Here is a 72,089-nt window from a genome sequence, read left to right as displayed (position 1 = left end):
ATTTGATATATATAATATCATTGCTACTTGTATCTCTGTGAGCATTCTCGGCTATTATACCACTTGTGTGTTTCTATCATACTCTTAGACAGAGTCTGGAAAGGGCCAGGTAGCCTCCGGATCTCGTCCTCTTTTTAGAGGCGACATATCTGGTAAATACCCACCCAGTCCTTCTCTGGTTGGAGTTTGCTTGTGTTTGGGTATATTCCTGATATGGGATATTACAGTGGTATTAGAGCATAGATCTAGCTCAGCCTATGGAGCTAGCAATCTACAACAACCAGGGGGAGAAACCAGGGATCTGTTATAGAGGTCGGAGATACAGAAACATTGGGCGTAGGTTGGAGAATACTTACACTGAGGGAGACTGTGTTCCGATGGTGGACGCAGAATAGGAGGAGCTGTGGTGGACACAGAATAGAGGGAGCCAGTGGTGGACGCAGAGTAGGAGGCTCCAATGGCAGATGATGATGGGAAGAGATTTGCGGATATGCTCCTCAATCAGTGTAGGATCTGTCGAGGCAGATTGAGGTGATGGGGAGAGATTCACGGCAGTAGAGGCCAGACAGCGTGAGAGCCCACGGTTTTCCAGGTTGGTGAGGGATCGGGTGCATCCCACCATTTGCCAGAGCAGCGTGATATTGCGCAGCAGGTGGCCTCACATGCCCTACACGCTCTACCATGCCCACTTTCTTAGCAGAAGACACGGGGGCCATAGCCCAGCAAGAGGCAGAGCCTAGACACATGGGTGATTATTTTGCAGAGTACTAGGCCTATGGGCAGGAGTTCAGGGAAGACCTCTCATTCGTGATTTTGTTAAGCTCCAATGGGATAGTAGACCCCACGACCATCACAGAGGGTACTGACGTTATCATGATGGTGGCACCCACCGTGCAGCGAGTAGATTCCACTTGCCTACATTTTATGGCTCATCAAACAGTTCGGCAAAGTCTTGGGTGGAGAAGCTGGACATTTATTTCCAGCTTAACAGATGTCGGAGACAGAGGCCATCAAGGTGGCGACATTGCATTTTTGGGTGAGGCCCAGGATTGGTGGTTTCATGGGATGGTTAAACTAGGACACTCCATGGTCACGACATATGTCGAGTTCACCAAGAGATTGATGGAGCGATTTGATCAGAGGGATCCAGAGTAGCATTTTGTTGAGCTGACAAAGCTCAAATAGATAGGGAGCCCAGAGACCTACATTGCAGATTTCTTGAGGGTCTCACTGATGGTGCAAGATCTATCCACGGCACGGAGGATCTATATGTATGTTGAGGGGTTAGCAGAGCCACTTCGGGGTCTAGTCAGATCCACTAGACTGACCACCCTTCAGGATGCTATCAGCAAGACCTGGGACCTACAAGATGTCTTACCCAAGACCCGGACACCTTACCCCTAGAGACAAAATTTCCAGTCTAACGGGAAGGATGTGAGGATCCCACCTCCAAAGGGGAATCCAGGATGAGTGCAGATTGATGATGATGTCAAGAGGGAGTTGAAGAAGAAGCAGTTGTGCTTCACATGTCAGGAGCCATGGGCATCAGGACATAGATGTGCTACTGACAAGGCACATTTCATTGAGGTTTTCTCTGAGAGTAGTGGAGAAGAGGATGATGAGGATGGTGTGGAGGCAGGAGATAGCCATGATGGACAGGGTCCTTTGCCACCTCCACCACCAGCAGCAAGTGGTGCATCTTTTGCACCCACCGAAGGGGCCCTTGCCACATTGCGAGGAGTTCCCAAGTATCTGATGCTACGCGTACGAGGGACGGTACATGGCCAACGAGTGTCAGTTTTGGTTGATAGTGGGGCAACCCACAACTTCATTGATGCACAGATGGTTGAGCAGAGAGGCATACAGACAAAGAGCTTCGATGGGTTCTCAGTCTTGGTCCCAGGAGATCAAACCATGACATGTGCTCGATATGTTCCAAAGATTTCAGTGACGATGGGCACCTACACATTGAATGACCAATTTTTCGTGGTCGATATTCCGGACACCAACATGATACTGAGTGTTCAATGGCTCATCACTCTAGGGAATGTCACGACGGATTGGAAGACCCTAGAGATGGAGTGGGATGATGAGAAGATAGGGAGGCATGAGAAGATATAGGGACAGCATACGTATCTGCCTCAGACTGTTTCGACTCATTGGATGGAGGCAGTCTTCCAGAAGGGAGACATAGAGTGGGCAGTAGAGCTGCGTGCATCGGAGGCAGGGACTACAGGGCAGACAGTGCACCCGGAGATACATTCCATCCTTGACCGATATGCCATAGTATTTGGGGAGATTCCGCCAAGTCAACCACCGGACTAGGGGTTTGAGCACACTATTGAGATTGAGCAAGGCATACAAGCAGTGATTACTACCCCCTATAGGAATCCCAAGGCCTATCGGGACGAGATAGAGCAGGCCATTCAGGAGTTGCTGGCTCTTGGGCACATCCAACCGAGCACGAGTCCTTTTGCTTCTTCTGTGGTGTTGGTGAAGAAGAAGGACGGTACATTGAGGATGTGCATTGACTACAGGGCCCTGAACAAGAGGACACTGAAGAACAGGTACCCTATACCCAGGATCGATAAGTTGATGGATGAGTTGAGAGGAGCACGGTTCTTCTCAAACATTGATTTGAGATTAGGGTACCATCAGATTCACGTGAGGGAGCCGAACATTCCCAAGACCGCCTTCAAATGTCACTATGGGCACTTTGAGTTTTTGGTGATGCCCTTCAGGCTAACCAACACCTCAGCTACATTCTAGTCTTGCATGAATCACATCTTCCGTAGTCACTTGAGGAAGTTTGTGTTGGTGTTCTTTGATGATATACTCATTTACAGCAGGACGTGGGAGGAGCATCTCCAGCATATTGAGACAATATTACGCATCTTGGAGGAGAAACAGTTCTATGCCAAGATCTCAAAATGTGAGTTCAGGTTGACGGAGATGTTATACTTGGGACACATCATTGGAGTGGACAGAGTGAGGGTCCATGAGGAGAATATTAGAGCCATCAAAGATTGGCCGAAGCCGAGAAACGTAACGGAACTTCGAGGATTCATTGGCATTTGTACTTACTACTGGAAGTTCATCAAAGGTTTCTCATAGCTTGCTGCACCCCTGACAGATTTGATGAGGAAGGGGGCATTCAATTGGTTGAATACATTACAGCTAGCCTTTGACAAGCTCAAGGAGGTTATGAGCAGTTGCCCAATTCTTGCATTGCCAGATTTTATGCATCCATTTGTTTTGGAGTGTGATGCGTCAGGAGAGGGGATCGGAGCAGTATTGATGCAGGGAGGTCACCCTATAGCCTTTGAGAGCCAGAAGCTCCTTCTGCACAAGAGGTTGTACTCTATATACAACAAGGAAATGATGGCCATCATGCATGCATTGGATAAGTACCGGCAGTATTTGGTGGGGAACAGGTTCAGGGTGAGGACTGATGAAGCAGTTGCAGGAGAGGTAGCAGAAGTGGATCAGTAAGATCAAAGCATATGACTTTGACATTGAGTATGTCAAGGGTAAGAACAACGTGGTAGCAGATGCCCTTTCACATAGACTAGCCACGTTGTCTCTTATGAGCTTGGATACAGACTGGAGGGCTCGACTCTTAGTAGAGTACTCGAAGGACAAGTTTTCATGTGAGATTCTGGATGGGCAGGTGGCAGATGACAGGTTTAGGGTGATCGATGAGATCATCTATTACTGGGATTAGATCTTCTTGACTGAGGGGTCTCAGCTCAAGAAGAAGATACTCCAGGCATCACATGATTCACCATTGGTAGGCCATCAGGGGTTTACCAAAACCTATAGGGCCATTAGAGAGAGGTTCTCCTGGAAGGGCCTCAAGGAGGACGTACTCCGGCATATCAGGGAGTGCGATGTTTGCCAGAAAAACAAGGGAGAGATGAGCCATCCCGAGGGTTTATTGCAGCCGCTACCCATTCTGGAGGCGAAATGGGAGAGCATTTTGATGGACTTCATCACAAGATTGCCCACGGTACAGGGCAAGGATTGTATCTTTGTCTTTGTTGATCGACTGACAAAGTACACACATTTCTTTGCCATATCAGCACACTACACAGCAGCATAGCTGGTCGAGCTGTTCTTCAAGGAGATCTTCAGGCTACATGGTCTTCCTAAGACCATCGTCAGTGACAGGGACAGTCGCTTCATGGACGGGTTTTGGCAGCAACTTTTCCGGTTGGTGGGGACAAAGTTGACTCCGAGTACTAGTTATCACCCATAGACGGATGGGCAAACAGAGATAGTTAGCAAGTGGCTGGAGGGCTACTTGCGTAACTATGTCAGTGAGCAGTAGCGAGCATGGCTGAAGTGGCTGCATCTGGGGGAGTATTGCTACAATACTTCACATCACATATCCATGGGCATGTCACCATTCTATGCATTATATGGGTATCATCCTTTATCTTTTGTTGACGTGATGTTTGGTGACAGCAGGGCTCCTAGAGCCAAGATTTGGATCCAAGAGAGTCAGGATATCCTCCGAGCTCTCAAGGATAACATGGCTACAGCGCAGAACCATCAGAAGCAGTATGCCGACAGGGGTTGGGTAGGGAGGTAGTTCGAGGTGGGGGACATGGTCGACCTACGATTACAGCCATACCGACAGTCATCACTGAAGCAGAAGGGGGCTAAAAAGCTCAAGCCCCACTTTTATGGGCCATACAAGGTGATATGTATCATTGGATAGGTTGCATATGAGTTAGAGCTGCCCCAAGGCAGCAAGATTCATAAAAATTTTCATGTATCATGCCTAAAAAAGGCATTGGGGCAGCAGATAACAGTGACAAATGAGCTACCACCTATGGATGATGAGGGGCATTTGGTATTGCAACCGGAGGCTATCATTGATACCAAGGAGAGGCAGCTGCAGAGCAAGACGGTCTGGGAATTCTTGGTGAGGTGGAAGAATTTACTGGATGAGGATGCCACTTGGGAGAATGAGAAGATCTTACAGCATCTATCACTTCAGTTGCTTGAGGACAAGCAACATTTTTCTGGGGGAGACTGTAATATTCATAATTAGCCCCAACTAATTGGAATATTCAATTTTGCCAAATTTTGCCTTCTATAATTATTTTGTAAATAAAAAAGTGACAAAGGGGGACATAACTCACTTTTAGAATAAAATTCACTTCCTAGTGGCACAATGTTGTGACTTAAAGGAGAGCCAAGGGGGCCAAAAGGGGGACGCAGAAATGGAGCCCACGCAGACACATGGAGGGACTGCGCAGGAGGGGAGGAACACGTGGCAAAAGGGGAATCACGCAGGATAATGTGAGCATTGGGATTGAGAGAGGGAGAAGCTATAAAAGAGAGAGGAGCCCCCTCATTTTGATCATTCAGTTATGTGCATTTGTGATAGTCGTTTTGGCTTAGATCACGTTGGTTGTTTAGCTAGTCTGCAACACTATTTAGTGCATTGAGTGTCTCCGTTCAGAGATCTCACCCTTAGCCCTGGGGGACTTCGAGTGCTTGCTCGGGCAAGGTATTTCCATTGGCATTTCAGCAACAGTATCTTCAGCATTTCAACAGTGGTTTTATCAGTGTTCTGGAGGACTGTGCAGCATTGGGAGAGGGACACAGTTCTTTTTGGGAGCAGTCTGGATTGAGGGTTTGTGGAGGATTTGAGCCGAGGGATTGAGCAAGAGATCATCTCTTGCATATTAGAGGAGTTTGGTAGAGTTTTTGGCTCAGTTTCGGAGGGTTCTATTTAGTGGCAGCGCAAAGCAGTGAGGAATTGCGCAGAACCCCAAGGGGGTGATTTTCGGGGGTCGGCCATTCTAGGAAAGATTTTTGGGTTTTTCTGGGTTTCTTGAGTAGATTTCGATTCCATATTTTCAGCTTTTTTTGAGGAGGGGAGAAGTCCCAAATCCTCGTTTGATTTCTAGCAGCGCAGCAGTGTTCCCAGCAGCTTGGACGCAGATCAGAGAGGGTCCATTCCTTTGCTATTCTGAGTGTATTTCTTCACTTGCCTTGTGCAAGTAGAGGTGACATCTTCCTGATCACCTATTATACTCATTTTATTACTCAGTATAATAAAATGGCTTAGCATTCTCTCTGCATTTCTTGTGTATCTGTTTATGGTTTATTTGATATATATATATAGTATCATTGTTACTTGTATCTCTGTGAGCATTCTTGGCTATTATACCACTTGTTTGTTTCTATTATACTCTTAGATAGAGTTTGGAAAGGGCCAGGTAGCCTCCGGATCTCGTCCTCTTTTTAGAGGCGACATATCTGGTAAATGCCCTCCCAGTCCATCTCTGGTTGGAGTTTGCTTGTGTTTGGGGTATATTCCTGATATGGGATATTACACTTTGAATACATGACAGCCATCTGTATATTGTGAAGAAGTGTCAAGGCCAAGAGTAATCATTTTAAAGTTGTAAAAGAGTCATTTGTAAAAGTGTCATCATTGGAAGAGTCATTATTGTAAAAGAGTCAATCTACCTAGAGCCGAAAAGGAATTATTGGGAGCTATAAGAGTCTCTGTTGGGATGATATCATGGTTGGGTTGCAGGACATAGTGTGATTGGGTGTTCAGTGAAAATCATTGTAAATCATATTGTATCATGGATCTTTGTCCCTGGTACGAGAATCCACACTCTTGTCTCATTTCAATAATTATAGGGTGGCAGGGAGGTGCTAGGTTGGTGCATGAAGTCGCCTACAGGTTGGAGCATGTTAACACTTCAGGGTGGTAGGTTGGTCTAAGATGTTGGGGCATCCATTCAGTTGACTACTAAAGAAACCAGGGAGTTCTGGTGTCCTTCCAGTGGGAGTGGGAGAAGAATGTTTTTTCTAGAATTCTAGGAATTTGTTTATTTCAGTTTAGTTGGGGCTGAAGATTAAAGAATTTATTAGAAAAGTGTTTGGTGGTTTTGACCTGGAGAAGGTTTTCCACCTAAAATTATTGTGTCTACTGTGTTCTTTTATTTACTGTTATTACTGCATAAACATTAATAATAATTGAAGATTAACTAATGCTCTGAAAAAATTTAAAAGTGCTAATTTCTAAGGAATACCGATTCACCCCCCCCCCTCAGTATTTCCAACATGAGATACATTGTCGAGAATTTGAGGCTCCATGGTTATTTTGATGTTGACTGGGCTGGAAGTGTGGTGGATCATAAGAGCACATTGAGATGTTGCTTCTTACTAGGTTCTTCTTCGATATCCTAGATGAGAAGGAAGCAGAAATCGGTTGCTTTGAGCATCGTTGAGGCCAGATATATTGTTGCTAGTATGGCCTCCTATGAAGTTGTTTGGTTGAGGAAGCTCTTCAGTGAGCTATTTGGGCATGTGTTGGATACCACCGTGATTTACTGCGACAACCAAAGTGGGATTCATCTTTCTGAGAATCCCATGTTTCATGACTGCTCCAAGCATATTGATATCAGGTACCACTTTATCTGGGATATGGTACAATAGGGAGCAATAAGGCTCCATCACATCGGGACTGATGAATAGGTCGCAAATATTCTGATGAAGTCCCTCGGGAAGGTCAAATTCTTAACCTTCCGTGAATGAATTGGAGTCATGGAAAGACCCTCTTGGTCCCATTTGAGTTGGATATTGAGCTCTGGGAGCACCGGGGAGCTTGGGGTACTTCTTGGAGCTATGAGCAACCATAGGGTGAGTGGTTCACCTTCCCCTATGATACCCCATGATGGTTAATATATGAATAGGATAAGTGGTTCATCTTCTCATATGACATATGAGCAAGATGAGTGGTTCACTGTAATAACCCTAGTGAAAATTCCATGTAATAAAGTTAAAAACAATAACGACGGATGAATGGGACACTTATTCCAAGCTTAATGTTGGACAAGACATCCTAGGGGGTGTTTATTTGGTTGTTTATGGCTAAGTAAATTGGCTAAGGCATTAAAAGGCATGTTGGCACATTTATTTATGAAAATAATGGAAATTAGGGGAAAAAGGAGGTGAAATTTCACAAGTTGCATGTGAGGAGGAAAATGAAGGAAAATAATGGAAAATGAAGAAAATAGAGGCCTCATTCATAAAAAAGCTTATGAGGATCAATTGGTGACCTTTTGTCGGTTTAGCTTTGGATCTCTCTCATTATTATTTCTTTCTCATACTCTTGGATACTTAGAGAGTTCTTGGAGCACTCTTGGAGGGTGTGGCATACTTGGAGTCTTATAGCCAGAAGGCAAAGGAAGAGCAGGAAAGTGCAAGAAGGCATCGACATCAGCAACTACATCATATTTTCTTGCAGGTACTGAATTGTATGTATGATTCCTTCACTAGTTTGGACATGCATGGCATATGCATGTGGATTCCTGGTCATGATTTGTCATTGGCATAGAGGATTGCCTGGATCAACAGTGGGTTTCCTAGCCTTGCCATTTCCTGGATAGCCATGGTGATTGTGGGTTTACTTTCATGATTTTTTTAGGTTGGTTCTCTTGATTCCTTAGCTTGGGTTGAGTTATTAGTTCCTGGAAGCCCTGGTTAGACAAATTCTCTGGAAGCCCTGCAACAGCTTGGCTTAAGTTACTTGTCCTAGAAGCCTTGATTGGAAAAATGCTCTGGAAGCCATTGATGGGTTGAGTTACTAGTCTTGGAACCCTTGGCTGGACAAAATATCTAGAAGCCCGACAACAGCTGTGGGTTGAGTTACTAGTCCTAGAAGCCTTCGCTAGAAAAAACGCTTTGGAAGCCCTGGAAGGCTTGGATGTAAACCAATCTGATGATGGTATCATGATGTCCGACCATGAGGTGGAATCAATGTTTGATGGATTGAGGTGGATGGCCTCTGGAAGCCCTGGATGAGTTTTGAATGATGTGTTATATGAGATCCCACATTCATGCTTGGAATATGGTACACGGGTGAATGGCTGAAGAGAGATTTGGCTTAGCCATTCTACGGTCAGGTGGAATGTGGTAATCCCATTTCCGGTTGGTTCATTGCATTCATTAATGAGAAATCCTTTCCCTTGATTTCCATGTGTAAAGGTACTAATGTATTTATGGATTTGATGGTTGTCATGTTTATTGTACTTTTGTCCCTATTATGTTGGTTATATGCACATTTTATGACAACAGTTATGGATGGATTTCAACATGTTTTTACTTGTATGTGAATGGATAATGTGTCTATGACCTAATAGATAATAATGCAGCAAATGACATAAGGGAAAAATGGTTCATAGCAATTCTCAGATAAGTAGGAGATCCCTACACTTAACTCTGTTATTTACACCTATATATTACATGTCGATGATATGTTTGGCGAAATACTTGTCATGGCTAGTAGGGATCCACTCAAGGTCTTGAACAATTATTTTCTTTAGTACTTTCATTTCCATGTTACTTTACTAATTTGAAGAGATGGATCTGTTGTCACTCACTGCTTTATCAGTCATCAGTTGCTTCAAATTCCAAGTAGCAGTGAATTTTGATGCTAATTTTTGAGCCACATAAGCTATCACAACTTAATCAAACCCTCTCCATTTCCTAGTGCTCGGAAAGAGATTTCCAACAGTATATGGAAGTCCAAAAATGGACTCCTGGAGTAGAAGTTAGAGCATGTTGAAGTTACCCTTGGGAAAGCTGGAAAACAAAGAGAAAACACTAAAGGAGCAAGGAAAATTGCAATCATGCATCCCATAGGTCCTACAGTCCTGCAGGCCCACAGTACTGCGATCCCGTAATCCCATAGTCCCACGATCCTGCAGTCCTGCAGTCATGCAGACCCACAATTCCGCAGTTCTAGAGTCCCACAGTCCTATAGTCTCGCAATCCCGTAGTCCCACATCCCACAGGCCCCACATCCCGCGTATCAGCCTTCCTGCAGTCTCGCATCTCGTAGTCCCACATTATCGACAATCAATGATGTAAAGGGGGCCACCACTTTAAAAGCCCTATGAACTCCCGATTTTGCGATATAGTCCTACACCGTTGGGGGAGGCCGAGAATCGTTAACAAAGGAAAAGCATGAAAAAACAAAGGTCGGACCACCCCATTCTCTCTCCTCCACATGGCATCAGTGCATCAGCATATCAACGAAGTCCCGGATATCAGCGATCAGTGGGGTTTCCATTCCAAGACTATGTGGGGGGCGATTCTGCACTATAGTGTAAAAGTTTCGTGGTAGGTCGAAAACAAAATACAAAGGAATTTCATGGAAAAACCAAGGTTGGGCAGAACCCTTCTCTCTCCTCCACGTGGCGGTACAGATGCTGATGTGGTAGTATGGGTAGACACGTGTCACTCAGTTTTAGTGTTTTCATGGGTCAAATGGGGCCATTTCTCGGTGACACATGTCACCACTCACAGGGTGACACATGGCAGTGATGACATCACCCCGCAGATCGATGATCACACAAAGTGAAAATTTAGTCCCTCACCGATATCCTCCTTTGCTACAATTGCGATAAGGAAAAGGCCCCCATGGATGTGATAATTTATTGAGGTGTATTATATAAGGGTTTCGCGTCCGGGATATCGGCTGATGCAATATAAAGTGTTAATGAAGGCTCCTGGAGTTATAAAGGAAAAAGGCCTCCGGACAGGTTTCCATACACCTTAGCGCCTGAGGGCTAAGCACTCGTTCAAGCCCTAGATCACATGAAGAAAGAAATACAAAGGGGATGAAAGCATGAGGGGCTAAGGGACAAATCAGAAAGCAGTCGGAACTCACCTATTTAGTGTGTTTCTGTAATAAAAGCCACACCCAAAAGACTACTCTACTACACTGCAATGCATATCCCCAGGCAAATCAGGGCGTCGATTGCATTCAGCTGGAGGTTTAAGGATGAAACGACAGAGCTGACCCCTAAAGCAACTTTAGCAATAAATCATGGGGGATGGTGCTGTTATCTCAAAATCAGATCCTGATAGGCTGCTGGTCAGGTTAACTCTAAGTAACTATTTCAACCTACTTTAGGCTGAGGCTTAGCCTCCTCAACCTGAGAGGGCTCTCTCTTGATGGATTAATGATTTTGATTAAAGATAAGATGGCTAACTCTTATAGAACAACTGTGAAAAGTATGAATGGTGGAAACACATTAAACAAAACTATCCATTGGGCTTATGGAGTCAACAACACCTCAATATAACAATGAACTCAACCTTACATGGAAGTCAGGGCATTCAGCATTTAAACATTCAGAACATAAACTCATATGGGACCACAGTTTATAAATGTATACAGGAAGTCAGAGCACATTCAGTGAATTCTAAGTGATTATACATTCATACCACTGTAAGAATTAAGAAAAGGACAATATCACATATTCTGAACATAAAAAAATCCTTCATGAATCCTGAGAAGTAAAGTCAAGCATGTATTACTGAAAATGAGTCTTACATAGGCCAAATACCAGCTTTTCCATAAAATTTCCAACCCTTTGTACCTCAGATCTTCTGCTATATCTAGAGCTCTTTACACAACTTAGATTCCTCTTCTAGGATGAGGAAAATTCGAATTCTACCTGACCTGACACCTAATGACACTCAAAACTAACTATTAAATGCAAATGACACCTAACTAGCAGTCCTAGAGACCTAATACAACTAGGAGTGTATCTCCTTATCATGATTACAACAACCTTATCTAAGCATTAAACACTCCTTTTGACACACAAAACTCCATGAAGTCGAATTTGATGAAGCCCATAACCTTCCAGCTGGCCCTTGATGACTCATCCTTTTGGTGTTCCTAGAAACTAGGAGACTGTCCCTTGCTCTGTTCTGGCTGAAAAATAGGTCTTGGGACAGAGCTCATAACTTCTCGTACAAAATGTATTTGGAAAAACTGAAGGAGGCTTTTGTGAACCAATCCATGCTGAACAAAAACCTCTTTTGGTGTTTTGAAACACTACTCCAGCTGCCCAGAATCGATCCTTGAAGAAGATGTGTAAAACAGGAAATTTTGATTTTTTGAAAAACTGCACCTACAGCAGTTTCGTAGCGCAAGTTTAGTCTTTCATTTCTCCAAGATCATAATTGATTTGAATAAAGTGGAAGAGGTTTTTGTACTTCAGTATCTTAGGAATGAAAACCTCTTTCACTTTTTAGAGATGGGTTTTCAACTGCTCAAAACTTCTTCTAGAAGTTGACTGGTAAAAACAAGAAGACAGTTTGACTGATAAGTTCACTGATAAAGTTTGATGTTAGAAAAATATCATTCTTCTACTTGTTTTGCTCTTGCTGAATGTTGAAACTTTGTACATGATCCTTTGTAGAGATTCTCCTTCAAAAAAATTTGCCTTTGTCTTTCAACATTGGTCCATGAAAGCATAATGTGCAGCTACAGCAGTTTCGTAGCGCAAGTTTGATCATTCATTTCTCTCAAATCAAAATGGATTTGAAGAAAGTGGAAGAGATTTTTGTACTTCAGAATCTTAGGAATGAAAACCTCTTTCACTTTTTAGAGATGAGTTTTTAACTACTTGGTAATACCCTTGGAAGTCGACTGCTCTTTTCATAACATAAAACTTTGGAGTTCATAAAAGTCTTTCCTTCCCTTGTTTTGCCTTTGCTTGATGTTTATACCTTGTAAGTAATCCCTTTCAGCTGCCCATCCTCAAAAAGATATCCTTTTGTCTTACAAAAATGATCCATCAAATCACAATATGCAGCTACAGCAGTTTCGTAGCGCGCTACGAAACTGCTGTGCATTAGGCATCACTTACAGCAGTTTCGTAGCGTGCTACGAAACTACTGTGTAATTTCAAAACACAGCTTTAAGACCAAAATTTAACCTTTTTGAGTCTTTCTTTTTCTTTAAATGGCTTTCTCCACATGTCATGAAGTTTGTTCAAAACTGAATATAATAAACACCATTCTTCAAGGAAAACTTTCAAAATGTAATCTATATCAAAATTTAGGATTACCTTACATGCCTTGCTTGAGCCTTCAAAGAACTCTGATGTATGCTGACCATGAGTTTGCCAAGTGCTTCTTATGCATGAAAGGAGCATGAGAATAACCAAGACCAATTCTCCCTTACCTTACCCTTTTCCTTTGAAATATTTTCAGTGATAACAGTGGCTCCACTTGGGATAGTGTGCTCCTGTAGTACACTAAGAACTCGTATGTCCAGTGCTTTGTCCAATTTATGAAAAACATAGATTTGTTTGACAAACATCCCCTTCAAGCTTCTTGGGCCTTCACCTCGGGCTTAAGCTTGATGATGACTGTAGGAGAAAGAAATCTACATCTACTGAAAAATGCTCAGTTGACCTTGAGCTTATTTGCACTTTCCTACCTACCTACCCTATCAATTCAAACTTCTTTCAGCTCAATCAATGTGAAATTTCCAATGTAGCCAATCATTTGTCTTATCTGATATTTGAGTTTTTTGACTGCATCGGAGTTCAGAGCCACAATGATATTGTGATGACCAGTGCCACTGAAATTGCCTCTGATCTTCATAGAAAAACTGAAACACTGGAAAGTAAAACTCTTCCATATATTTGGCTATAGGATCCCAGAATACATGATCAGCTTGATGATTCTTGTAACTTTCTGGTTGTGCAAACTGATCTTCAACAACAGTGTACAGTTCCTCAATCGTGAAAGAGAAAGGAAGCAACACTCTCTCCTTGTGTTCTGCCATAGAAAGCTTCTGAAAATAATGATCATGATTATGAAGACTATATGCCTGAATTTGACCTTGTAAACCTTCAATGTCTTTCTCAATGTCTTTAGCAACTTCATCCAAAACTTTCATCTTATCCTTTGCCTTGCACTCAAATGATTTTAGATATGAAGACAAGGACAAAGAAAAATTTTCATCTATTTCTTCATTAATATGATCATCATTCCATTGTTTGAAACCTTGAATTGAAGGAGAGTTTGCCACCACATCTGATCTATCTATCCATTCCTCCAAAAACATAAGCCAAAAGTCTTCAAATGACTTAATGGATTTGGCAGGAAAGCTTTCAATCCACTGTTTACATTTCCCTTGAAATGAATCATAGAACAACATAATGCAAACATCCTCATGCTTAACTCTAAGAAGCTCTGTAAAATCACAAAAATCTGATATATGCTTCAAAGTTAAACTCAAATCTTCTCCGTTGAATTTTGGACCATTCCTTAGAAAATATGTATCCTTGGGAAAATGATTTGGGAAACCATGAATTCCTGAAAAATTTATGCATGCATACCTTGAAATAAGAATGGTAGCATCTGGGTCCTTCATAACTCCAGTGGAATCACCATGAATCTATGAATTTCGAATTCTTCAACAATGGAGTCGCCAAGGTAGATTTGCAGCCTCAAAAAGTCTTCTGAGCTCCTGCTACCTTCAGAAGTTCAGCCTCTTGATTTCGGGAATGATTAATCTTCAGGCTCCCGGCAGACGCACCAAAATGTTATCTCAAAATCAGATCCTGATAGGTTGTTGGTCAGGTTGACTCTAAGTAACTATTTCAACCTACTTTAGGCTGAGGCTTAGCCTCCTCAACCTGAGAGGGCTCTCTCTTGATGGATTAATGATTTTGATTAAAGATAAGATGGCTAACTCTTATAGAACAACTGTGAAAAGTATGAATGGTGGAAACACATTAAACAAAACTATCCATTGGGCTTATGGAGTCAACAACACCTCAATATAACAATGAACTCAACCTTACATGGAAGTCAGGGCATTCAGCATTTAAACATTCAGAACATAAACTCATATGGGACCACAGTTTATAAATGTATACAGGAAGTCAGAGCACATTCAGTGAATTCTGAGTGATTATACATTCATACCACTGTAAGAATTAAGAAAAGGAAAATATCACATATTCTGAACATAAAAAATCCTTCATGAATCCTGAGAAGTAAAGTCAAGCATGTATTACTGAAAATGAGTCTTACATAGGCCAAATACCAGCTTTTCCATAAAATTTCCAACCCTTTGTACCTCAGCTCTTCTGCTATATATAGAGCTCTTTACACAACTTAGATTCCTCTTCTAGGATGAGGAAAATTCAAAGTCTACCTGACCTGACACCTAATGACACTCAAAACTAACTATTAAATGCAAATGACACCTAACTAGCAGTCCTAGAGACCTAATACAACTAGGAGTGTATCTCCTTATCATGATTACAACAACCTTATCTAAGCATTAAACACTCCTTTTGACACACAAAACTCCATGAAGTCTAATTTGATGAAGCCCATAACCTTCCAGCTGGCCCTTGATGACTCATCCTTTTGGTGTTCCTAGAAACTAGGAGACTGTCCCTTGCTCTGTTCTGGCTGAAAAATAGGTCTTGGGACAGAGCTCATAACTTCTCGTAAAAAATGTATTTGGAAAAACTGAAGGAGGCTTTTGTGAACCAATCCATGCTGAACAAAAACCTCTTTTGGTTTTTTGAAACACTACTCCAGCTGCCCAGAATCTATCCTTGAAGAAGATGTGTAAAACAGGAAATTTTGATTTTTTGAAAAACTGCACCTACAGCAGTTTCGTAGCGCAAGTTTAGTCTTTCATTTCTCCAAGATAATAATTGATTTGAATAAAGTGGAAGAGGTTTTTGTACTTCAGTATCTTAGGAATGAAAACCTCTTTCACTTTTCAGAGATGGGTTTTCAACTGCTCAAAACTTCTTCTAGAAGTTGACTGGTAAAAACAAGAAGACAGTTTGACTGATAAGTTGACTGATAAAGTTTGAAGTTAGAAAAATATCATTCTTCTACTTGTTTTGCTCTTTCTGAATGTTGACACTTTGTACATGATCCTTTGTAGAGATTCTCCTTCAAAAAAATTTGCCTTTGTCTTTCAACATTGGTCCATGAAAGCATAATGTGCAGCTACAGCAGTTTCGTAGCGCAAGTTGGATCATTCATTTCTCTCAAATCAAAATGGATTTGAAGAAAGTGGAAGAGGTTTTTGTACTTCAGAATCTTAGGAATGAAAACCTCTTTCACTTTTTAGAGATGAGTTTTTAACTACTTGGTAATACCCTTGGAAGTCGACTGCTCTTTTCATAACATAAAACTTTGGAGTTCATAAAAGTCTTTCCTTCCCTTGTTTTGCCTTTGCTTGATGTTTATACCTTGTAAGTAATCCCTTTCAGCTGCCCATCCTCAAAAAGATATCCTTTTGTCTTACAAAAATGATCCATCAAATCACAATATGCAGCTATAGCAGTTTCGTAGCGCGCTACGAAACTGCTGTGCATTAGGCATCACTTACAGCAGTTTCATAGCGTGCTACGAAACTACTGTGTAATTTCAAAACACAACTTTAAGACCAAAATTTAACCTTTTTGAGTCTTTCTTTTTCTTTAAATAGCTTTCTCCACATGTCATGAATTTTTTTCAAAACTGAATATAATAAACACCATTCTTCAAGGAAAACATTCAAAATGTAATCTATATCAAAATTTAGGATTACCTTACATGCCTTGCTTGAGCCTTCAAAGAACTCTGATGTATGCTGACCATGAGTTTGCCAAGTGCTTCTTATGCATGAAAGGAGCATGAGAATAACCAAGACCAATTCTCCCTTACCTTACCCTTTTCCTTTGAAATATTTTCAGTGATAACAGGTGCATTCAAAACAGATATGGGCACATTCAAGTAAGGATCAGTCTGCAATACACCTCCAGAGTCGACGCTGAAAGCATTTAAAGGAGAATAGACAGCGAACCACTTCAACAACATATCAATGCATCACAACATGGATGTGGCTTCACAAGAACAATAGAGGGACACCTCCTCCTTCCTCTTTCCAACTTCCTTCTTTGTTCATTAATTTTTGTAAGATTTCGAGAAATGTGGGAAATCCCTATTATAATCACAGTTTGAGCAACAGAGCTTCACCTTGGCTAAGATAGCCAGCTAATCTGACAGCTGAGACTCGGCCCAGGGATATTTTGTATTAAATCATGTTTGATAGACACTCCCCCTCCTCTTATAAATAGGTGAAAGAAGCAATGTAATAAAAGAGGGGTTGGTTGGTTGGTTCGGCAGGCTGCCTGGTTCCAAAATTTCTCACCCGCTAGCTCTGAGTTCTGAGATACCATTTGTTCTACTTGTTGTATTCATGGAGGGAACTGAACTGATCTTGGGATTAATGTATGGACTGGTTGTTTGGACCCTTTGGATTAATGAAACTCGTTGTTGACTCCAAGCATAATGGATGTGAAACATGTTTTCTTGGTAATTTCATTTCACTTATGTATTTATCTCCCTGGAATAGTGTTAATGGAGCTGTTGATTTCTTTTGGGTTCATGGATTTATCTTAACTGCTCAATAGTAAATAGTACCTATGCATATCACAGATTTACCTATGTTATTCATAACATGCAATACCTCTAGAATTGCAGATTTACTTTAGTTTGTGATTATCTTACAGTACCTGTGGTGGCTCAGATTTACTTTGGTTGTTAAGCAAAGAATGATATGTAGGCTAAAACCTTAATCTTTGATCAACTATTCTTCCATTTCACCTTCCTTTCTCTTCAATATTTTTGCTGGAATATTATTGCTAAGGATTATGTTCATTTACAACCCTCTACATATGTTTCCCTTCTTCTTTTCCTCCTCTCCATCACTACTGCAACTTCAGTTTTAAAGTTGTCTCATTGTTGTGTCGGCCACCGGGAGAAGACATTTCTCTTTTAAGATTGTCTCAATATACCCCCTCATTTGAATCCTTGTATTCGCTTGAGTCCACCTTAACGAGGGCTCATTGAACCAAGCCCCTCCTATTACCTTTTTACGTGACAATTGGAGTGTTGATAACCCCTCACATATAATCTTTCATGCACTCCTCTATTTAAGATTTCCTAGGTACTAGTCTACAATCAACCCAGAGGCTATCTCTAGTGAGCTTTCTTTGTCTCCTGCTGCACTTGTGCTGCTAGTGCAATTTGAAGTGACAACATCTTTCTGGCACTGTTGTCGGGGAATCGATTAGAATATTTTTCCCTGGGTACGACAAAGTTTTACATTTCCCATGTTAGGTGAGCAAAGGAAGTGTGGGTTGAAGATCTCTCACCTTGGCAACTCCACTGTCAAATTTATGGTAAACATCCTGGCAACTCCACTATCCCTATCTCTATTTGATCGTCCTGGATTTCAAGTAGCCCCATACTCACTCAGATGCTACAACAACCCAAAACTCTCCCTACTTTTGAAGCTGAAATCAATCACATAGGGAGGTTTTCAAGATGGCCCTTCTTGCATTCCTGGCCAACCAATTTGCTTGACTAGATTTCTCTTCTATTGTTGGTTATCCCAATCATGTCCATGCATGTCGTGAGTGGAATTCCTATTTTCCTAGATCCAGTGGGAACACAAAGAGAAGACCTGACCAACACCTCAAAGACTTTCATGAATGCATGGAGCAACAAGGTATTTTTCCTGAAGATGTACAAATGAAGTTGTTCAGGTGGTCTTTAGATGAGGATACTAGAGTTTGGTTTAAAACGATACCTCGCATATCTTCTTTGAAATGTTTTCATACAACATTCTATCAATATTTCAAAATATTTTATCCACTGAATGCTCTATTTGAATATTGTTGCACAATTTGTAATGATGAAGATATTCCCGAGGTAAATAACCCTGTTGAAGATGTATGTGAGAGCTCATTCCAAGAAGATATATACTCACATCAAGAAGAATCTCCCCATGAGCACGAAAGAGAAGAAGGAAACACCTTTCCGCTACCAATAAACTCTCAGAGGGCTTATTCAGTTGAGTCTAATGTTTCTCCTTATGACGAATATAACTTTGATGGAGAGTCAAGTGAGGCAGAGCTACCATACTCCCAGTTATGGGAAGCTGAAAAAGAAGAAGAGGCCCGTCAGGAGGTCAGCAAAGAGGCTCCAGTCCATGATGCATATCTTTCACATGGAGAGCATGATCAAGGATCTCCTCCAATCTATGATTCATATGATTTAGAGGAGGAGGAAATGGTCATGAAGGTGCAACAAGAGTTGTTTACTAGTAAGTGGGGAGAAAGCTCCCAACAAGAAGTTTTTCAAGAAGAGCCCAAAGCTGAATCACTACAGAAAGATTTCTGCCGAGAATTCACATTAGACCCTCCAATCTATGAGTCTTATAGTTCTGACAGTGAAGAGTCTATTACATATTTCCAAAATAGCTGTCCCATTGAAAAATCGGCGGTAAAAGCTCAACAACAAATTTTTCTTGAAAAGGCTGAAGTTGAGGAGTTGAATGGTGTTCATGGCTACCCTAGCCAAGAGGATATTGGTTAGCAGATTGCTTATGAAATTAAGATAATAACAAAATTTCCTTGCCTATTACATGACCCTGTGCATAAGTAGGAATGTACATAAGTAAGTTCACCAGCTAAGAATTTACTCTTCAGTTGTTAGAATTTTTATTTTTGCATTTTAGATTAAGGAGGAAAGTCCCATGGAGATTTTGTTGGTTACAAAAAATCATTTATTACTGAATCCATGCCCAATGGTGAAGGATATTGGTCTACAGGTTCTTAGCACCTTGCTAGCAAGGCACTGTCCCTAGTAGGAGCCAATGTTGTCACTCACTGCTTTATCAGTCATCAATTGCTTCAAATGCCAAATAGAAATGAAGTTTGATGCTAATTTTTGACCCATATAAGCTATCAGAGCTTAATTAAACCCTCTCCATTGCCTAGTTCTTGGAAATAGCTTTCCAATGGTATATGGAAGTCCAAAAATGGACTCTTAGAGCAGAAGTTAGAGCAGGTTGAAGTTACCATTGGAAAAGCTGGAAAACAAAGAGAAAACACTGAAGGAGCAAGGAAAATCAAAATCGGAGGTCCAGGGGAAATCACAATCCCACATCTCACAGGTCCCACGGTACCGCAATCCCGCAATCTGGCGATACCACAATCCCACAATCCCGCAGTGCCGCGATCCTGCAGTTTTGCAATCTCGTATTCCCAATCCCGCAGTTCTGCAGTCCCTCGGTCCTGCAGTCCCGCAGTCCTGCAATCCTGCAATCCCACAATCCCGCATCCCGTAGGCCCGCATCCTACATATCGGCCTTCCTGTAGTCTTGCATCCTATAGTCCCACATTATTGACAATTGGTGATGTAAAGGGGGGTTCCACTTTAAAACCCCTGCGAACTGCCAATTTTTCAATATAGTGTTACATCGCTGGAGGAGGCCAAGAATCAATAATAAAGGAAAATCATGAAAAAACAAAGGCTGGACCACCACCTTTTCTCTCCTCCATGTGGCATCGGAATATCGGTGAAGTCTCAGATATTGGTCGATCAGCAAGGTTTCCATTCCAAGACAGTGCGGGGGGCTGATTCTGCGCTACAGCGTAAAAGTTCCGGGGAAGGTTGAAAACCAAATACAAAGGAATTTCATGGAAAAACCAAGGTTGAAAGGATCCCTTCTCTCTCCTCCATGTCGTGGTATGTATGCTGATGTGGCAGTATGGGCAGACATGTGTCACTCATTTTTGGTGTTTTCAGCGGTCAAATGGGGCCATTTCTAGGTGACAAGTGTCACCACTCACAGGGTGATATGTGGCAGTGATGACGTCACCCCGTAGATCGGTGATCACACAAAGTGAAAATTCATTCCCTCACCGATATCCTCCCCAGTTGCAATTGCGATAAGGAAAAGGCCCCTCGGATGCGATAATTTATTGAGGTGTATTATATAAGGGTTTCACGTCTAGTATATCAGTCGATGTGGTATAAAGAGTTAATGAAGGCTCCTAGAGTTATAAAGAAAAAAGGCCTCCGAACAGGTTTCCATAGGCCTTAACGCCCGAGGGCTAAGTGCTCGGACAAGCCCCCAATCACATGAAGGAAGAAGTATAAAGGAGCTGAAAGCATGAGAGGCTAAGGGACAAATCATAAAGCAGTCAAAATTCACCTGTTTCGTGTGTTTCTGCAATAAAATCCGCACTTGAAAGACTACTTTGCTACATTGTAATACATATTCCCAGGCAAATCAGGGCGCTGATTGCGTTTAGCAGGAGGTTTAAGGCTGAAATGACAGAGTCAGCCCCTAAAGAAGCTTTAGCAGTAAATCATGGGGGATGGAACATTCAAAACATATATGGGCACATTTAAGGAATGATCAATTTGAAATACACCTCCAAAGTCGATGTCGAAAGCATTTAAAGGAGAATAGATAGTGAACCGCTTCAACTACAGAGAAATGCATCACGGCAGGGACGTGGCTCAACTAGAGGCCTCCATAAGAACAGTAGAGGGACAGCTCCTACTTCCTCTTTCCAACTTCCTTCTATGTTCATTAATTTCTATAAGATTCCAAGAAATGTAGGAAATCCCTATTGTAATCATAGTTTGGGCAACAAAGCTTCACCTTGGCCGAGACACCCAGCTGATCTAACTACTGAGACTCGGTCCAAGGATATTTTGTATTAAATCATGTTTGATAAATTCTCCTCCTCTTATAAATAGGAGAAGCAACATTGTAATAAAAGGGGGTTGGTTGGTTGGTTGGGCAGGCTGGTTAGTTCCAGAATTTCTCACCCGTTGGGTCTGCATTCTAAGATACCATTTGTTCTACTTGTTGTATTCATGGAGGGGACTGAACTGATGTTGGGATTAACATATGGACTGATTGTTCGGACCCTTTGGATTAATGAAACTCCTTGTTGATTCGAAGCATAATGGATGTGCAACATTTTTTCTTGGTAATTTCATTTCACTTGTGTATTTCTTTCCCTGAAATAGTGTTAATGGATTTGTTGGTTTCTTGTTGATTTATATTAGTTGATCAATAGTAAACAGTACCTGTGCATATCACAGATTTAGGTTTGTTATTCATTAGCATGCAGTACATGTAGAATTACAGATTTACTTGTGTTTGTGATTAGCTTACAATACCTGTGGTGGCTAAAATTTACTTTAGTTGTTAAGCAAAGAATGATACCCATATTAATATGTATCCTAAAACCTTAATCAATGATCATTTATTTTTGCCATTTCACCTTCCTTTCTCTTCAATATTTCTGCTAGAATATTATTGCTACGGATTCTGTTCATTTACAGTTCTCTGCATATGTTTCCCTCGTCCTTTTCCTCCTCTCCACCACTACTCCAACTTCAGTTTTAAAGTTGTCCCATTGTTGTGTGTCGATCACTAGGAGAAGACATTTCTCTTTTAATATTGTCTCGATATACCCTCTCATTTGAATCCTTGTATTGGCTTGAGTCCACCTTAATAAAGGCTTATTGAACCAAGCCCCTCCTATTACCTTTTTACATGACAATTAGAGTGTTGATAACCCCTCACATATAATATTTCATACACTCCTCTATTTAAGATGTCCTAGGCACTAATCTACAATCAACCCAAAGGCTATCTCTAGGGATATTTCTTTATCTCCTGCTGCACTTGTGTTTCTGGTGTGATTTGAAGCAACAATAGGATCAGTTTTGGGCAATGTCCTAGGCTCTGAGTCTAAAAAAGTGGCTTAAATCCTAGGGTTGCTGGCACAACACTGACAATTTTTGTCCATAGTCGTTGGAAAGCAAGCCTCTGAGAGTGACTTTAGGTTGCTGGTCACTCCCTTGCCCACAGCATGAGAGTGATTATGGCCCAAGAGACATAAAATAGCAGTGGGACCCAGGGATAGGTTGTCTGAGTGGCTGACTTGTCCTCTGAGGGTTCCATTGATGATGTTAGATGTTTGTATTGTGTGTTTCTATCCGTTCCACTTCCTTAATGTTATTTAGGATGTCGAATCATATCATAGAGTCCTCTCGTCGCATGTTGACCTCGGTTGGTCGGTTGCTTGGGTAGATGTGGGAGGAGGGTTTTACATCCACCTTCTCGTGTTGATACATCCTACCCATGTAGTCCAGGACTCATGGGAAGTACCTCTCATCTGGCCAATGACTTGGGAAATGAGGATAGGGACCATAGTACTATCGATGGACAGATCGTGTACTATCGTACTCCCTATGCTAAGATGTTTGATATTGACCTGGGATCAATTGAGACTGACTTCGGGTCAGTGGAGAGTGGTATGATACACTCTCAATCATTTCTTCTTCATTATTTCTTCACGATTCAAAAGAGCAGAGCAGAGCAAGGATGACAAAGATGGTACAAATTGACAAATGTCTTGGTAGGTGGAGTTCTCCCTAGTTGAGAGGGTGTGTTAAAATTGGAAATGAGGGCCAAACTCCACCTTGGACAACTCATATGATGGAGATGATAATTTTATTAGATTCCTCTTTCCAAGAGGTGTAGGATTGATCTAAATATCATCTCATTCTGACAAGTACAAATGGAATTATGAATTTATTTCTTCTATGGACAAATTGTCAAGGTTGGCCAGAAGTCCAATGTAGGCTCATAAAACCCAACCGACGTGCACCTTCACCCTCAACGTTGTGTATATATAGAGGAGTCATTTTCATCATTTGGTCACTCATCATCACACAGATTTCTCTCTCTTCATCTAATTGGGTCATACAAATTTCAGGCAACCTGATCTCCTCCACATGTGCAAAGAGTTGACTCAGTAATTCTTTTCTCTACGTTGAACGAATCGCAGCTAGCTTTGACTATCATTGACCAAGAAGTGTTTGACTTCATTTGACTGTGATTTTATGGGAGAATTTTTGTTTGGGCAGACTGCATATTCTGGAATAGAAACTGAGATTTTCTGGGAAGTTTGACCAATGTTGACTACAACCCTTTGACTGCAGAAGTTGACTATGTGTTGACCTAGTTTGACTAGATTTTTCAGAACTATTTTGGGCTGATTTGGACTATATTTGGAGGCCGAGTTGACTGGGTTTGACTGAGCTGATATGGAGGAGATATTCTATTGGTTTGACCAGCGTTGACTTTATGTTAGGGCATCCTATCGACTATAGTTTGACTAGACTGTTTTACAGTGATTGGGCAAGTAGATTTTGTATATTGTACTCTCTCTCTTTGTTCTAAACTTTTGAAGAATAATAAGAAGATTTAATCAAAGGGTTTTCCCCACATTAGGGTTTTTCCCTGGCATCCACCAAATATTGTGTCCTCTTGTATTGGCTTGTCTTCTGCTTATTTTTTATGTTCTACCTGCATTTACTAATATTTTAATGTGATCGCTAATCAGGGTATTGATGTCGGGCTAATAAGAAAAATTGAAGTAAATTTCTCTAAAGCATAGAACATACCATTGTTATCTAAAATTAACACTTTTCCATGTATTCAAACTTTACCTTCGGATGGTTTGTAGACTTTTCTAATGACTTCATTTTCTTTGAGTACTATTTCTATCCTCCTTTTCCATGCAAGGAAGTTTGATGACCTAGCCAGCTTATAGATCTCCTTGCAAAACTAAGTAATTTTATCAGATTTACTTATAGAAGAAAATATGCTTACTTGTCAAGTGAAGATGAAATCTTCAACTTGATCCCTTTGTTGATGATGATTGATGAAGATGTCTTGATGCTCCTTGGATGATCTTCTTTAAGGATAAGGAGGTTCTTGGTTCAATGAGGGGGATACTACCTCGGAACTTTTTGAAGATAATGACAATGCCTTTAGCCACCTTCGGATAACTAGCCTTTAAAATACTTCGACTTCTTCAATGGTGAATGAGTGCAGATCTCGGAAATGCTTCTAGGGTTTCAACTTTCTCTAAGATGATGTGATGTATGTCCTTGAAGTGCTTCTCTTGGATGTTTATACTTTGGGCTACCTTGCTTTGTAGATCTTTTCAACTTGATGAGGGTCTTTGTGGTCTTTTGATGATAACTAGAGGATCCAAAACTTTTGCTAGTGTAGACTTCTTCTTAGATCTAGGGTTTGATACTTCAATGTAGATCTTGACTTCACTTTGATATCATTTTACTTGCTTTGATGCCTTTCTTAAAACTTGATCCTTGAGTGTCTCTTTGATTAGATGCCCTTCTCTTGACTTTGTCACCTTAGCTCTGATACCATGTTGAGAAATCTAGCGCATCAAGTATTAGATGATTTCTCTTCAATTAGTAACTGCTTGTGAGTGTTTTTTCCAACTTTAGATTATGATCTTCTCTTACTTAACTTATTAGTGTTCTTCTTCAGCAAACAACTACCAATGCATGAACATAACTAGATAAGAGACACAGAATGTAGGCTATGAGCCAAGGCCAAAACCTCTCACTCTTTGAGAGGAAAACCCACACAAATTCTTCTTATAGAGATTCCAATTGACGAATACCAAGACCAAGACCCTTGACCTATTATCCACTCCAAGACTAAGAAATAAGTTCTTTTGATAGTCAACCTTCTTCTTGACTTATTTTCCACTTTGACTTCTTAGCATCGAGACATTGTCACCATAGAGATCTTATCATTGTCTTGACACCGAGATCTCCTTTACCATGAGACCTACTTGCTATCATATTACCAAGACCTTACTTCTGTGATGGCTCCGAGTCCTTTTTCTTCGTGATAACAATGATTCCTTCTATGGTGCACCAATACTTTATCACTGAGATGGTACCGAAACATAATAGCATCATCAACAAGCTATGATTTCATTGGAATTATCTTCTAGCCGAGCATATTGAGATATTCACCATGACAGTGTGATATCAACGAATTGTCATCACACTAATATGGCACTGAAACTATGTTTTCTGGAATGTAATAACACCAAAATAGAGATGCATCCTTCCTGTGATGGTACTGAACCTTTCTTATTGTAATTGCACTGAAAATAGCTCACTATAATTGCACCGAACTTATCCCTGTGACAGACACCCGAATTGCAGAGAATTCTGAACTTGTTACTACCACTGTCCACCCAAAATTTCAGAAAGATATCTGAACTTCTATCTCTATGGAATAGGCTGAGGTGCCTATTTATAATAGTTTGTCCATCACAAATAGACTGACATGATTCATACAAACAATTGTGTCTCTATTTAGGTGAAGTCGACATGAGATCTTCATTTTATCTTGACGCTGACTTGAAGAGGGATGGTTTGTGCTTGTCTTGGAGGGCTACTTGAAAATCCTATGGAGTCATATACATTTTTAACATGCCCAAGAAGGGTTCTTAATTCATGACATTGACTCTTTTTGAAAAATCCTAAAGGCTCACAATGGGATCCATCTAAAAATAGAATCTCTTGTTCATGAAACCCATGAAGCAAGCATTACAATAATAATTTTATTTTTCTTCTTTACATCATTTTCAAAAATCACAATTACATGTCATTATGAAGACTGAACCTAGTTACACTTTTCAACAACTTGGGGGTTATCCATCTACCTGTTTCGCACCTAAGATGATGAGATCCAGTCCTCAATTGTGCTATTAAAATTTTATCCTTTCCCTTGATTGCGGCACTCAAATAAGTCTTTTCTTCATGTGATTGTGATGGGTTTAAGTTTTTGACATATATCGCTTTGTTTATGCCAACATGTTTTTCCCACATGGTAGTCCTGAATTTTTCAAACACCCAATTTTTTATCTCCTTTCTAGAATTAGGATAATCTGGCCAATTAATTCACCATTTTCTCATCCATTTGTTGTTTTGCTTCCTCCAACTTTTCTTCCTATGCTTTATCTCTTCTATGGCAACCATCTTGGGCCAACAATGTGCCTCCATGCTTTCCACCCTTTTTAGATAACTTAAAAAATGAATGATTGTTGAAGCCTCCATTGTGAACATTCCAATCTCAGCTAGCAAGATCTCATATGGGACCACTGAGTTGACTTTGAGATTACTAATGATTAAGTTCTTTTGAATTATTTCTAGCTATCTTAATAGATGAATTCATATATAAAAAAAACATATATATAAAAACATGGATGAATGTTGTATAAAAAACACTTGGAATGGTTGAGTGGAGTCATAAACACCAAATAGGAAACACAACACATAACAATGCACAACCTATAGTGAAGAGGACAACTCAAACCGAAGTATGGGTGCACGATGTGGATAGTCATGCGAACCTGAGGCATGACAAAACAAGCTCACAAAATGTTGGCACACAGTTAAATCGACATAGGGTTTGGGACAAAATTAAGGGATTATGCTATTTCTGGGTGCATACTTTGTTGGCTACATGGAGGTTGCAATAGTGGAACAATCACGCTGCAAAGTAGTCATGGCATGACCAAAACAAATTGTTCTGCACAAATTTTGTGATAGGAGCTATAGCACAAGAAGTTGGATTTTAGCATGGTCGAGAAAGGGAGCAACTCGAGTTCATCTGAGAGCATCTGAAGATGACCACAAGTCAACACGACCATGTTAAGATGTTGGAAAGACGAAGGAGTAAGCAATATACTTTGTTTTGTTAGATGGAGACCACCTAGATTAAGGTGTTCATGTGCCAGAGTTGCACAAATTGTATTATACTGACATGACCAGTATCCAAATACATATTGTGACATTTGAGCCAAGAGCTCCATTGTAACACTTTGTAAAACTTGTACTAGGTGTTAGGCCAATTGGGCCAACCAACATAAAGAAAAGTTACGTGTGTTCCATATTCTTGTGCATCTTGTGTATGAATGTTATATTGATGTGCACATTGTATAAGTAAAGGATTGTAATAGTCTTAAGTGAAAATAGACTTAAAGTGAGTGAGGTGTAGTTCGAACTTGGCATGCTTAGTTTGGTCTATCCCTAGAGTTGAAAAGGTAGTGGTGTTGCACAACCTTTAGAGATAAGCGACTTAGGTGTTGTAAGTCAAGTTGGGAAACTACTTATGGAGGCATGATAGTTGGTATTAGAGGTTGGCTATCAACATCCACTCCTCATCCATGTCGATGGTGTGGCAAACAAAACTTGAGTATAGTCATGAGATAGTGCAAGGGTTTGATCGCAGAATTTTAGGAAGATCATGTTCATGTGGATAAGTTCATCAATTGTTGGGCATCCATGGCCAAGTTGTAGCATGAAGGAAGTGACATAGAGACAGACCCAAAGACTCCCAAGATGAAGGGTTGAATCATTACAATGGAAAAGACAATTCATCAACCACCGCAAACATTATATGAGCATGGAGAGAAGACAAAAGCAACATAAATTAAGATGAGATAGATGAAAAGAAATTTCAACCAAACCATGAAAGAATTTCAAGACATTGTTGATGTAACTGTACAACTCAAGGAAGAGAGCTTGGCATTTAGGTTGAAATCCATGAAGGATGAGTTGACATCCTTTCTCCAACATTTACGTGATCGGGATGGTATGATTGCAATGTTGAAGTGCAATGTTGAAGTAGGAAATCAAGCAAGGATTATTTGTCATACCTATGTGTAATGAGATCAAAGAATTGAAGTTGTATGATGGTACTCGCAGTGCTAAAAGATACTTGGGATTTTTTGTTGGGATGTGGAGTTGTATTTGGATCAAATGAGTGGGAGCTCAAACAAAGGCAAATGTTTTCGCCATGTTCTTCATAGGGATTTCCAAGTAGTGGTGGAGAAACTGATTAGAGGATTTGCCAACTCGGTATTGCAAAAAAGATAAAAAAAAAAAATGTTGAGTTCAAGGTAGCCTTAAAAGCGTCATTTCATTTGACAAACCAAGCTTGGATAATTAGGAATCGATTGATGGCATTGAAGTACACAAGGAAGATTTAGATCTACATCAAGGAATTCTTGAGGCCCATGATGGAGGTCATAGACATGTTGGAGAAAGAAAGCATTTTCTCGAGAGACATTAGAAGCATTGAAATGACATGTGGACAAGATTAAGGATATCTTGGTGGACACAACGAAGTTAGTGGAGAGGCCTATCCATGCAAATGAGATTCTACAATAGTAGCAAATGGAGAACATGGAGGATATGATGCCAGAACTATTAGAGAGACATATGATAGACCAAGTATCTTAGGAGGTACAATTGTAGCCTTGGTATAAATGTGTCGAAGAAGAAGTTGGAAAAACCATAAAGATGCTTGGAGTTGAATGGCCATATGATTGAAAACTCGAATGGTTTGTGGAGGAGTGTGATGGAAAAATTGTCTCCAATTTGCCTCTCCTCGTGTATTTGACAAAGAAGTACATTGGTTCTTCACAGGTTGTGGTGGAATAGGAGCATGGAGGTGATGGTTGCATAATCCATCTCCCTTCATCCTTGCACTAAATAGTAGTATGGAGGCATGCTACCATGGAAGGTAATAGTGAATCCATCTTGGTGCCTTGATAAGGCATCATCTATTTGACAGGTTGAGGCTCTTGCAAGGGTTGATCCCATGCAAAGAGAAATAAGTATGCTTGTATGATGATGTTAGTTCATGTAAACTATAATGTGATAGTTGGACTAGCCACCCCATCAATTGAAGACACAAGGGGATCTAGCACATAGAGGCATGCAAAGATGGTTTAGAGTATCAACACAATAGTAGAGACATAAGATGACACATCAGGGCATAGCAACAAAGGTAGTATTGGTTAACTTGATATTACGAGAGATGACAAAAATTTCAGTGAGGGAAGATGTAAGACCCCTAGGCTTGTGCCATGAGTATGCTCACATGATGGCGAGGTTCCCAGCATAAACCAAGAGGTATTAGTGAGAAATTAGGAGGGTTGGAAGCCTTGGGCATGGAGACATGCCAAGGGACCTATGCCCAACACTTCGCATGCACGAAAGTGCACACACGCATCATGCTTGCACGAGAGGAAGTTTGTTTACATGAGTGGGCATGGATGCAATCTCAAGAGATCAATGCCACCCATTTGGCAGGTCATACATCGCATAAGGAACACATGCACAATAAGGTCCAGTCATTGAAAAAGTGGATGTAAGGTGGACATGCACGATGGGAGTGGTCGACGTGATGGGTCACCCTGGTTAAACCAACGCACACACGTGGACGAGTTGGAACGATCGGCTCATTCTACAATTGGAACGACACGTCCTGTGTAGAGGGTGAACACACACACGGCCATGGACGCTGGGCTGCCCTGGACATCAACCCTCCTCCGTTTTTCCGCCTCCTCGCTCCACCTCATTAGTTTGCCGCCCTCAAAACTGTCTCCAATAACCTATATCATAAGATTTTGATCCATTTAGACAACGCCCTTCTACTGCTCTCAATGGAATGGGAATCCCGAAACCGCACAACTTATAGAGACCAGAAACAACATGGATTATTTCGAAACCAGAAAAAACGCGATTGCATAAAGTGCTATGTCGTATTGGCATATCTCCTCATGCAGCGGTTCGTGTGAGAGGCAACATCCAACAGCGTAACAACAACGAGGGGTGAAATGGCTACCAAAATCTGAAAATTCGACGTTCAGGATTTCAAAATTTTGAATCTGGCCACCAAATCAGCCCTTCCAGCATGTCTGAAGTGCAGAAATATTCAATAAATCCTAGTTAAATTCAACCACCATACTAAAATGAGTAAATTGAAAAAGAAAATTTATAATCGGATGTTACAATGCTACGGGTGCTACCAGTCCAGAATGCACAATACCTGGCCACAAGTAGAAAAATATCAGGCATGATAAGTTTTCCTGACTAGAATAAAACCGTAAACCCACAAAACCTCCGAATTTCACCCCTGTCCGTCAATATACGCAACCAAAAGCAATAGAGAAATCACAATGCCGCCAAAAAAACACTGAAGTACTGAATTTTTGCAAGTTTACAACAAGAAAATACATGGGACAAGATTTACGGCAGATTCCTCACCTCTGGAATAATAGGGACCCTATTTGGCATAAAAAGTTGCAGATCATTATCCACCTCTGGAATAATAGGGACCCTATTTGGCATAAAAAGTTGCAGATCATTATCGACCTCTGGAATAATAGGGACCCTATTTGGCATAAAAAGTTGCAGATCATTATCCTTGTTCTGAGCGCTTCCGGTTCAACTTGCCTTCATGACTGCAATCCCTTCTAACCCTTACAATCCCTAAACCTCTCCTGAGCTTGACAATTCATAATAAAGTATTTATTAAAAAAATTCAAATTTAATTTAATATTTTCCTGCGTTCTAATTGGAACCCGGCGGTGCGAAACCATAAAAATATTAAATTATTTTGTAATATTTTTAATAAAATATTTTATTATGAGTTCCAAGGCTGGGGAGATGTCTGCGCGAGGAATTGTAAGAGTTGGGAGGAAATTGAACCGGGCGGGATTTAAGTTATGGGAACTAATTGAATCGGAAGGGTCAAGTTGTGAATGAGCGACATTAGAAGACGCAGAGTTTGAGTAGAAGAGGGATGTCGATCAAAGTGGCTCATTGTTATCACGGAAATGAGGATTCCAGGGTGTCTTTTTTGTTTTTGAACAAGGATACTGAGTTCAGGAATGGATTAGATTATTAAAAATATTGGAATTCCAGTAAAAAAAAATTAAAAAATTTGGCAGTAGATGTGTTTGAATCATCATTTCGATGGTCAAAATGGATTCAGCACTATCAAAAATCTTTGGATCACCTAAAATTTTGAAGTTTGACAACTGTAACCTGGATTTACAAAAATCTTTGCCGGATTTTATCAAAATCTAGCCAGAATTTCTATGATTTTCAGGACAAAAAACAATCTGCTTTGTCTTTTTCAATATTTGAAAAATTACACAATATTAAATTAAATTTAAATATTTTGACTTTTTTTAATGAAAATATGATAAATTAATTTAAAAATTAAAATACATTGTATTTGTATTATTAATTATAATATAAAGATTTTCATTTCATTTTATATATAAATTTAAAAAGAAGAAGATTATTAGTAAAATTTTGTAATTTTTCTATATGTATTTATTAGACCGTGAAAAAACTTATCACAATTTAGTTGTCAAATTAATAATTGAGTAATTATTAATGGTTGCTATGTCTATTCATCATCACCATTCTTTTAAGGAAAACTATGTCTCCTAGAACTACTCTAATGATCTATAGGGTGTAGGGTTTCACTTTTGTCAAATGTCTTTCGATTTTGGGTTATTAACTTATCTCATTATATCCAAAGAAAATAACTTGTTAAGCAAGCAAAACCAATTTTAGGTTATACTCCAGGACCAACCCCTACACACACATATGACATTGATTTAATAAAGTTTAATTACAAAATATCAAAAATTAATTTAAATATTTTAGGATAATACAATAAATAAATTAAAGTATACACACACATCAAAGTGGTGTATGAATCCCTCTTATTTATGGAATATGAGCTCTTTCTCAATGCAACAATTTAATTACTAAAATTTATAAAGATGTGCACAGGTTCGCTTCTTTAAATTTGAACCTATGATCTTTTAATAGAAAACACATATAGTAGAGTTTAGGCTTCTGTGATCCATATCAAGTTTACAAAAGATTCTTCAGCGAAGATCACATGAAACATCATTTGTCGACGCGTTTTGAAGCAACCAGTGTGGTTCATCATTACAAGTTGAAGAAACAGATCCAACTTAGCAAGTTAAATAGACAGAGCAGAGCCTCCACCGGCTAAAGAGACCAACAACTACTTTTGACTAGGTACCGGGGTCAAAACCCTTTTTAATAATTAAAGGGAAAAAATTACCCTAGGGGAACCAATAAAAATAATTTTATGATAATAGTTAGTTAAAAATATTAATAAATAATTAAAATATTAAGTAAAAATTAATTCATGATACTAGTTAGTTAAAATAAATAATTAAAAAATTATATTTAAGGAAAAGAATTTTCCTAGGGGGACCAATCCCTTAAACTAAATTAAATAAAAATAATTTAAAGATAATAGTTTGTTAAAAATATTAATAATCCATGATAAGAGTTAGCTAAAATAAATAATTAAAAATTATATTTAAGGAAAAAATACCCTTGGGGGACCAAAAATAAATTAATAGAAATAATTTAATAATAATAGTTAGCTAAAAATATTAATAAATAATAGAAATTTTAGTTAAATTAGTAACTAAAATAATTCATAAAAATTATTTAATGATAATAATAATAAAAAAAATTATTAATAAATAATTGAAATGTTAGTTAAAAATAAAATATAAATAATAAGTTAAAAATAAATTAAAATTTTATAAAAATAATAAATAATTAAAATGGTAAGTTAAACTGGAGGAATTAAAAACAGGACTATTCATATGAAAAAATAAAAAATAAAAATAAAAATAAAAATAAATAAATAAAAATAAAAATAAATAAATAAAAGTAAATAAATAAATAAAATAAATAAATAAATAAAAATTAAAAATTAAAAATAATAATAATAAATAAATAAATAAAAAGAAGATAAAAAAGATAAAAATAAAAAATAAAGATAAAAATAAAATAAAAATGAAATAAAATAATTAAATAAATAAATAAAAGTTAAAAAAAAAGGGACGACTAGGTCGAGAGTGTTGGGACCGACTGATCTTCCAGCCATCATCTCTATTGAGATTATTCGGCCTCTTTTCAATCTCAAGCGCCTCCCTAAATTTGCGATGATGGAAGTGCGAAACCTTAGCAATAATACTAGCTTCCTCAATACAAACATGATGATTGGTTTTCTCAGCATGCTCAGCTAAAGCAATAATACTAGCTTCCTCAATACAAACATGATGATTGATTTTCTCAGCATGCTCAGCTAAAGCGGAAGACTTAGTTCGCTTATCCCTAAGGTCTGCTGCATGCTCACTAATCCTTTGATTAATGGAGCGACCAGTTTCCCCAATGTAAGGGGTCCCACAGGAACATGGATCAAGAAAACACATATTCTGAACTAATTTAATTACGAGCCTAAATCCAACTTAACTCTAGATCTACCAAGCAGGAAGAGGGATCAAATCTCTTTTCACTCTAAAAGATATTTGCACTTCAAGAGATTTGATCTCTCTCCGGGAGATGGATCTAAGTTGGTAAATATTAATTTATAATTAATAAGATACACATAATTACTTGTATTTATATTTTTAAAGTAATTTATTACAACTTTAATTTCTCTTCTTTTTTTCAAATGTGGTAAAACTTATCATAACTCATTTGTTAATGGGTAATAATAATTGTTATTTGTTATTGCTCTTGTTAATATAAACTAACTCATCACTATTGTTCAAGAAAACCACATCTATTAAAATAATTTACAAAAAGTAGAATTTCACTCTTAAAAGTTTAACTTATCCAGGGCTCATTTCAACAATTAAAATGAATATCAGAAACAAAAACAACTACTTTTATTTACATTTTAAAAGTAATTTAATACAACTTTAATTTCCCTTTTTTTAAATATTGTAAAACCTATCATAACTCACGGGTAAAAATAATTATAATTCGTTATTACTATGGATAATGTAAACTAATTCATCACTATTATTCCAAAAAAACCACATCAATTAAAATGATTTATTAGTAATTTATAAAAACATATTTTCACTCTTAAAGGTTTAACTTATTTACTTATTTCCAAAGAATGTGGACTTTTAACAAATTAAAAATAATTTCAAATATTTTTATAAAATTAAAATATATTTTTTATTTAATAATAATTATAACAAAACTAATATCCCTTTTCATTATTAAAATGGTCTCTTTAACCCTCTCATTTTATCAACTAAAATAAATGTTGAAATGATTGTATTTTTTTTTTCTCAATCTCAATGAATATTGAACTTATAAACTAAAAAAGCCAAAAATAAAATTATAAAAGGAGAAGAATGAGCCAAAAAGTTAATATCAATCTTAATGAATCAACCCGGTTGACTAGAAACATAGTAAAATATCAATCTTAAGGAATCAACTAGGTAGACAAGAAATGTGCTAAAATATCATCCAAATGTAAATAATAATGGGAATACAAAGAACAGGAAAGTCTTAAAAGTGTTGTGCATGTTGGAGCAAATTATTGACCTCCTACTCCATGTAAAATATGGAGTTCTCACTAATATTGAGTTCCAAAGGATGAACGCTAGATATTCAACACTATGAAATGTCTTTTATGCTTATTGAGTCCTATTAAATAAAACCTTTGCAACCAAGAAATTTAAATGGTAAATTCCACCATTTTTTCATCAAAAATGTCAAAACTAATGAACTTCACAAAATTAAGAATCAAGTGAAGAGATGAAGATACATCGTGTTTTCACCTTTTATTGTTTTGATTCTGATTATTCTTCAGCTTCAATGTTTAACCATGGAACATGAGAAGGGAATGACCATTATAACTATGACTTTAATTCTCATTATTGTTAGGATTCAATGTTTAACCATGGAACAACAACATGAAATGACTTTTATAATGTGTGGGGATATAATAGATAGATACACTCAAAGCCCAAATCAAATCCTTCTATTTGGAGAAACATAAAATCCATGCTTTTAAATATCCTACATTAAAAAAGAATACCATGGAAAAACCATCAAATTGTTATTGGAAAAACCATGGGTGAATATAATGGCTCAAAAAGATATTTTTAAAGTATCCCTATTTTTATTTTTATTATTTTATTTGTGTTGTTTAAAGGACAAGACAACATCTCTTCCATACTTGGTTGAGGCAAGAGAGCACCTCAACACAAAAAATAATAATTAAAAAAATATATTATTACAAAATAAAAAATATTATATTATATTTTAAAATAAAAATATTATGTTTACCATCTAGAATCCAAAAATTGTAAAGGGTAAATAAACTATTTTTCTTTAATTATTAATTTATTTTATTTATTCTTATTTTTATTTTAATGTAATTTAATCCAGTCAAAATGTTAAATATGACTAACACTATAACATCTCTACCATACTCGACTTCTGTGCAATAAAGACTAAACTGAATCCACATGTTTTTGTTACACTATTTTTAAAACAAGTGTTATTGCAATGACAATGTGAAGCTCTTACATTAAATTGCATAAAGTTATTTGTTACACATTGTATATTTTTTTCTTTATCCAACCTGCAACCAAACTACAGTAACATACATATACACTTTCAATTAATTGAAATTGTTCTAACTTGTTTATGTTAAAGGAACACATTCAATTACATTTAAACATGTGGCCAATTTCATTAATCTCTACTTGAAGCAAGCCTTTAATCTTGTAAGATAGAAACTATTTTTAAAACACATAGGTACAAGCATGCAACAAGAATCTAGAAAGATATCCCCTTATAGGGGAACATCAAGCTCTAAATTGTAACATGAAACAACATCAAGCTCTAAATTGTAACATGAAACAAGTTTTTAAGCATCACATTATAAGATTTGATGGCAACATATATAATATCCCCTTTTTACTTCATATGCCAGCGTAAATCCATCTTAATTCTGGATGTGCCAAGTGTCGAGATGAATCAAATCTCTCTCTTGAGGTGCAAACTTACTTTATAGTGAAAAGGGATTTGATCTCTCTAGTCACTTCGTAGATCCAAAGTTATGATGGATCTAAGTAGGTCTAATTCTTAGTCTTTAAATAGGCTACATTAGAGAAGAATACCATGGGTTAAGAATACCATGGAAAAAATCATGGGTTGGAAAATATTATCCTTTTTATTTTATTTTATTTTTTATTTAGTTTTATTTCCACTGAGTCAAAATGTTAAATATCACAACATTTGTAACATACTTGGGTGGAGAGAGTGCAATAATTCTTGTTAGTTGGAACTAATCATGTCATTGTCTTCACTTAATGATAAAGTAAATAACATAACTTTGATTTAGTCATTGATGGATTTATAGTTGATGGTTTAAAGTTTATAGGCCCATGGTATTAGTCTATGATATTTACAATTTTTCACAAGCACATGATATTTATAGTTGATGGTTTAAAATCTATAGACATATTATATTTCCAATAATATTTATACTTAATAGTTTGAAGTTTACATGTCTATGTTATTTGATGCGATGAAGTTAAGGTTATGTAACAAAAATTCAAACTTAAATTATTAAAAATATAAACTAGATTAAAATTATTTAAAAAAAAATTATATTATAACTGGATGATAAAATAATTAAAATAACTTTAGTTAAATTTATGATAAATATATAACTGCTAATTTAAAATTTATAAATCCATAATATTTATTTATGATATTCATTCATAAGATCAAAACTTAAAAAATAAAATCAAACTCAAATTATTTAAAAATATAATGTGATTTTAATCCAAAAAACAAAAATTGCAATCCTCACATTCAAAACTAATAATATATATTAATACAATTGAAAATTAAATTATTTAAAAATATAAATCGCATTATATTAATATTAACGATTTTAAACCATAAGAAAACAAAAATTATATTCCTCACATTCAAACTTAATAACATATATTAATACATTTGAAAGATATTTATGTAATTAACATTAATGTGAAACCCAACCCTTTTGTTAAAAAAAATAATAATAATGCACATTAAAATTTAACCCATTGCGAGGCCGGGCTATGCCCAATTTGATTGTTTCTTTGACTTTTTCGCCGTGAAAGTACTGAATTTTTGTTACATTTAATTTTCATCTATATTTTTATTTTTTATTAATATATATTTGGAAAGATTGATTGTATAAAAAAATATGTTAAAACTAGCAATTGTCCCAAAAGGTACAAAGAGAGGCCGATAGGATTATTAAATTAGAATTGTTGAATTTCTCTAGAAGAGATGTTGGTTCAAGCCTACAAGGAGCAAAGAGATTTGATGTTTGGAGTTCTATGCTTTTTGGACACCATATTCCTTTAAATACAACTTAATTTTTTAGAAAAGTTCAAGCCCAATGCAGTTCTGTCATGCGAGAGTGCAAAAGCAATCTCCTATAAAAATGGACCTCTATATCTAAAAACAAGATCTTAGCCATGAGGAAAAAGAATAGAAAGATCTGAGGACCATAAAGCCACAACCATGAGGATATCATAGCCTACTGGTGCTGTCTGATGAATGAACCGTGAAGGGGGAAAGCTCTGGTCCGTGACAACTGCTTTCTTTCACACAACTACCTAAGGGAGAAGAGAAGCAAAGAAAACATCTAGAATAAGGCTGGAAAGAAGAACTCAGATCAGCTCTGTGTATTAAGACAGCGGCAAAATCTTACTACCAAAACCTGGTAACAAAGCCTTTTGATATCTCAAACCCCGATAGCAGACTAAACATGGGTCTTCGTCCAGGAAGAACTAAGATCAGTTGTGTACTCAAAGGAAATAGGGCCTGTTGGTTTCCCTATTGATTTCTACCAAAAACTGTGGCACATTATTAGTAGGGACCTTTTAGCAGCTGCTGAGGAATCTAGGGTGTGTGGAAAGATACTGAAGGATATCAATTCACCTTTTTCTACACACTCAAAAGTAAAGTAGAAATGGGGAAAGATTTTATTTAGGTTCATCCAAAAATAAAATAACAAAGGGGATTCAAGCAAGAACCCTCCATACAAAACAGTACCCAGAAGAACAAATGTGTCAGGAAAACAGTGAAGGTTTTGAATTCAGTTTCAAATTTTAGAATAGAGAAAACAAAATAACTTATGAGTTCACTTGACCTTCACTGCCAATTTTGGTTAAGAAGTAATTGAGTGCCCAAAGATCATCCAATTGTACACAGTCTCTCGTATAATTGTCAACAACCTCTAAAGTTCTCCTAATTGGATAGTGGTACCAGTGTCTAAGAAGAGTGACACCCTTGCATTTCTCATGAAAATGATCAAGCTGTCCTAACATAGAGAAAAACTACAAAACAACCATCATGTGACTTGCTTAACAGACATGAAACTTACATCAAAGATTGATGGGTTTTCACATATTACTTTCACTGAAATAGAGAAGAGATGATGAGAAAGACTTGATATTATGTATTATTTTGTTTTTCAATAAGTATGGTCAGCCTTTTTTCCCTTAGTTAATGTCCATGTGGATAACAATACTAAACTTCACTGTGGCTATCCTATTATGTTAGCATTTTCTTCTGACTTACTGTGGATTCTTGTACATCACTCCTCGAGTTCAAAGAATTTCTAACCACCAGCTAATTTAAATGGGATCATTTTTCATAGTTGTAGCTTTTTGCTTGATTCGCATGATCAGTGTCATGCCAGTTTCATTGAAATTAGTTACAGCGTGAAGCTCAACATGAAAAAAAGGAGATACGTCCCACTAAATAAACTGATACAACAGAACAAACATGGTAAATAGTAATACAATGAGACCTCATGCATGCAGAATTACAAGAGGACTAGAAGGCTCTCACTTGTAACTGCCAAGCCAAGTAGATGCCATTTAATTTTCATGTGAGTCATATATATGATGAAAAGAATAAATTAAAAAGATAGTTTACCCATAAAGATATGCAGAAACCTAATTCCCAAATGGGTTAACCATCACATACATCATCCAGCTGCGAACTCCGGCATGGCATATCACCAACAGAAACCCATAAATGAATGAAATTTATCTTGTGTTGTTGAAAAAATGACAACTTGTACAAACTGCAAGTAACCATGCACTAGTCTGAAGGACAGCGCATAAATTTTCAGTAAATTATGGAATGATTTCAATTAAACGTTTTAAGTATTTCTTGTAATGCATTGGTCTCAGATACAATTGAGATTCTGAGACATTATCAGAACGCTACCTCCTACAGTTTTGCAGATTGTATTTGCGCCACAGAACAAGAAAGGTAGAGAATACAGCCGCTCATCATCAGGAGAGAACCGAGAACAGGAATCTTTGGTTATGTACCAAAACACCATGCATTCCTTGATAGGGTCATCAAACTCCACCACTGTAACAGGGAAATGCTGGTACACCCTTTCATTCAATATTTTGTGGGGTGCATCTGCCTTCAAAAGAAGTGCTTCTGACACTACCTTTGATGCACACACATTATCCAAGTCATAGCAAGAAAGAACATCTTTCAGTTTGGGAGTGGTCATGTTTGGAAAACGTATCAGTTTGCAAAGGTTACTGCCCAAGATTTCTCTCCTTTGTTCAGGACTTAGATAATGTTTTCTGGCCCAACTTATGACAAAATCATACAGTGCATCTTCTGATTGAACTCTCAATTCATCACTTGACAGCACAACCTCGATGCCGGCCAAAGGAAGATCCAAAAGCTCTTCAGATTGCCTGAAAATCATGATCAGGACATAACAGATTGATTAGTTTGAAGTACATCAGGGATGAATGAGAAATCTTCCACGAGAGAGTCATATCAGCAATGCAAATTTTGTTTCATATATATATATATATATATATATATATATATATATATATATATATATATATATATATATCTCTTCAGAATTTTCAGAATTCTGTCAAATTTGGATAAAGATAATTTTAGCCAAATTTGAAATTAATCTTATTTTATAGTATTTATTTTTTAAAAGTTATATAAAAATTTTCAATTATTTGCACTGAATTTGTGCATAAAAGTTTTTTGTAGAAAAAATCCAGTGACAAAAAATACTTTCTTTTTAACCAAAGTTAAATTGATATTTTCTGAAAAACTTAAATAACCAATTAAATCATCTATTCTATTCTATAAAACAATATTAATAAACTGTATCAAAAAATTTATAAATAAACTATATTTAAAATTTTATAGCTTCTCTCTAATTCTATTAACAAATTGTGTTATGTAATAAGAAAAATAAAATAGTTAATTCTTCAAATGACAGTAGGTATAAAATTACAAACAGAAAAGAGTCCCAGTTTTTAAAAATCATATAAAATAAAAAATGCAAAATCTAGAAGTCAGGAGAAATTAGAAAGTCAAAGGCAACTTACTTTTCATATAACCTAATCCTGATGATACTTCTTAGAAAAAAAAAAAATTAAAAAACATTGCAATAAGAAACTTACTTTTCAATATAACCTAAATGTTCGACAAGAAACTTCTCAACAGACTCTTTTAATGACTGCACTCTGTGATTTGTAAGCATATTTTGTGGGAGCTGTAAATAATGCAATGCGGAGTCTGTTGTCATTGATGCCTGCAACTCCCTGAGGCAATAATCAACACATCTTGTGACATCCATCTTGAGCGCAAGAATCAACACATCCAACACCTCAGCAGTACAAGGCAGTTGAGGTGTTCCCTGATGCATAAACCTCAATACATTCATGAAAGCCTCTTCCTCTGCAATTTTAAATACAGCACCACAACAATTCTTCAGAGACTAAATTGAAACCTAATCTGAAGAACCAATTTAAAACCGTATTCCAAATTGTATAATAGTTTTGGCAAGTACGATTGGACATACCTGAACAACGTATATGAAAAGTGAGATGTCGATTCTCTAGTTCCAGCTTGTCATCTGTGAAAAGCTTAAACTGGGACAGAAGTATGGTATTCAATCATTTCCAAGCTTCTGCTGCATGAAGCCCATGTAGATCTAAATTCCAAATGTCCTTATGTTTTTCATTTCTAAGTTGAAGAATTTCTGCAGCTGCCTTAGCATTTAGTTTATCTGCAGCCAAATGTTCCTCTTTTGATTTTAGAGAAATATTCCTAGCAGTGCTGTGATCGCCTCGCAAATAAGCTCTTTCAGCTTCCCTTGAATGTCGATTTGCAGCCCTGCTTGAAAACAAGCGATGATAATATATGTTCATGCCTTCCTAATTATCAGTAATGATCACCTAAGACATTGGCATGTTGAATACCTTCATAAGAGCCCAAATGCTGAAATGTGAGCGGTCCTTATCTGCAGTCATGTTGCCATTCCCAACCTCTAACATGTCCGGATCTGAAGATATGGGAAAACATACAAAGTGTCCAAAGAAATTAACAGAGGACAACATTTATAAATCGTTTCATTTCCTTTAGTCAGATACAACGTTTCAAATAATGCTTGTAATGATCTGGAATCGGTTGATGGTATTTATAGCGGTTGTTGAAGTAAGAAGTGTATGATAAAAAGATAAAGCTACTAATAATTCTCTGATCTAGATGTTGTTGAGCCTATATGGCAAAAGCATAACATGCTAGGTCTCTGTAGGGAGAGGGAATTTGTGTGATTGCGTCTTCTTGATATGCATTTATCTTGATTCATGATGAAATAACAGCAACTAAAGTCATGACCAAACGATGGTAAACATTTGATTGGAGCATATCTTACCCAATATAAACAAAAGCCCAAAATAAAAAAGAAAAACAAAGACCTAAATTTCAAAGACATCGCACAGTAAATTTTAGTAGCAAGAAAGGTCGTTACCATTCCATCCACCAGGTGCTGCATAGTCGGCCCAAATGTTGTTTTGGTCTGCCCGAGATGTTATACTGGACCAGAGCAAGTCATAAAGTGAGTACAAAACTCTCCAAACTTGCTAAAAAAAAATTATGAATCTTTGCTTTCGATTTGCAAATAAAATGAATTATAAATAGTGCATTTCAATCCCTTCCACCATGTACAATGGCCGACACCATACTATTCATGGTCATGCATTTCAATCCCTGGTTTTCACACCATTCAGTGGAAGTTGAAGCCAAAAAAGAAAACATAGCAGCAAAATTCGGTCATATTGGACTTTGTTGTATGGAAATTTAGCAAGTAGTAAAAATCCGGCAAATTTTCCATACAATATGGATACAATGTGATCATCTTACTTTTGATTGTCTTTTTGATAATATACCTCATGTATTTCATCCCGATCATTCCATAAACCCAAAAAAAAAAACAACCCAAAAAGCTCTAAAATATTGAAAGAAAATCTCTAATACATCTTATAGATATAATCTAAAGACAAAATTTTCAAGAAGTGAATTTTTTTTTTTTTTCCTTTTTCTTATTTATGAAGTGTTCTCAAAGCTGAAATTCTTCTAAAATTTGGAACAAAATGCATATTTTATTATCTATGAGAAGTATAATTCTGTTCTGGAGCTGTAATGGATCTTTTTGTTACATAATTTTTCTGTATCAAATTGTATTCAAATTCAAACTTATATACGAATGTTTCTTTTATGCTAGAAAGACATGACCTAAATAGAGCTACAAACTACTTATGTATGAAATCTTGTAATCTATGAGTGAAATTATAACCAAATTGAACGTGATATCAAAGATTTGTAAGCAGATGGTGCAGACCTCTCAAGCCACAAGTGAAAATGTGTAAGCCTCATAGTATATGGACTTATGTTTCAGTGTTGAGCTTCGCAGGCTCAAGAAAATTGTAATTTTAAATCTGAAATCATGGATCTTTGATAATAAGAACAATTTGCAAAGGTCCAGTAAATTACCTCTCCCATTTATTCTGTATGTCTAGTGTTGTTCTCCAGCTATTTCCTACATTGCGAGCCCAAGTAGCCGGATTATCGACACCCCTGCAAAAATACCAAAAAAAATTGGAAGTCGCCAACAAAATACTTCTAAAACTCAATGATTTGAATGTTAATCAGTATACACTTTTAACAACATCCAGTGGTATACAAGTGTCCACAGAAAGTAGAGACGTCTTGCATACCACTCACACAAAGAATAGAATATTGGATGGTCTGTCTTAAGAAGTGCATCCCTCATCCTTGGGTACCTGCTATGCATACAAAGATAAACCCTTCTAACAACTGAAAGTATGAATCTACTCCAAAGATGAAACCCTGATGGAGAAGAACTTCACCTGACTTCAGGTTTTGAACCATCATCGAAACAGTTATCATACTTGAGATAGTCGATACCCTGTTGATGCAACATTGTTGATATTGTACCATTTAATTTTTCTTCACAATTTACTTTGCAAAATAAATTCTTTTCGGAACATCAGAATATGATAATACCTGGAATCTTTCCAAAAGAGGGATTGCCCTAGCCAACTCCGGCATCAATGTCATGGACAATGTCCTTGGTGTTCTATTTCAATAAAATAAACAATCAGGGGCAATGAAATATTATTGTGCTTCCTCTTCGTTGCAAAATAGTTAATTGTTTCGCACACACATATATAAACTGTTTTCTCTTTACATTTTTGACATAAGATGATTATGTAAAAAGATACATATCATTTACAAAACTGGGGAATTTATTATTCACAATATGTGATTTGATAAACTTATACTTAGTTCACTCATAGAAGGGAGGAATATGAATGCAATTAGTTGAGGTTCACTACTGCCAAACTGTCCATCTTCTTCAAGTCCAAAGTCAGTTGTGCCTTTAGTCTATTTCATTGCTATTTTGTGTTTTCTCTGGAAATGAAAACCCCTGATAGGTTGCTTGACCCTTGTGATCACACGAAGATTCTTAAGTGAAGTTTATATGGCAACATTTCTTTTATTTTCCTCTTTCTTACCAGGATAATAACTTGTTTAAGAAGCAGAAAAGAAAAAGCCACGAAGCACTGTTAGGCACAAATCATGTTAAGCTTAGGGTTATTGTCATGGTTTTATAGAAGCTTCAGACTGCATAACTAATGTGAATATAATCCAAATATGGATTGTGCAATCAATCAATATAAATGGCTACAACTACCTGACTATGAAAACCTTAGATACCAGTTTGCTTGCTCTGCTCTGACTCATTCATTTTATAAAACATGGTAAATATGTTATTTACAGGGGGAACAATCTAGTCCAAACTGTGCAGGTGAGCAAAATATTGATGTATTTTTGGTCATTCTGTAATATAAAACGCAGTTTTCGCAAATGATCAAAACAATCAAAAACCAATTCCAAAACTGCATACATCTTTAAATGGCAATGATGGCTAAGGACCACTGCATGCATGGTAAAAAGTCAACAAGGATCAAACTAATAACTGTCAGCCTCTGGTTGGTTAATATATGCAGGTTCACAAAATTGGTGCCACAATATGCTTGACTATCTATAGAATTTTCACAAACCAAACCCTTAACAAGTGAAACCAAACACTAACTCCACAAATTTCAGTAGGCATATTTCCAATTACCATTTGAAGCAAATTTCAGTAGGCATATTTCCAATTACCATTTGAAGCAAATTTCAGTAGGCATATTTCCAATTACCATTTGAAGCATTATTAAGAAAAAATTGCACAACTCGATCATAGCTTGAAGAAAAGTAGCTAGACTCGACTCTGCAAATGGTTTGGCAAGGTCAGAATTGAGAATGAGAAATTATAGAAACTAAAACAAATACAAAAAAATTTCACCCAAAGATAAAATACTGATCTTTTTCCAAAACAAACTCTATCAGTCAAAGGCATCATAGCAAGATTCGAATCCAAACACGACCCAATACGGACAAAATATGTAACAAAAAAATCTTATACAATCCCCAATATGGAAGTATAGATACGAAAAATATGAATTTTGTTCCAAATTTTGGAGGAATTTCAAACTCAGGAACAGAGTAAATAAGAAAAATAATTCGTTTCTTGAAAATTTCACTATTTATTTTATATTTAAAGATCTTTTTAAAGTTTTTTTTGCCTAATATTTTCAGGGTTTTCATGGTTTTGTGGGGTTTATAGGTCAATCTGGGTATACAAATGGAAGAAAGAAAAACAGGATCTTACCTGAGATCAGGTAAGCTCACGTAATGTCCCGAATGGGTTATGGTTTTCAAGAATAGGAAAGTCTTGCTGAGCTTACCCTGCATCTGAATATATGCCAATCTTCAGACCCTTCTCAAGCACATAGTCAGCAAGGGCCTTGATGCCGAATGGAAATGTCAAAGCACGAGGAATCAACTTTCCCTGTAAGCAAACACAGTTTATATTATATTCTCTCATTGTTTGTGTTTAACATGAAACAAAAATGGCAATTATCACTTGAAGCAGTTTTGTGACAGTTACCTATAAACATGTCTTATATTAATCAATACTAAAAAAAATTAATTAAAATATCGAAAAGGCATAGTGAACGCCCTATGACACCCTTTGGGGAAGGAACTGCAGTGTGAAAACCCTATTATACCCCACATATATATATATATATATATATATGAAAAACAAAAAACCAGAGAGACGTAGCACTGTAAGAGTAAGTAAACAAAAGAAAATGTATCATGAATCCCCTGAAAAACAAAAAACCAGAGAGACGTAGCACTGTAGGAGTAAGTAAACAAAAGCAAACAGGATGGGAAAAAAAGCCATTTAGGAAGGGTTTCAGGTTTTCGTACGGCGGGAAGATGCTGACGCGATAATCTTCCTGTGGCTGGCTTTCCCCAGCCCTCCCATGTCACTTGAAAATTTTACCATTTTCAGGCCAAACAACTCCCCTGTTGTTGCCTTCTTGAACGAAAGTAAATGATCTGAAACAAAGAAACTTGCATTGTAGCTGCCGCTGCCATGGCTCTGTATAGAACAACTGCGAGCCGAGATGAAGAAGTACTGATTATTCCGAAAGAAAGAAATAATGAAGTTGTCACAGTACTGAGAACAGCCGAAGAAGAGGAGAAGAAGATGAGGATGTCGATGTCATTAATTAGTCAATTCTAGTGGAAATACAAGTGAGCAGGATATCCTCTCAGAACTGTTAGATTCCTGTGCTTCACTGGTTTCTCTCAGTCGCCGTCTCTTGCGCTCCATTTTCACAAAACAAATCACCAGGCTGTGGCGCTGACAAGAAACAGTGCCCCGCATGCCACAGTTATGGGGATTAACAGTATAGCCCGATTTCCATGCCGATGATGCTGATGCTCATAATGTCGATGTTGGCCAGTGGTGTTGAGAGGCATGCCACAGAGCAAAGGATTGAAAGCAAACGAAGACGCATTGAAGCATGCTGCGAGGGTTGCAACAGAAATCACGACAGGTACCCGTCAAATATGGACGCCAGGTGTTAACCTGGGAATGAAAAGGACGACGAAAGCTTGTTTCATAGGAAGGCCTATCGCCCTAATTATCATAAATAATTATGAAAAAAAAAATTTAAATTCAAGAATTTATGTTAGTTGTATTTGTGAATATGAAATATTTTTTTCCAAATTTTTTTTAATAAGAATGATTATATTTTTTTAGTACATTAGTTGTTATTATTTTATAAAGTAGAACAATTATTTCATAGAATAACTATTTTATAAATGTTTTACGATTATTTTTTTTAGAAATTTTTAAAAACTTGGATTTAAATTGTTTAATGTGTGCAATTGAGAGCTCCAAGGGTTTTTAAGGGTGCTTAATCCATTTATGCATTCAAAAATGTATTTTAAACAACAAATTTTTTTTGAAATCTCTAAGTTAAACTACACCTTTTATAAATTTCACAAAAGCCATAATCTCAAGAGACTTGAACCCATACAACAAAGCAAATGAAACATATCCCATATCACCTGACCTAAATTCCTTCCATAATTTATATTTAAACAAGTTAGCAAAAGAACTTAAAAAGTCTTAGCTCATTAAGAAACCATGCTATGCCGAATTTGATTGTTTCTTAGATTTTTGTTTGACTTCTTGATGGTGAAGGTATTGAATTTTTGTTACATTCAATTTTTATTTATACTTTTATATTATATTAAAGCATATTTTTAAGGATAGATTGTGCAAAAAAATTGATGCTAAAAATTACGATAAATAGTTATAAAAGCAAATGTTTTAAATTTACAGATTTGTGTTAAAATAAACTCCAAAATAAAATTATGTGAATACTAAGAAAGCATGAGAGAGATAAAATTATGTGAATACTAAAGAAGCATGAGAGAATAGTTTATAAGCATGAGAATAAATAGTTTATAAAATTAAAAATTAAAAATAATTATTTTATTATATTTAAATAATTTGTATGTAGTTAAAATGATTTTAGATTGATTTAGTAGAGGGGAGAGAGATGATTATGCCATTTATGTTGTTATAACAATATTTCTTGAAGTCTTTAATGCATAACCACATTAAAATTTAAGAATTTAATAGTTTTACACAATAAAAAACAAAAAAAACAAATTATTATTTTAAAGAAAAAAATGAAAAGATACATTTATAATTTTTTACAATTTTTTAAAGTCCAGGGATTTGAAATGTATTAAATGATTCGTATATTCTTGTGAATATTTTATTGGACAGTTTCAACAGATTTAATAAAATTATACTTGCTCACACACATCGATATAAAATATTCTCTTGGAAACTTTTTAAGGAGAAAAATCTAGTTGGAAGGTGAGGTTGCTTTTCTCTCTCTCTCTAAATAAAAAATGTGTACGAGTACAAGAAGTATAGCCTATGACCTGTGGGCTAATACAGTGCACAAATCCTCTCTCTATACTCTATCTCCTATCCATCTCAGTTATTTTTGTTCAACTATGGAACAAATTCCCTCGAAAGAATGGAACCCCTTTTCCTCCTAATGGCCCAGTTATAACACAACCTTATAGCCTACTAGTGGTTAGGTTTGACTACCTCAACTCTTAACCAAATTTACAATATAGACCCTTCTAGAGTCATCTTCATCATAATCTTGTGGCGAGCCCCTTTTTCATGAATAATGGGGGCTAGCGTGGCATATGATCAAATTACAGTGGTGAAAACACAAAGGTTAACTTCTGGGTGGCATAACTTTCACATAAAAACTGCAATTGATGTGATTATTGTGCCGTTGGAAAGATATTTGTGTGTAGAATAGAAAAAAAAAGTGTTGCATTGAAGGGATAAAGTTTTACCCCCAAAAAACGTCATTTGATGCCTCAAAATCCTCTCGAAAGGGTTCAAACCATGTTTTGCCAAATTGGGTACCATTAGTAAAAATGTCCATGTGAGTTGATTCCTCCACTTTTTCCACTCTCAAAGCATCGAGATGGATGACAAAAAATATAATGTTCTAATTTGGATCACACCTCCCCATTTAGGGAGGCTTTTGGTCCCCAAAAATGTCTACTGAATGAGGTGAGGAAATTTTTCCTCCACCTTCTCTTGGGTGTACCATGTAGCTTTTCTTAGAAGTTGTCCTTTCAACCCAATCTGCCAAAGGCCATGATGCCCCTATCTTGTGGTTTTGTACCATCTTCTATAAAAATATATCTTTTATCAACTCTTCATGAGCATCTAATGTCAAATCTTCCATTGAAGGTAGGACTCGTTCCTCTTTCTGATCTAACATGGAAGGCTCATGGAGTTTTAGATTCTCTACATTCACAACTAAGTAAATGTGCATATTATGGTGGTAAACTAAGGTGATAAGAGTTATCATCCACCTTTTCTAATATCTCGAAGGACCATACCTCAAAGCCTTGATTTTCTTACCAGTCCCTGTAGCCTCTCTTTGTTCAACTATAGCCATATTTTGTCTCCCACCTTGAATGATTTCTCTATTTTATTTTAATCATGTCTGACCTTATATTTCTCTTGTGACTTTTGTAGTGTCTCTTATACCTGTATATGGGTCTATCTAATCTTCTCTATAAATGTTCGAGCCCTCAAGGTGTCTCCTGTAAGATCTTCCCTGACTACTCCTTGTTGCCCATATGCAATGTCCAAAGGTGAAGGTAGAAAATATCCAAAAAAAAGTTTCAAATGGGGACTTTCCTATAGAAGTGTGGAATGATTGTTGTAAGAATGTTGCATATATACCAAATTTTCATCCCAAGCCTTTAAATGCTTCTAGTTGTATCCCCTCAGAAGTTGCACCAAAGTCTTATTGACTACTTTTGTCTTCCCATCTATCTCTGGATGGAATGTTGTAGTTCTCTTCAACTTTGCATCCATTGTTTCCCATAATATAGTCCAAAATGCACTGAGAAATATTGTGCCCCTATTTGAAATGATTCTCCTTGGTATCCCAAAGTGCACCTAGACCTATCCAAAAAACAAGTGTGATGCTTCTTGCCCACTTATGGTCTTTTTACAATTCATCAGGACACACATCTTGCTAAACCTATCAATTACCATGAATAGGTATTCATGACGTCGCCTGGTTGTTGGTAAACCTCCCACAAAGTCCATTGAAATGCTTTCCTAAGGAAGAGTGGGTACAAGTATGAGATGATATAGATGTTTTTCCTATTTCTAGGATTGTTGGTACAACAAAGCATGCATCCTCTTATGAACCTAACTACTTTCTCTTACATCTTGGACCAATCCACATACCTCTGCAAGTTGGCCATAATATTCCCTATACCAAAGTGACATTCAACCTTGGAGGTGTGAGACTCTCTTATCAACTGCAATTGCCTCACCTTTAGGAACACATAACTTATCTAAACTATAGAGGAATCAGTCTTGGAGATGGTAATCAACAATGTTGTCACCATTGTGCACATGACTTTTAATTTGCAATTATTGAAACACCTCCTTGAAGTCCTTGTCCTTTGAATATGCCTCTTTGTATACATCATGGCTGAATGACTCCATGTGCATAAGAGTCCCCAAAGCTATGATATTTTATGTGGGTGGCCTTGAGTGCATGTCTACTAACTTTTTTGTGTATCCCTTCTTATACTTGATCACCAAATGAAATTGTTGCAGAAACCCCATACACTTGTAATGCCTAGTCTATTGTAGCTTACTCTGGTCCTATAGGTACTGTAATGACTAGAAGTTTGTGTGTATTACCATATCCTTTCCCATTATATAGTACTTCCACTTCTTCATAGCTTGCACCAATGCATATATCTCCTTGTCATTGGTAGAGTAGTTAAGAACTTCCCCATGAAATAATTTAGAAAGGTAGCATACAAGTCTTCCTCCCTGCATCAAGACCACTCCCATAACATACCCACTCACATTTGTCTCCACTTCAAAGGTGTAACACCCTCATCCCACGCCTACCCAAGTAACCAACCAACTAGGGTAAACATGTGACGAGAAGTTACTATGATATGATTCGACCTCCCAAGTCACGTTAAGGAAGTAGAAACAATGGAAACACACCATACATACCTTCAACATTAGCAATAAGACTCCTAGGAACCATGCCAACCTTTCTGCTAACCAGCCCCTGGGTCCCACTGAGTTTTTAGAGCTCTAGACGCTCCCATGCTATGAGCATGCTAGCGTCCAAAGAGCTCTAGACGCTCCCACAAGCCTGCATGCCAGTGTCTAAGGACTATTTCTAGTAGACTTGTGCCAGAGTCCGGGGAATTTAAGGCACTTTTCAAGCCTAGAATTTCGGCCACTACCCAGAACTTGTTGTAACTTCCAGAATCCATTAAACACATGATGACAAGACTAATAAACCAAAAAATAACTCTAGGACTAGGCCTGACCATCCCCAACCAGGACTAACATTCTGTCAAACACTTGGCATGAATGAAATCTACAGGTTTAAATAAAAAATCTAAGCATAGGGGTCTCATACTTATTTGAGATTCATTATGAGGCATTGTTTCCTTATCACTTTAGCTGTAGTTTCACCCATTATGCCATAGATACATTGTTCATTCATATACAAGTAAAAACATGATGGGAGACATACATAGCCACTATCATTATACATATTCATAACCAACATAATAACAACAGAAATACCAAGGAAAAAATAGCCATATAATCCACATATAAACCAATATAATACTCATGAGATAACAAGGAGAAATAACCTCATATTAGTGATGCAAAAGCCAACCTGGCATTAGACTACCATGTTCCACTCAACTGTAGAATGGTTGAGCCAAATATGTCTTCAGCCATTCACCCCCATGCCATATTCCAAGAATGAATGTGGGATCTCATAAAACACATCAATCCAAAACCATCCAGGGCTTCCAGAGGCCAACCATCTCAACCCATCAAATAGTGATTCCACCTCACAGCTAGACATCAAAAAACCATCATCAGATTGGTCTCTACCCAAGCCTTTACAGGGACTCTAGAGCGTTTTTCCAACCAAGGATCCAGAAACTAATAGCTCAACCCAAGCTAAAGGAAACATGATGACCAACTAGAAAAACAATGAAATGAACCCACAACACCATGGCTATCCAGGAAACGGCAAGGCTAGGAAAATCCACTATCAATCCAGGCAATCCTCCATGCCAATGACAGATCATAACCAAAAAACCACATGCATGTGTCATGCATACCGAAACTAGTGACGAAAGCATACATGCAACTCAGTACCTGCAAGAAAACCCGCTGCAACTATTGATCCCAATGTCCTCTTGCGCTTTCCTGCTCTTCCTATGGATTCTTGCTCCAAAACTCCAAGTATGCCACACTCTCCAAGAGTGCTCCAAGAAAACTCTAAGTGCCCAAGAGTATGAGAGAGAGATAGAATAGAGAGAGAGTTCCAAAACTGAACTGACCAAGCTTACCCACTGATCCTCAGAAGCCTTTTTATTAATGATGCCTCTATTTTCATTTATTTTTCTCCTCACATGCAACTTGTGACCTTTCACCTTCATTTTCTCCTAATTTCCTTTATTTTTATAAATAAAATGCTAATAAATGCCTCATGCCTTTCCAAAGCCTTTGCCTTTGCCAATTTCCTTAGCCATAATAACCAAAATGAACACCCACTAGGATGTCTTGCCCACCATTCATCTTGGAATACATGTCCCATCAACTGTGGCCTTATATATTTTTACATGGATTTTTAACTAGGGTCATTACAAAACCCTCCCCCTTGGGGGAACAATGTCCTCGGTGTTCAATGACACCTAACCAACAAGACTACTGACAACAAAACATACTTCCCATGGAGCTTTATAACACAACTCGTTGTAGTATTTACAATGACCATCTGTTAAAGAATGACAAACATACCATTTATTAGATCTTTATAACACAACTCATTACGATATTTACAATCCACATATACTTATACACATTTTCTTCAACCAACAAATAATCATACTGTCTATGGAGCTTTATAAATCCAGCTCGATACTATATTTACAATAATACACACATATAAACATATGCACATTTTCTCAACCAACAAATAAAAGGATATGATGCCTACATTTGCAACAAGGGAATATAGAGGCTCACACCTCCACCCTCAAAGTAATACCAAGATTTACCTCCTTCCCAAGAAGTCCATAATCCACTGCAAAGTCAAATTTGCATCCAATGTCTAGTGCTACAATCCAATGCCACTTGTCCTCTCAGTGAAAATTTACCGACTCATTGTTCCAAGGAACACTCCCAATGTGCATTGGATTCCATCTGGAAATGCTAATAACCAAAACAAATATATCTCTGGTCTTCCCTTCTTTGTTGCACAGTCCCTCGGGCAATCCGGTCACCCCTTCCATGCAATCACACACCTTCCAAGTTCCACTGGCACCCCCATCCCAAGTATTCCATCCCTTGGCAAGGCTTCCTCGCATTGGAAGATATAAAAACCAAGGCATATACCTACCTTAAAACCATCATACCAGTCATAGCATGCTCATGGCAATCAATGGAAACTATTGGGTACCAATATCCCACAATGGCACTGCTCCTAAATACTTTACCAGCATATTGCTTCTTGTTTCAATTCCTTTCACTGACATTGCTAATTCTTACTGTCAATTTCAACCACCCAACCAGACATTTCCTTGCTTCTTATACCAAGCACATAACTTCCATTAGATTTAAAATAAATTGAAATAAATTCACATCATACCTCATTGGTAGCTCGTCAATAAGGTACACTTGCAACCCTGTTTACTTCCTATCACAATTCAAACTAACATATTTGACCAAATCAACATGTATAAAAATATCACATCAGGTTAGCTCAAAACACAACCATCATAGATCAAAATCATGAATCACATGCAATCATCATAAATCAGAATCATAGATCACATGTAATCATCATAGACCAGAATCATAAATCACATGCATAATAAAACTGAAATAAAATACTGATACTTATCCTTTAATCAATCCTTAGCTTCTACCTTTGTCCTTTTTCCGTACGCACTCCGGATCGGTTTCCACACCCAACAAACACCTAGTGCCTTCTCCTCAACCATGTGCACATACACATAATGTGCATCACACACATACAACCACACATGACATACAACACCATGCAATACATGCACCTACACCTGACATACCACACATACACCTACACCCAATGTACAACACAACACATAAATACACCTACACCTAGTGTACACCAACACGACACATACATTTATACTTGATGTATAACACCACATAATACATGTACCTACACCTGTCGTACAACACAACACAATGCATGTACTACACATGGTACAACACAACGAGTACACATGTCACAATAACATGACTACACAATGCACATACATAGTACCACATGCACAAAACACAACATGTACAACATGCACATAATACCACATGTACACCAATACCACATGTACAACATGTACAGAGTACCACTTGTACAAAGCACCACCTACACAACGTGTACACAACATCACATGTACATGGCACCCCCTGCACAATGTGTACACAACGCCACATGTACATTGTACCACCTGTACAATGTGTACACAACGACAGATGTACACAACACCACATGCACGCCATGTACACGACACCACATGTACACAACACCATATGCACGACATGTACACAACACCATCTACACACTGTAACATTTGTACAACATGTACACAACACCATATGTACATAGCACCAATTGTACAACATGCACACAACACCATATGTACATAACACTGCATATACAACATGTACATAGCACCCTATGTACACAACATTGCATATCCAACATGTGCACAACACCATATGCACACAACACCGCATATCTATCATGTGCATAGTACAATATGTAGACAACACCACATATCCAAGACGTACATAGCACCATCTATACCCAACACTACATATGCAACATTCACACAACACTATCTGTACCACCTTGTACATAATCATTGCATAAACAACATGTACACACATTATATATACACAACACCGCATGCACACAACATCACATATGCAACATGTACAACATATACAACATATGCACAACAGTAGTACTACCAATTCCCAAGACTCAGAACATAAAAGGCAAGACAAGAACCAAACAAGAAGAAGACCATGAAAATCAATAACAATACGACACCAAAACAAAGTGGCAAGGCCTTTCACCAGACATAAACAAAACCACAACTCAAGCTCAACAATTCACAAAAGACCAAAAGCACAAGACTAGCAACAAACACCATGACTCAATCCCCATGGTTCCCAAGGAAAGCTCAACCAAAACCTTCTTCAAGATTTCATGGAAACCTCTCTTGCCATGCAACTCCCTGCATCATACTTCCATAAACAAATAACTGTCAGTGCATAAGTAAACATAACAATACTCTAGTTACCTTACCTTGTTGTGCCAAGCACGTTGCTTGCAAAGGAACACATCCACACCATCTCTCAATGAACTCCAATTCTTTGATAGATCCAACTATAACTAGCAACTAGTTGATGTACCTGTCAAATACATGTTCATAACTATAACACATTTCCACATAATGTCAAACAAAATCAAGGTTAAGAAGACTTCATGTATGCAAAGCACCCATTCGTTTGGAATTAAGGTTTCCAAACATGGCCAAAGGAATTCTTGTCCAATTCCTTTCTTTTACCTTTTTATGTTGTACAATAGAGGCTTACTATGTAATGTCACATCACCCAACTGTTAGTTATATAAACACATCAACTATTACCTTGTCATTCTAATACCAAACATGTTTCCTGCAACTCTTCACACGTGTCAACCACATGTTCCAAATATGAAGATAATCATATATATCAATTTGAAATCAACCTCTACCAAGACTAACAATCATGTCATAATCCATAGTCAACTCATAGTCATTAGACATAATGCTACAATTGTCACCTACTACACTCAAGTACATATCAACTGTCTCAACACGTATGTGTTAGTACAATCATCGTAAAACAAGATCATTTGAACGCATACTCATATTGTGCAATTCATCAAACATACAACCAACTTGCAAACATGCCATGTTAAATTAATCAACTAGACGACATAATCAAACATTCAAGCACAAAGTAGATGACATAAGCAAGAACATACCTTAATGTATCTTATGGGAGGCTATCTTATCTGCACAATCAACACGATATTACTTCACAACACAGCAGCTCAAACAAAAATAAGATCATGATATCCATAATAGTCACTAACTAACATGTTCACATCATAAACTCATAAACAATTATCATTCATACATAATAATCACATATGCACAGTGAGTCTAGATTAGTATGTCATAATATCACAACATATTAACTCATACCTGAATTTCATAACCCTAACCATCTGCATGGGACAATCCAATTTAGCATGATACATATAACATCAATATCTTAATGTTATAACCCTAATCATCAAGTTACTAGCATATACCAACAACAAGTTATATATCATGCACATCAACAACATATAACCTAATCATCAAGCTAACTATCATATAACAACAACAAGTTAACCTATAACACAATCAACAACAACATATAACATATAACATAATCATAAAAATTTAATCTACAACATACACATCAACAACATATAACTATTGACAGTGTTGGACCTGCCAACATTCAGGGGATCTCCCTGGTATGAAGTCCCAACTAGACCTCACACCATTTGGTGTAGGAGTCCCATCCAGTCTGATGGCCCGTTTCCATTATCTTAAAGTTTTGCCTTAGCTCTTGCTTGCTAGCACATGAGAATGGTCTTCTTTGTCTTCGAACAATGAGCTTCACGTGCCTGGTGAGTGCTAGTGTTACTTGTGCCAAGGTTCTTTCACCACAGAGGAAGTAGGTGGAAGTGAGTCTCTAGACGAAAGGGGAGACTCCCAACTCTATTAGAGACATACAACACAACATGACATGCGCAGCTTCTGGTGGAGTAGTCCACATGGATGTGACAGTCACAAATGCAGAAGAAGTGATAACATGTAAAACACTCAACAGAGTAGCCCGCATGAGTGTGATGATTTTTATAACAAGTTTACGAGAAATGTTATGTCTAATGTCCAGTGAGGTAGCCCACCCGGGTAGGACAATGTTAAAAACTTATACAACACATTTTCATAAACATATGTATTAGAACAACCGAAAAAGTTCAACTATTTAACATAGGTTAAAGTAAAATGCATTAAAAGTGTTCCAAGATTAGTTTTACAAACAATTACAATACATGTGTGAAAATGTGTTGGCCTGTTATCAGGCTTCTGAATTAAGCGAAAATTCTAAGACAAATTGGTACACCATACATCACTAACCCCATGAGAGGGCCGTTGGAGCCACTGCTCCTCAATTAAAATATTACAAACTCTGAAGGCTATGTGGGAGGAGCTAAGGTGAAAAGTTCTTTGCAAGTACAAATGAGGGGGTATTTATAGCCAAGGGTAAAACTGGCCCTTGTGACTATTCGACTTCCCTCATGACTGTTTGACTTATTTGACTCTTTAGCTTTACATTACTCTTCGTATGACATGTGGGTCACTTAGACTTCCATGTTACATTACATTGATTTACACAGTATGGCCCACAGTACTGATGTGGCCGACATGACTCATGACACGACTCGACACGACAGTGCTGGTATGTTCATGATGTTGTTGGTGTCCTTCTTGAGTTTCAGTGTTTTTGAGTGATGGATGTGCACTTGGTGTATCATAGCCTCACTTCCATATGGAAAGGTGTGCACAGTCTTCAATGGTCTTGGTGCTCACTTGATGTCGCATGTGCACGTCGCTCCTTTGCTTGTACTTTGGCATACTTCACATGTTCGTCTATTTGCGAAAATTTCTTCTCGCATGCATCGTCTATTCGTCTGTTCGTGGACATATCTCCTTGCATGTGCTCTCCTTGTTCATCTCGTTTGTCATCGCGTCATGTCTTATCCATGTACCTGTATCTGCAATCACTCATGACGAGACAAAATCAAATCCATAAAACTCCTAGTCTACCATGATGGATTGTCATTCGATTTCGGATGTAGATGAATGGAAGAGATGACAAGGCTATGAAACTGCGCAAGGCAGGTTTCAAGCTAGGATGCGGGCTTTGGGTATTGTTGGTGAAAATTACGCAGCAGTCACTAGGAGACTAAGATGGACAATGTGGATCAACAATGACTATCTGTGGGATTTGGCTCAGATCGAGGGTAAATCTGCACAATTTCTTAAGGGAAGCATCCCATGCAATAGAGGGCTTGGCAGTAAAATTGAGCAATTCATATGGGGAGCTCGCAGTGGTTTGCAAGAGGATTGTCAGGAAAAAATGCGCATTTTTTCCTAGGGAGTTGATGGCGGGCTACGGGATTGCTGGTGACAAAATCTACGAAATTGCTAGGAGCCTGACTTGCTGAACACCTCTGTGCAGTTTCCAAGCTGACAGAGATGTTGGTTAGCTAAGGCACTGCTCATGAAATCTATGCAGTTTTCTGGGTGAGCAGCCGAACGACTAACTAGTTGGTTGGCCAGAAAAAATATGCAATTTTTTGAGGGAGATAAGGACAAACACTGGATGTCTATCCGACCTGTCTATGTAGTTTACACAGTCAATGGAGTGGCAAAGGTCTATAGCTTTTGCACAATTTTTTAGGGGAGTGAGTCCCGGGGTCACTACCTAGTCAAACTCTCTGGTTGACCCGCAGGAAGGTTGGTTGATTATCTTGCAGGCAGCGCAGATTGAAATGGCTTGTTAGACACTTCTGCATTGTTTTAGGTGACAATAATTCTAGTCGATTCTGGGGTGGAGGTTTGGTTTTTAGAGGGTCATCAGATCGTTAGAACTTCAAAAAAATGACTAAGTGTGTGACTAAGTGAATTTGTGCATACGCGACCTTGCGAACACACATTCAACATGACTTAACGACAAGGTGCCTAAAATCATCAAGACAACATATACTCAACATGATTGACCAACGATGCGAATGACAAGCACGACGCTTGTGATAGATCGTTGAAAGATCGTGATGACACTTGCGCAACAATGCATACAACTTCATGTGTGAGTGTGATAGATGTTTACATAGCGAATACAACTTGTACACACGAAGTGGGACCTTGTGCATGACCAAAACATGGCTACAAGCATGACATTGTGACCAACATGCAAAAAGATGTCCATTGAATGGTCAAGCAAGGAGGGTGCAAAGACTCAACACAAGCTCATGGGGTGAGCCCGAGTGCTTGCAAACATCAAGTAAAAATCCAAGGGAGGCTTCGAAATTGGATGCAGGCCAAAATTTTGGAGGGTGTTGCAGTCGCTACAATACTTGGCGACACACTGGTTGAACTCCAGATTCTCTGTTTTGGTTCATTGAAAACATAGGACCTTGATCTCTTAGGGAGTATTGAATCATTGTGTGGGTTACTTCAGCTTCCCCACTTACCCCATGGACAGACATGGTTCACCTTTGCCAACTCAGTCAAACACAACAAAAATTTTCAGCTTGATCACAATGTTTCAAAATTGGGAAGGGTAGTTTGGCTCGCAAGTTAAAAAAATTCAAAGTATAAGTTTTCATCTCTGGTGTTGCTCTGCTACCAGCAGGCCTGGATAGTACCCCGGTAGAGTCACACAAGAACACACTCATTTCTCCACTGCCATCGAGCTTGGTCAGTACCTTGGTGGAGTTGCATGCTTCACCTCTCTGCGCAGGAAGCCTTTCTCTTCTTTTGCCCTTGTATTTTTTAAGAGGACTGTGCATAGGCACTTATTTATTTTTGGGGCAGAAGAGGGATCTCGAATTATTGAGAGGAGAAGAGGTTGTTCCTTCAGAGAAGCATGTAAGGCCTTTGACATAGGTTTACTCATTTATCTTTTCCCCTTCTCCATTTCTACTAGTTAGATAAGCTTGGACACACAAAGTAGAAAGTTGAGTATGGGCATGGGGTTTCCCAATGTGGACATGGGTTCATGGTTGGACCCAAGATTCCCTTACAGATAGCTTGTATTTTCCATCAATACTTCATCGGCTAAAGGTTATGACCAAGCACAGAGCAGATAGAGACAGAACTAGTTAAGTGCTACAGTGGCACAAGGATCTTTAGATCTCAGCCACATACTCATTCAAAAGCCAGAACTCAGTAGAGGGCAGCATTTATTTTCAAAACTAAAAATAGAAGGACACTAAACAAACAAAACAAAATGAAACAAAAATAGTAAGTAAATAAAAAAAAACAATAAGTAGCAGACAGACTATGTACACGGTGCAGGGCGCGGCTCGACCTACTAAAGAGAGAGTTTGAGATCTTGGCCATTGACAGGAAGGTTATCAATCCTCCCGTCAAGTGATTGCAAATAGTACATGTGAGGGCCAAGCTTCTTGTGAACAAGTATCAGACTATTAGGTTCTACTACCAAAACCTAGTGGTATCTTCAAAGGCCATTAGGTGTGGACAACATTCATGATTTAGATACTGTGTGTATCATAGGCTCCAATGATGGCACGAGGTACTTGTTTTTGTTTCGGGAGTGGTTAAAGTTTCGGAAATCAATGCATAAGCGTATTTCCCAGGATTTCTTATGTACATAACTTAAATTAGAAACCCATGTAACGTAATGAACTTTGTAAGTGATCCAAGCATCCAACAACTTAGTTAGTTCTTTTTGTAAAAGGGGTTAAAGCGTCAGATGTATTTTACCCATTTTTTGTTGCAATGGCTTGACTCCTTCTTTGATTGAAATCATGTGTTCGATTATATGTGTTTCACATGTACTTAGGTCATCATATTCCCACGCGGGCACATCCTAGTACTATTTGAGCAAGCAGACAAAAAATTGTTGCTCCTACAGTGTGTTGCGCGTACCAGGGTTGACGAACTTTGAATCGTGATTTGTTCCCAAGTTGATTTGTTCGTTCCTCATGGTGGAACTAGGGTTTTTTTGTTTCCTTCCCCTTGAAGGTGGATTTTCAAGTCATAGTGCTTGTTGAGAGAAACCACACCCTTGGGGATGAGGTTTCCTTTCTTGCCATCAACTGCAGCTTATAGGGACTGCTTGTGCTCATCTTCCTCAGCTCCTGCATCCTTGAAGGAATCAACATTGTCCGTGAAGTGTAGTATCTATTGATCATCACGAAAAGCGTGTAGCTTAGTTATGTTATTAGGGATAAAAGGCTTATACAGAATTTCAACAATAAATATATCCCTAAGTGGTGACATGCTAGAAATTGCATTTGCTAAGGTATCGTTAGTTGCATATCACATTCTTGGCACAACAATGATATTGAATGCTTGGAAGTTAGATATTAGTTGCCATACCTCTTGTTGGTTGCTTTTGAGATGAGGTGATAAACAATGTATGGTGTTACGTACTTGTCATATCATGATTTCTGCATCACCTACCACTTTCAGCGCAACAACGTCGAGGTTAATAACCTTTTGCAAGCCTGACATGACTGCTTCGTATTCAGAAATGTTGTTTGTGCACTCAAACTCCAAGTGACTTGAGATCAAGTGTTCCATGTGCTTTGGGTCAATCAATACACACCCGGCTCCAGAGCCATCCCATGTCTTTGATCCATCAAAACACATGGTCCATAGCTCATATGTACACAGACCGCTTGACGCGCTTGTACTACTGCTACTACTATCGCTACTGCTACTGCTACTGCTAATAATGTGACAATGCAATATACAAGTTTCATTTCCATCAGTTGGGCAAGGAAGGAGACCCAACTACGTGTCTAGTGGGGTTGGAGCTAACCGTGTGGGATAACACCCCAATGTTGTTTCCAAGAGGCAGTTGTCAAACATGAGCTCTGTGAAGGCCAATGGTTTGTTCTCGTCATTGATGGGAGTGACATTGTGCCTCATGTATATCTCTAATAAAACCCAGATTTCATTGATTTTTCCCTTTTACAGAAGCCACATGTGTGACCAGTCTATAGCAAAATACCCATTCAGCTTGCTAGACCAGTCTCTGCTGAGTAGTAAGCCATATGCTTCTGGTATGTCCACAACAACAATGTTTATGCACTGGTGAACTCGGCCGTCATGAGATAGTCGAATGATCACATCCCGAAGTTCACCAATGGTTGGTACAAATGTCCAATCGAGTTGGATGATCTGCGCAGATGTCTTGCTCCATTGTGCATTGATATTTTTGGTAATGTAGAGTGGCATGATGTTGGCTACCACGCCAGAATCAATCAAACTATTGTGAACATTACAGTTAAATATTTCAAATTAAAGCAAGAATGGAGGGCAAACATATTTTTCTTCTTCCATCCGGAGTGTGTTTATCACAGTTGAAAGTGATCCGAGAGGTTTTCTTACTCCCTTGCTGGTAGAGGTTGCGTTGTCCATTGATGTCTGCCCCAGTGCGCACAGCAGGATGTCCCGCTAACTCTGGATCTTAGCCAAGTTGAACAAATAGATGTTTGCACAAGTTTTCTTCATGTCTTCCACAATGTTGTAATCCAGAGTGGGTAGACTCACCGAGATGTCCAGGGTAAGACTGGTGTTCGTGTTGTCCAGTGGAGTGTTCTATAGTTTGCTACTCATGGACGTACTCTTGTCTGCTGCTATCTTCCCAGGATTGCTTTGTGTTTTCTGCTTTTGGACGGCTGGTGGATCAACCTTCCTCAGCAGTTCGAGCTTTTGTTTCATTTCCCCAAGTGTAGGGGGAGCCCCTTGACTTCTGAGATTGTAATGACCATTTTGATTTTGGGGACTGCTTCTCAGTGTTTGTATTTTGCGCTGCTTACGAGCACTAATACATGTTTACCACCTGCTTAGTGCTTGATACCTCATCAAGCGCAACATCTTCATCATCATTTGTATCTCCCGGTTTTCCCTACATATTGCTCACTACATCTAGTGTGCGGTTGCATACTAAGCCCGCAACTCACTTCTAGTCCGAACAAGACCCTTCTGAGTGCTCATCTTCAGGGAATGAGCAAAATTCATCATTCACGCATTGCTCTAACTAGAAAACTGAGTTGGAGATCTATGTAGTTTTGGTCAAGAAGTGGTTGTTGCTTGATGACATGCTTCCTTATTGTTGTTTGGGTGGTCGGTCGCTCACAGATGTGTTGATTGTTTGTCATTTGAGCTCAGACACTTTTGATGTCAAGTTCTTGACAAGGCAAGTAAGGGTTTCAATATCACTTGTTTCCTTGTCTTTGCCCTTGCTCACCGCATCCTGGGGTTTCCTCCTCACATCTCTGGAATCCTTCATTGGTTCTTCATCCTTGATCACTCCAATTGCATGCAGATCTTTCTCAACAGTGATTCCCTCTTTGCAGTTTTCTAACAATGTTGGTTTTGTAGCTCACTTGACAAACTGCGCAATGTTGGTAGGTAGTGCAGACGTGTAGTAGTCAACAATGATGGAGTCATGAGGTTTTTTGTCCATTGCAAACTTATTCAATATGCACAAAAATCTCTGATTGAAATATTTTACCTTTTCTTTCCCCTCCATCTTTAGGCTTCCCAATTCTTTGAGTAACATGGTTGGGGCCTTGTCATCAACAAACTTTTCCAGAAACACGTGTTTAAACATACCCCAGTTATGCATGGAGTTGACAGGAAGGTTGTGATACTGTACTGCTGCGTGACCATCGAAGGTAAATGGGAACAATCTACATGCAACATGATCATATCATACCTCAAGTGTCTGCAATTGTAGGTATAAATTTTCCAAGTGATCTTCTGCATTCACTGTGTTGTCAAGGTCAAAATTTGTGAGCATTCTCTCCTACTGCTTGGGCATATTGTGCAAAGCACCCAGGAGAGCTAATGGTCCCTGAGTCATCCATTCCAAGTTTTGGTCAGTCATGTATTCTTCTTCATCATCCTCCTCCTCTTCTTCAGAATCTGATGGTGTCGACTCTGAGTCTGTTGGTTCGTCTCCGCCCCCACCTCCTTGCTACCTTCCCCTCTGCCTCTTGTACCAAAATCTGAGCCCAAGCTCACGAGGGTGTCTCATTCTCCGTATTGGAAGACCGAAGGTTCCTCTCTATTCTCAATAGCCTCTGCCAAACCTTCGAGTGTGGCAATAACTTCTTCTTTCACTGATGATACAACAACTCCTCTGGGAGTGGTATTTGGATTTCTTGATGCATATGGAAGATCTTGTATTCCTGTTATCAGTCCAACTACTTTCACAAACTGAGGGGTAATGGGACGGACGAAGTGGAGATGCTGATAGGAAATTTCGCATTTATGCCTGGGAGGTGAGGAGTAACCCACTTTAGAGTTGCGTGTAGGTGAGAGGGAGTGTGAGTTACTACCTTGAATAGATGATTGATGAGTGGGGGTGATATTACATTCATCTGTAAACAACTGGTTTCCTTCCTTCTAGCGCTAGAAATGTTGATAGTGCTGGACCCACCAACATTCAGGGGATCTCCCTAGTATGAAGTCCCAACTAGACCTCACACAATTTGGTGTAGGAGTCCCATTCGGTATGATGGCCTGGTTTCCATTATCTTAAAGGTCAACCTTAGCTCTTTCTTGTCAGCACATGAGGGTGGTCTACTTTGTCTTCGAACTGTGACGTTCCCGTGCCTGGTGAGTGCTAGTGTTACTTGTGTTAAGGTTCTTTCACTGTAGAGGGAGAAGGTAGAAGTGAGTCTCTAGTCGAAAGGGAAGAAGCCCAACTCTGTTAGACACACAACACAACATGACATGTGCAGCTTCCGACGGAGTATTCCACACAGATGCGATAGTCATAAACACACAAGAAGGGATAACACATACAACAATCAATGGAGTAGTCCGCATGAGTGCGACGATAGTTATAACAAGTTTACAAGAAAGGTTTTGTCTGATGTCTGGTGAGGTAGTCCATGTGGGAAGGACAACGTTAACAGTGTATACAACACATTTTCAAAAACATATGTGTTAGAACAACTAAAAAATTTGAGTTGTTTAACACAGGTTAAAGCAACATGCATTACAAGTGTTCCAAGATTAGTCTTACAAACAATTACAATACATGTGTGAAAACATGTTGGTCCATTATCAAGTTTTTAAATTAAGCGAAAGTTCCAAGACACATTGGTACTCCATACATCACTAACCCCGTCAGAGGGGCATTGGAGCCACTACTCGCTCCTTAAAGAAAAGATTACATATGCTCAAGGCTATGTGGGTGGAGGCAAGGTGAAAAATCATTTACATGTACAAATGAGGTGGTATTTATAGCCAAGGGTAAAACTGGCCCTTGTGACTGTTCAACTTCCCTCATGACTATTTGACTTATTTGACTCTTCATCTTTACATGAATCTTCGTATGAAATGTGGGTCTCTTGGACTTCCATGTTACATTACATTGATTTACATAGTATGGCCCATAGTAGTGATGTGGCCGACATGACTCATGACATGATTCGACACGATAGTGCTAGTATGTTCATGTTGTTGGTGGTGTCCATGTCAAGCTGCAATGCTACTGAGTGATGGATTTTCTCTTGGTGTATCACAACTTCGCCTCCTATGGTGAAGTAAAATTATAAGTGCGGACACGAACGAATTCCTCTAGCCCGATAATGGGTCTAGCCACAACATATACATTCTATGGAAGATTTCCTTAGGTTAGAACCAATCAAGAGAGCCTACCTCTTGGTCTCTTATCCTGCTTGATGATTTCCTCGCTTGCTCGCTCCAAAAATCTCTAGCTTCTTTCTTCAAGCTCCTGTAACAAGTAAACAACAACAACATACAAACATAATAATAGAAAAATTGCAATTCAACCTACTTAACAAGTCAAGAAACATTAAGACATGGATATGTAATATTACAAAACACGTAGGAAACCAATCGATAGTTTCATATATTAATATCAAAGAGAGATTACAACCATTTGTCTTGACGTTGCAGTATTCCTCTGACGAGACTAGGTTCCCACACACTCCTGCTAGCATTCCATGATGGCTTCAAACAAAAATAGTTTTAAAGCTCTTCCCTTTAGGCTTCACTCCAAACCGAAACACTTCTGCCTCATACAACTAGATCGCTACAACTAGTAATAGCTTGCTTGTCTACTCCAAAATAGCATCAACACATCACAACTATAACACTCACACTCAGCCAAAACTATCAACTGTGAATAGTTTGTGTTTTGGGAAGAAGGGAGGTTTATATAGGAAATATGGATGGGAGATGGATCCTCTTCTCATGGGAGAAGGACTTATACCTTGAGCTAGTTCCATCATTATAGGGGAAAGGAGCTCAAACTATCATCCTCGACCCCATCCGGCCAAACCATTTACCAGACTTCCATTACAGAGCTTCTAGAGATCGAAGCTTCGGCTCTAATTTAAAAAGCTTTCCATAACAGGACTGACGCGACTGGAACACAGCTTAGTCGCTTCGATCGGCTCAAGGAATAGTGCTAATCTTTGCACATCGGCGTGGGGGAGACAAAGGCCATTAGTGTCAGTCTTGTAAACTGGGCAAAACAAAAGTTTCAAGGGAAATGGTGCAAAAGGGAAATGATCTGCTGATGAAGAGAGACATAATGGGAGTTTCTTCATGAAGGCAAAGCATGTGGGGCTCACTGTAGAGGTCCTTCAGGATCAAGGAATGGGGAGTACAGGGATAGTGACAAAATGTTGTGTAACAGATGCCCCTTAAAGCGTGAAGGTCGAGCTGGAGTGAGGGATGAAATGCTTTATAAATGAGTGCAGGGAACCGGTCTGCCATCGAAAAACCTACAAGCAAGTATAGATACATATACATAAACTGAGATCTTCGTCAAATGATACATGAATCGTGGCATGGACACATCCATCCAGAGAATGACCATGTAAATGGATCCAGGTATGGGCACAACCATCCATTAAAGAGGATCATAATGAAACCAAGGTATGGTCGCAACCATCCAATAATGAGAAGGATCACATATGATAACTATTGGTCTATTCGTAGCCATCCATATGAAAGAGACATGCATATTAACATAATCATGTCACACCACTTTGCAACCTGGGCTTTTTGTGATCTGAGCCCAAGGTCTTGCACTCCAACACGACCCGATCAAAGTATAGATCCTAACATGCGAATGGATGTGTTGACGTCGAACATGCTAGAAAGTTGCTTGATTACCAGTTAATGATGTAAACTGTTAACAAGCGAGAGAGAAACCATCAATAATGACAATGGTCCTCAAGGTACTATTAGCATAATCCATGAAATGTGAATAGAAGAACTGAATTCAAACACCCATGGAGTCACTCGATCGAAAGCCAATGATGTGAACTTGTTGTCGAGTGCGAAGAACTTGCCATTAGGGCATGCAAGCTCTAAGGTATTGGAAGGGAGTCTCTCAGTCAACTTTCCGGATAATGAGTTGAAGTCGACGGAAAGCGACCGTGTCGAAGGAGGGCCATAAGGAATCCCACATCATTGACTGTTATGAAACCAGCTCACAAAAAGATAGAAAAGATAGATGAACACCTTAGAAATAAACCTCTTCGAGGGGGAAGCCCCCTTTACATAACACAAATGAACAATTCTTGGATGATACAAATGACAAGACCTCCTTTATATATATAGGAGTCTAAGGGGTCATAATATAATCAGAGCCGACATAACAATAATAATGTAAGGGCACAATAATCACAATAATGGGCTTCTATGGGGCACAATAATAACAATATGGGAACTACATGGGAAAAACAATATAATAAGGGGGTTGTACTAATAACAATAAGGGGTTACACTAGTAGTATAGGGACCTAACATGCCCCTCTGCTTCAAAAAGTATTGTCCTCAACACTTGAGTAGTTCTTGATGCTTCTGTATAAATTCTTGTCCTCCCATGTGAAATCTTCAGTGGGTAAGTTCTTCCACTTGATGAGATACTCTGAAATTAATCTATTTCGTAGCTTTCGATTTCTCGGTTTTGTGACTACTTCAGGTTCCAATATGATTTTTCCTTCCTTGTCAAGTTCTCACAATACTGTTTGAACTGGGATCTTCTGGAACTTTTGAATGAGTTCCCACCCCTTTGGGCATATGGATATATGTAAGGCCTGATGTTTGGAGGAACACTTCGTGGAATCAAATGAATAGAATGATCATGATCACGAATAGGTGGGAGGCCTTTGGGAATCTCAAATACCTTGGAATGATTGTCCAAAATGTTTTGGAGATCTGGAGAAATAAATGATTTCAATGTGGGATCCTGTAGTGAACATAATTGTGCAATTACACCCTGTTGTTCTTTATTTAGAAGCTTTTTCATGCTGTTAGAGTTGATTATCTTTCCAGATTTTCCTTCAATACCCCTCAATTCAACTTCCTTTCCTTCCCAAAAAAATTTCAAGAAAAGTTCTTGAAAATTAAATGTTATCCTACCCAAAGATTGTAGCCATAAAATTACCCAATCACCTACATCAAAACATTTTTCACTCCGATGTTGATCTACCTGTTGTTTAATTCGATTCTGCACCAAAGTGGCGTTATCCTTTAAAAGTTGGAGAACTTCTTGTTGATGCTCGATGTGATCTTTCACTACTTGAACCTTTTTCTTCTTGATATGTCCTTCTATCTTTAGAGTTTGAGGAGTGGTAATTTCTTCCAATGCTTTACAAGATATGGTCGAATTCATTTCTTGATGCTCGATGTGATCTTTCACTTCTTGAACATTTTTCTTCTTGATATGTCCTTCTATATTGATAGTTTTGGGAGTGGTAATTCCGGCCAATGCATTACAAGTTATGGTTGGATTCATTTCTTCTTTCTCAGTGTGATCTTTCACTTCTTGAACTTTTTTCTTCTTGATATTTCCTTCTATCTTGAGAGTTTGAGTGGTAATTCTTGACAATACTTTACAAGATATGGTCGGATTCATTTCTTCTTTCTCTGGGGTTGGTTCTTGGTGTATATCCTCTTCTTTTGACGTTTCTTGATCCTTTTCTTCCTCAGCTCCACAATCATTGTAAAACAATTTCTTCTCAGCACACTTATGACCTTTAATGTATTTGTTATCACAATTGTAACAAAGCCCTTTTTCTCTTTTTTCTTCCAATTGTTGTGGTGTAACCCTTGTAGGTTGTGGAAAGCTAGGAGAAACAACACTTCCATCTTTATAGTTGTGACGGGTAGACTTCCTTGTTGCCATAATTTTGCTTTCCACTTTGTAACAAATCCCTTTTTCTCCTTTTTTCCATTTGTTGTGGTGTTGCTCTAAAGAAGGTGTTGCTCTTTGTATCCTCATAGTGTGCTATCATTTCCTCCGTGAAAATTGACCACGTAACAAGTTGTTTACGAGAACAAAGCCCTTTATACCATAAAAATTGATCCGGTTCTAAATATGAATATGCAATACATACCTTTTGTAATAGTGGTACACCATGTAGATCAAAATATTTCTCCATCTATAGTATCCAATTTACCGGATCCTTGCCATCAAACTTCCTCATCTCGCTTTTCCTTGATTTAAGGAGCTCGATCTTGAAATGACTGTAACTTCGTAATTTCGGATCTTCTAGTTCTAAAATTGTGACCTGCAGTAGTCCTTTGCGTCCTCTTTTTAATGCCACCAGTCTAATCGAAATTGGATTCTCCAAGGAAGAGTTATGCACAACCTCCCAAGATGACCTAATTATACACCTTTTCAAAATAGCAAACTTGTATGACATCCCACGTGTCACTGTTTCAACCTTCAAATCTGAAAACTATGCATAGAAAACTATAGTCCGTCCTCTTTCTGTAACTTCTTATGAAAATTCAATTTGTTGCTCAAAGAGAAAGTTATGATGATTTTTCCAAGGTCACCTGTTTAGGATGTAATTAGGGAATCAACAAAAACCCTAACTTCCTAAGATCATATATCCAAAAATACAGTGAGACAAGCTCTGAAATTCAGACCTAAGGTTCAATGAGATTTCGTCTCAAATGGATTTTATTTTTAGCTTTTTAAACATTGAAAAAATAAAGTTATAGTGAAAATTCCACGATGACCTGTTTGGAGCAGTGAAACCCTATAATCCAAAAGCTCTGATACCAAATGTTATGAAACCATCTCACAAAAAGATAGGAAAGATAGATCAACGCCTTAGAAATAAGCCTCTTCAAGGGGGAAACCTCCTTTACATTACACAAATGGACAATTCTTAGATGATACAAATGAAAAGACTTCCTTTCTATATATAGGAGTCTAAGGGGTCATAATATAATCAGAACCGACATAACAATAATAATGTAAGGGCACAATAATAACTATAGTGGGCTTCTATGGGGCACAATAATAACAATATGGGGACTACATGGGCACAACAATATAAAAGGGCATTGTACTAAAAGCAATAAGGGTTTACACTAGTAGTATAGGGACCTAGCATCGACGTGAGATGAGAAGATGCAAAATGGTTTTGGATGATACAGAGAATCAGAGGCAAGTGTAACTATAGAAAGACAACTCTTGAACATATCGGTGACACAACTGGAAGTTTGGCAGCTTTTGGATCCATGGGATCGGTGGTCATGATGACGTGGCAGAGATCAAATAGAAGGAAAAAAATTAACGGCCCACACCCAGGAAGGTCAACAATACAGAGGAGGATGTCCCAACCTGACACGAATCAAAGAGTTTCATGTTCAAGAGTGAGCTACTGACACGACTGATAGATTTCCAAATTTTTCCCCCACCATTTTTGGCGAGTACCCCAATTATTTTTTAATCGCAAGCTTGAAGGGGATAGAATATGCTTGCACTGTAAGTTCATCCTTAGGACGAATCTAACCTAGTGAGTTTAACAAGCCCTAGGAAGGAGAAGCTCATTTTCGTCATGGTGACAAATCCGATGTCATTTGATAGTTTAACAAGTCCGACAAAGGCGTAACTCGGTATCTTTTTCATGTTTAGACAATTTGAAAAAGACACATAAAAGAAAACTCCACATGGTCCCTTTTCATACATTTGTGTCTCTCGAGCCCGAAAAGGTAGAAAATAATACTTGAGAGAACCGCTTGACCATTTCAATCAAGGAATACCTTTTTCGTAAATAGTGCCTCCTAGCCCGAAAAAGGGGTAAACTTATACTAGGACCATGACATTTTGCATCCATTAATGAGTTAGAAATGACAAGGGTTCAACCATCTTTTCTCTTTTAAAGGGTTGGAAAAGAGCTGAAAGCAGACCCCCCATTTTTATTCTCTTTAACGAGTCAAAAAGGGATAAAATACTCAGCAATATTTTCATACGAGTTTAACGAATCGAGAAAAGAGTCAAAATGTGACTCATCGTCATCGTTGAACATCCATCACCTGTTGCTGCAAAGTAAGGCAAAGTGTATTATCAAGTCCTTGAGGAAAAATAGGTCAAAAATATTTACAAAACCTCATATTTTCATGAAAAAATGAATAAAAAAGGAAAAAGTAAATATATTTTTACCATTTACCATTTTACCTTTGTTTTGAAGACTTTTTACCCACTTTTTCCCTAATTGTTCCAGAGGAGATTGCGGGAGATTTGGGAAGTAAATCGACAAGCCATTAGTTCTAGGTAACAGCCAAAGCCCTGAGCTCCATTTTCATGCTATTTATTTCTATTTTTAGCCATTTTTTGGATTTTTAGGGAGGTTTTTGAAAATTGTTTTCGCCCTTGGTCGGCGTGATTTCCGAGAACAGAATCACGCCGGCCGAGGGTGATCTGCAAATCCATCCACACCGATCAGAAAACTATTTTTAAAACAGGCGCACTGGCACCATGGATAGGGAAAAACCCTTTGTTCTCAAACTGACAATTTAACTTTGAATTTTATGTGCCAAGGATGACTATTGACTCAAATTAATGGCTTTTGCGAGAGAGAATCACCGAAAATGGTGGATTGGAAGGAAAGGGAACATGAAGATGTTGACACCCAAGCAATGAAGGATCCAAATTGCCTAGAGGATTTTAGGTCTTGCGGGCTCCTCAAACTCTTCCTTACACCAGGAATGTGGGCCCAACCCAAGTTGCTTCGATACTTGATAAGCCTTTGGGACATTAATCGAGAGATTTTTCTCATTGGGGACCAGGAGCTAGAGTTGACAACTTCATATATCTATTTCATCACTGGAATGTCTCGCAGAGGTGAGCCAGTGAACTTGTATGGATCACGTCCGATCGGGGAAATGATATCTTCCCTGCTTGCCGAACACTCTCCTAAGGCCTTGAAATCCAAGAGTGGGAAGATAGAAATTTCCAGTGCGTGGGATTTGACACTGAGGGTGATTCTGTTGATCATCAACAGAGTGGCGGGGTCCCAGGAGGAACATGAGACTAACAAGTCGAAGTTCCTTTATGCTATTAATTGCACAAATCCTACGATCTTCAACAGGGTAGAGGCCATGAAGATGAACATCAAGCGCCAGTTGTCCAAGGCCAAGCAAGGGAATCTGAAGCAATTTGGATTCGGATCTGTACTTGTGACCTTTTCTCTAGAACGAGTGCC

General features: G+C 38.1%; 1 protein-coding gene, 1 long non-coding RNA gene and 1 pseudogene across 2 annotated transcripts; all 3 read right to left on the bottom strand.

Moving 5' to 3' along the window:
• Positions 1-39,157: 39,157 nt before the first annotated feature.
• LOC149220616 (BTB/POZ domain-containing protein POB1 pseudogene) lies at positions 39,158-40,942 on the bottom strand (annotated as a pseudogene).
• A 14-nt stretch (positions 40,943-40,956) lies between these two features.
• LOC149220615 (uncharacterized) lies at positions 40,957-41,565 on the bottom strand. Its single transcript, XR_016248759.1, has 3 exons — positions 41,529-41,565; positions 41,129-41,442; positions 40,957-41,004 (listed from the first exon to the last, which is right to left on the bottom strand). It is a non-coding gene; the product is annotated as an uncharacterized LOC149220615 (long non-coding RNA).
• Positions 41,566-42,892: 1,327 nt separating this feature from the next.
• LOC149220614 (alpha-galactosidase 3-like) lies at positions 42,893-43,553 on the bottom strand. Its single transcript, XM_089382833.1, has 3 exons — positions 43,479-43,553; positions 43,326-43,391; positions 42,893-43,185 (listed from the first exon to the last, which is right to left on the bottom strand). Exons 1-3 carry the CDS (start codon positions 43,550-43,552, stop codon positions 43,098-43,100), a joined length of 228 nt encoding a protein of 75 aa, XP_089238959.1. The 5' UTR covers position 43,553; the 3' UTR covers positions 42,893-43,097.
• Between the last annotated feature and the right edge of the window lie 28,536 nt (positions 43,554-72,089).

This window comes from Pinus tabuliformis, chromosome Q (genome assembly GCF_031772625.1).
Source record: "Pinus tabuliformis cultivar Carrire ecotype Pingquan chromosome Q, CPIR1, whole genome shotgun sequence".
Taxonomy (NCBI): Eukaryota; Viridiplantae; Streptophyta; class Pinopsida; order Pinales; family Pinaceae; genus Pinus; species Pinus tabuliformis.
Note: the sequence above shows the minus strand (reverse complement) of the source record. Positions and strands in the feature narration are given on the sequence as shown.

Excerpts from the sequence above, each read along its gene's own strand:
- LOC149220614 (XM_089382833.1), bottom strand. The coding sequence starts at position 43,552 with ATGTTGCATCAACAGGGTATCGACTATCTCAAGTATGATAACTGTTTC. Across the intron at positions 43,392-43,478 it reads GGTTCAAAACCTGAAGTCAG|GTACCCAAGGATGAGGGATG; the intron begins GTGAAGTTCTTC and ends TATGCATAGCAG. Across the intron at positions 43,186-43,325 it reads TTCTATTCTTTGTGTGAGTG|GGGTGTCGATAATCCGGCTA; the intron begins GTATGCAAGACG and ends GTATTTTTGCAG.